The sequence below is a fragment of the Desmodus rotundus genome, chromosome 2, assembly GCF_022682495.2.
Source record: "Desmodus rotundus isolate HL8 chromosome 2, HLdesRot8A.1, whole genome shotgun sequence".
Lineage (NCBI taxonomy): Eukaryota > Metazoa > Chordata > Mammalia > Chiroptera > Phyllostomidae > Desmodus > Desmodus rotundus.
In genome coordinates, this window is record NC_071388.1 from 103,586,806 (window position 1) to 103,657,653 (window position 70,848).

At 48.3% G+C, this 70,848-nt stretch overlaps 2 protein-coding genes and 1 pseudogene across 8 annotated transcripts in view; all 3 read right to left on the minus strand.

Annotated features, from left to right (window-relative positions):
• Window positions 1-6,925: 6,925 nt before the first annotated feature.
• TNK2 (tyrosine kinase non receptor 2) lies at window positions 6,926-49,626 on the minus strand. Of its 6 annotated transcripts, none has more exons than XM_071220637.1 (17): window positions 48,219-49,626; window positions 36,722-36,796; window positions 28,198-28,378; window positions 27,099-27,169; window positions 24,906-25,127; window positions 23,803-23,955; window positions 23,018-23,295; window positions 21,500-21,626; window positions 20,945-21,091; window positions 20,766-20,860; window positions 15,661-15,855; window positions 14,121-14,212; window positions 13,507-13,551; window positions 11,486-12,834; window positions 11,289-11,384; window positions 11,002-11,129; window positions 6,926-7,752 (listed from the first exon to the last, which is right to left on the minus strand). In XM_071220637.1, the coding sequence occupies exons 2-17, from the start codon at window positions 36,722-36,724 to the stop codon at window positions 7,746-7,748; spliced, it is 3,189 nt and encodes a 1,062-aa protein (XP_071076738.1). In that variant the 5' UTR covers window positions 36,725-36,796; window positions 48,219-49,626; the 3' UTR covers window positions 6,926-7,745. The 6 variants fall into 6 exon arrangements, with proteins under 6 accessions (XP_071076738.1, XP_071076739.1, XP_071076740.1 ...); XM_071220638.1 differs by lacking the exon at window positions 36,722-36,796 and having other exon boundaries at window positions 48,219-48,261; window positions 49,368-49,625; XM_071220639.1 differs by lacking the exon at window positions 13,507-13,551 and having other exon boundaries at window positions 48,219-49,624.
• On the minus strand, window positions 41,853-42,826 carry LOC112320536 (ubiquitin-ribosomal protein eS31 fusion protein-like; annotated as a pseudogene).
• Window positions 49,627-56,359: 6,733 nt separating the features above from the next.
• The window catches only part of TFRC (transferrin receptor), a 29,657-nt gene continuing 15,168 nt past the window's right edge, over window positions 56,360-70,848 (minus strand). For both annotated transcript variants that reach the window (XM_053918493.2, XM_053918494.2), the window contains exons 10-19: window positions 68,932-69,089; window positions 68,040-68,159; window positions 66,189-66,274; window positions 65,909-65,972; window positions 64,709-64,776; window positions 63,810-63,868; window positions 63,512-63,593; window positions 61,232-61,453; window positions 59,992-60,132; window positions 56,360-59,413 (exon numbers count right to left, since the gene is read on the minus strand). In XM_053918493.2, the coding sequence (XP_053774468.1) occupies window positions 59,171-59,413; window positions 59,992-60,132; window positions 61,232-61,453; window positions 63,512-63,593; window positions 63,810-63,868; window positions 64,709-64,776; window positions 65,909-65,972; window positions 66,189-66,274; window positions 68,040-68,159; window positions 68,932-69,089 (1,243 nt within the window). In that variant the 3' untranslated portion in view covers window positions 56,360-59,170. The remainder of the gene's footprint in view (window positions 59,414-59,991; window positions 60,133-61,231; window positions 61,454-63,511; window positions 63,594-63,809; window positions 63,869-64,708; window positions 64,777-65,908; window positions 65,973-66,188; window positions 66,275-68,039; window positions 68,160-68,931; window positions 69,090-70,848) is intronic.

Here is a 70,848-nt window from a genome sequence, read left to right on the forward strand (position 1 = left end):
AGACATTGCCAATGGTGCTAACAGAGAGCGTTATTAGTTTGGCCTGCTTTTCCTCCCTCTTTTCTTCACACTGGCTGCTCTTCTTTTTCTTCCAAATCATGATTGTTAAAGACTGAGAAGGCAGTGTCTATCAGCTGGGCCATAGGAATTTGTGGGCCCATTTGTAATTTCTGAAGCTTTCTATGAATCTCTGGAGCTGGCTGAGTAATAGTGTTTCCACTGATACTTGGCCTTCTGGAGAGGGGGTATCTAGATTAGGATCTATCTGGAACACCTCTACTAGTTGATTGCAGTAGAGAGAGCTGGGTTCTCCTCCTTTGCCTGTGTTACTTCTCTGAGTTTATCATAATTTTCTGGCTTTTTAATACTATTTCATTCCAGCCAATAAGCAAGCACTGTGTCATGGTATTTTAATTTCTGTGCCCTCCTGCTTTGCTATAGTCCCACCTGGGCTCCTGATCAGGCACCATCTGAGCTGCTGGTCCTGCATTGTTAGGATTTTGAGCATGTAATTTGCATATTTTTGAGCTTTTTCCCAAATTTGTTGCTTCACTTCGGGAGAGCAACAAGTGGTTAAAATTATATAGAGGTCTTACCCTGGCTGGTGCGGCTCAGTGGATTGAGTGTTGGCCTGCAAACCAATGGGTCACTGGTTCAATTCCCAGTCAGGGTACATGCCTGGGTTGCGGGTCAGGTCCCCAGTAGGGAGCACATAAGAGGCAACCACACACTGATGTTTCTCTCCCTCTCATTCTCCCTCCTTTCCCCTCTCTCTAAATATAAATAAATAAAATCTTTTTAAAAATTATATAAAGGTCTCTCCAGGACACGGTGAAGGCAAGAGTTAGGGTTTGAAAATTACTAGTGAAGCGTGAGGGAGCTTCAGCACTGCTGCAGGTCAGTTATCGAGAAGGGCACACGTGCCCAAATAGGACCTTTTGTGCCTGCTACTTCCCTTAGGGGCAGGGGGGCAGGAGCAGTGAGGAGATATGAGGCTCTGCTCTGAGCCCCTCTGGACTAAGTTTCTCTTCAGCTGGCCATTCTGGGAATACTGGAGAGGAGGGCGGAGGAGTAGGGTAGGAGTGGCTGTGAATAGGGGGTCGAGGCCCTGGGACTCTGAGACCCACCAGCCTCCCCTGAGAGGCAGGTGGGAAACTTAAGAGGGCATTACCTAGAATATCATGGTTAGCTCCTGAAAGAGCCACCTCCTTCCGTTCAGAGCAAAGAGATGAGTTTTGATACAGTGCCATAAAGGCTTGAATGTAGAGGACCTCTGACCACTTGCCTAACCTCTGACAGAATAGTCTAACTGGAGTATGGTGTTATAATTTTTGCTCCCATTTTCAGGCCATATTTCCCCATCTCCTAGCTCATACTGAAGCCAGGATGTATTACAAAAGAAAATTAGCCTCTTCTTCTTGAGATTTTCAGGATCAAATTTATCCCAACTTCAAAGAATGTTACTGAAAGGAACCCGTGGGGGGGGGGGCAGATACTGTTACCGAAACAAGCTCCCCGCCCCAGGGTCTTTCTGTACTATGGTTCTTCTTGCCCACCACGAGGTGTTAGAAACTGTGGCTCTCAACGGCAGAGTTTGGTAAAAAGGAAAGGAACTATTTATTTAAAGGTTATACAGGTTTAGAGTAATGGCGGAATGTTGCTGTTAAACTCCCAAAGTCCCTTTAAAACACCCACACACACACACACACAGTCCTGCCGTCCCCTCCTTTGCCCAGTCAGGCCAGTCAGGGGTACCATATCTCAGGAAAAGAAATAGAAGTCTGTAGCTCAGCTAGACTCCCGGTTCCTCCCGGTAATCTCTGCTCAGCTGGTCAGGCCTCCTGCAGTTCCCAGCACCGTCAGCTGTGTTGCTGCGATCTCCACTTCTTAATCCAAAACCACATGGCACCTCCTCACGGCCCACCAGCAAGAGTCCTTTCACCCCTTTCCTTCCCACATGGTCTCAAGTTGTCCTTCCCGTCTAGTCCTGCATTGTCTCCCCTTCGTGGTGACACCCGCCTTTAGTTTAAATCCCAGCCTGGACCGTCCTCAGTAACCCTATTTCCGGCTCCTCCCACAATTGGCTACACCTGCCAGCACTCTCGTGTTTTTCTGCCCGTCTTGGCTGCCATAGTCAGTCTGGCAGGCGTGACCCTGTGGCATGGAGTGAACCATCTCTAAGCTCTCATGCAGGCACTGCGGTAAGGGGAGCTGCCTCCCAGTTACAACATGCGTCAAAGTCATTCCCATCTCCCTAGCGAGCCTGCTGTTGATATGCAAAATAACTCTCAATGGCCTGTCTCTATTTCTGCCATCCCCCAGCCAGGCTTGTGGGGTATCCTATATTCCTGGACACCCCAAGTTCTGGACCCTGTTACAAATACCCCCTTTGGGGGACCCCGGGGCCTCCCAACCTACACCCTGTTACAAGAATGCACCCCAACAGGAATCCTGTAAGGAGAGAGGGAGCATTTCCCATCTTGTCTGTGGTATACCTAGGAAAAGAGAAAAAAAAAGGGTGGAACTCCCCGGCTCCCTAGAGGCGTCCTCCTCCATTTGCCCAAGGAGTTTTCAAGTGAGTTACAGGGTGCCCCGTTACCCCACCATTCTAAGCTACCAGACGTCCCTGGGGATATGAAGGCTTGGGTGTACTGGTCAGCAGAAGATTCAGACTAAAACTGACCACAGACTAATCATACTCCCTTTGCTGATAGCGAAGGCTCCAATTAAACTGGACGCTCTCAGCAAATCTCAGAGGTTTTACATATTTGGCCCCAGAGAGGAGCTGGAGAGAGGGGACTGTACCAGTCATTTGGTACATTTCCTGGAAAGACTGAAGGCCAATGTAATATTGTTCAACCCAATGAAATAGATCCCAATGGTGGCAAAATATTTGCCACCTATACAGCCTTGGTTCACTCTGGCCTCAGGGAGTCTACAGACTAAAACATAGAAGGTGCCTAAGGGGGAGAGGTAAACCTGTCTCTGTAAAATACCAGAGGGGAAGTGACTGACCTGAATCAATTTCCTTCGTTCTTCGTAAGCATAGAAGGGGCAGGTGCACTCTACGTTATTTCTTCTCTCCAGGTATTTCACAAACCTGACCTGGGCTGTAAAGGTCCCCTGGAGGACTCTCAGGGGTTATAAATAAAAGGACTCCTGTTCATATTTAAGGTGGATTAGGGAAGGTTGAACCAGGACTTGAAAAGGGTGACTAAGGATGGCTGGAAGGAGTTAGGTGAATAGTCTCAAGACCTTAGACTCAATGTGATGAACTAGCATGAGGCGCAGCCACCTTTGACAGCAGAGGACTAAGAGGTATCTATTGATGGCCTCTGGCCAGTGGCACCGCAGGCAATGATGATATAAACACAAGGGGAGGTGATGCCTCCTCTACTCTGGGATAGTACCTATAAAAGGGACCCTCTGTCTGTAATCTCTGCCTAGCCCCAGAACAAAGGCAGCACTCACCACGTCTGCAAATCCAGCCAGAAGGAAAAAGATGCGAGTGGCCAGAACTTCGAGAAGGAAGATTCAACAGGGTGGTGATGGGTTTGCAAGAAAGGCTGACAGTGCAAGGTCAGCCTTAGTGAACAGGTACCTTCAGGAGTTACTCCCAAAGTGGCCCCTTTGGAGAGTTGAGGAGATGGAGGGGGAACAACGCAGGGAAGGAACAATGTTATGTTTTACTGTGTCTCGGGACGTGGATGTTGGCTTGTGCCAGGCAGGGAGCCTAGCGCCCCTCCCCAATCCATGACCAGGTAATCCTTACACGGGAGTCTTTTAAGCAGCAGGCACCCTATAGGCTCTTAACTGCCCAATGCCCACACAATAGCAGCAAACTCTCTTAAAGGGCCAGGGCATCCACAGGCATAGGAAATGAAACAGAAAGGAGGCAGAGAGAACGTCTCCTACAGGCAACAGGGCAGAAGGGGCCTGTCTTACTGCCCCAGCACTTCCACAGAAGATCCCCTGGCTGGCTCACCAAATGCTGCAGATGGAGACAGGGTCTAGGTTCTCAGTGGTCACAAATAAAGAATTGAACGGACTACACAAACAGCTAAGTGAAGCAAGTGAGAGTTATTAAGAAAACAACACTTCCCAAGATATGGGAACGGGCCACCTACGACCAGAGTGGATCCCTTCTGCGAAAAGGATGCAGGCTTTATAGGGGGTTGTTTTTTTCTGAATTCCCCATGTTTCATCTGGTGGGCTTTTAACGGTGCATGCACAAGTAGTATGTGACTTTTAAGCTTCTGTGCATGCAGTTTCTCACAATGCTCCTTGATAACCCACTTGGGGGTCAAACCACAATGCTAATTTATTAAAGTAGCATGATAATGAAGCAGAAGTGAATCAGTGGTCAACTACAGTTACACAGCCCACGCGAGTCCCCTTGCTAGGCATTTCTTGGTGACCAGGATGCTGGACACTGGCCAACAGCGTGGCAACTTGGGGCTTCCTCATCCCTATTTTGTCTCCTGCCTTGGAGACAAGCAAGAACGTAAAGAAAAAAATGTATGATTACCATGACCAATGCACTAAGCACAACGTTTTACCCAACTGACCTCATTTAATCCTCACCACCTTTCTATAAAGCAGGAATCACTCCCCCAGTTTATAGGCTCAGAAAGGTTAAGTAACTTTTCCAAGATCAAACAGCTGAGAATGGGACCCAGGTCTAGTAGCAATGTCCAAATGTTAGTTAACACTAACTTTTCTTTCTTACACCATGTTAGACTAAATTTCTTAAATTGCAGTTAAATATAATTTACTTCCTATCTTAGTGAACAGGGTAGGGCAGAACCTGTTTGAATCTGAAGGGTCCAGACCTCCCAGGCCTCAGGGCCCACAACGCAGACCAACCTGGGACAGCAGACACACAAAGGGTAACAATCCCGAATGGCCTGTTTTGTTTTTAAGGAACGCAAGCCATCATCTTACTTTCTTATGATTTACCTTTTTTCTTAAAATTCAGACAATATGGTAAAGCCCAAAGGACCAATTCCTTCGATCGAGTAGTTTTCTAAAAACCAGTGAGAGATCAATAATCTAAGTTTTTTAAAGATTTTAGAGAGGGAGAGACAAAGAGGAGAGGCATCAATGTGCGGTTGCCTCTCACACGCCCCCTACTGGGGACCTGGCCCACAACCCAGGCATGTGCCCTGACTGGTGACCCTTGCTTCCCAGGCCAGCACTCAATCTGCTGAGCCACACCAGCCAGGGTGATAATCTAATTTTTAACGGGCCATGGATATTAACAGGTAACTCATAGAAAAGGAAATATAAATGGCCTAACTAAAATTTTATATGTTCTTTCTATTATTGAACAGGGTACCTGGCCCTGAGCAGGTCTGCCCAGGGCCAGCTGGTAGTGTGTGGGTTACTGACATTGTGTAGGAAAGATGTCACAAGCCCAGGTGGCAATGAGGGTATGTTTGTTAAAGTTGGAAACAGTGAGACAAGAAAGAGCCTACAGTAGAAGCAACAGGAGAGATCCTAGGCTGGGCTGTCTTAACTCACTAAGTCAGACAAGAGGGGACCTTGGGGACAGATAGATTCAGGGGGTTAGCCTGGGATGAGATACCTCTGCCCTCGAGTTTAAGAGATGCATGCCTGTAGGGGAAGAAGAGAGGGAGAAGGCAATGGCTCCAGCTGCTCCCCAGAGGGAGAACCATGCTGAGTCCTTTGTCTTGAGGCTTTTACCTCTCTCTTACAGGCAGGAATTTTAGGGAAGGTCTCAGCAGAACATTCATTGGTTTTCCAGGTGTGCCCTTTCAGGGTCAAGGTCTCTGATTGGTCAGTGCCAGGGCAGGGGGTTGTTAGTCACTGCAGCTGCTCCTGGCATTGCCCAGCTGGTTTTGCTTGTCTGGGTCTGAAGCTGAAATACAACCGAGGCCCAGATGTGATCCCCAAGGAGGTGACCTTGTGAATCTGGCTACAAAATGCTTGGCCATTTTGTTCAGCTGTCTGTTCCCCTATTCCACTTGTCCTGGCTTCTTACTACCCTGCCTTCATTCATTCATTCATTCATTCAAGAAATGCAAATTAAAGCTAGAGACACTATTTTCCACTTGTCAGACTGGCTAAAACCAAAAAGCTCCATAAAACATACAGAACTCTCACACACCAGTGGCTGGGACAACAGCACTAACCTCCGCTCAGGAGAGCAATTCAGCAACATCTCTATTACTGCACACACTCTGACTAGGAGTTGTGCTTCTGGGAACTCATCCTTCAGGTGCAAGTGAAGAGTAACCCACATAGCCATCTACCACAGCAGTGGCTGCAGCTGCAAAGGGTTAGAAAAACACCAAAATATCCCTTCATCAAAACGGCCCAGTTAAACAGATCATGGTACCTCCACACATGCACGTAACCCTAAACAACAGGGAAGCTCTTTCAGTGGCTAGGGAATGCTTCAAAATACTCTTAAAGGGAAAAAAACAAGGAGCACACAAGAAACTGATGATAAAGTCAGCCCCTGGGGAGGGGAGGTGGGCAGCTGGGATAGGAGACTTCACTGTATACTGTAGTGCCTTTTGAATTTTGAACCATGTGAAATGTCAGTTATTCGGAAAACCAAATTAAAAGAATTATACATACTGAATCCTTCCTTGTTACTAAAGTTTTGGCTGAGCTCCAGCTGAGTTACTATACTCTCTCCTGCAGGGTATCTTGCCGTGCACAGCACTCTCCAGCACAAACACGGGGATTGCCAGCCAGTGACTACATCTGGTGGGGCCTCTGCCCCTCTGCCGGTCCCGGCAGCAGGACACCCCAGGTCAACCAGTCTGCACTTTCTCCCTCTGTCCACAGGTGGTGCTATGAGGCCTGCTGCTCTGGACAGAGATGGTGGTGGCCTGGGGGAGAGCACTCAGGCTGCTGACCAACAGGCAAAGAAAGACACGCAGGGACAAATGAGTAACATAAAATAGAAACTAATTTTATTTCTCTGAAAGAAGCAAATATCCATTGCTGAGGCAGCAATTTTGGCGACAGAGGCTGGTGGGAAAACAAGGAGCAGCACAGGGAAGAGCTGGGTCAGAGGAAGCACTAGGATCTCTCCAGGGCAGCCACCCCCTTGGTCTCCTTACAACCCTGGGGCCTTCAGCCCTGGTCCCAGCCAGAGAACCATCTGGCACCAATGCTCTGCCTCCTTAGCCACCTCAGGCTATTTCCAGGCACAAGATCTTAAGACCAGCCATGTCCCAAACCACTGTCCATGGTGAGGCCACAGTCACATTCTGTCCAACACCCAAATGCCTGCCAGGGGCTCCCTGGAGAAGGTGGTCCTGTGCTGGACCACCTTCACAGGTGGACCGCCCTGTGCTGGTCCACCTTGGGGTGGTGCCAACACACCCTCCTGGCCCAGGGTCAAACCTGGCTTTCCCATCAGGAGGACTTGGGGGCACACTCCAGCCACAGGCCTACCAGAGCGGGTGAAGCCAGAGGCAGGTCAATCACAGGGCCTGCTGAGGCCACCCCAGGCCTGCCTTCTCAGGGCAACTTCCTGCACCCAGGCTTGGGGCACCGTGAGCCGAACTGACGTTGCAGGGGCAGTGCTGGGTGAGGAAGGGACAGGCAAGGCGGGGCTCCCAGCCTCCTGCTGCCTTGGCTTCGCTCTGCCAGTAGAACAGCAGGTGCAGCAGGTCCTCCAGACCTGGGATGGGCATCTTCCCACCCTGTCAGATGGACAGGCTCGAGTGACTCCTTCGGGGCAGACCTCTGGCTCTCCAGACATCTCAGCGCCTAGAGGGGAACCCACCAGAAAATCCTTCCATCAACAGGGGGGCTGATGCAAGAGTATTGACTGCCCAGCGTGGGAGGGCCTCTCCGTGACAGGCAAATTGGTTGAAAACTGGTAGATCCAGGCAATGATTTTGAAACTTAGATCCTGGGATGTCTTTTTTCTTTACTTTAAATAACTAAAAATAAGAGAGCAGCAGGACAGTGTATTATAGTATCCAAGAGTGACAGGCTAGTAAAGCCTAAGTTTATTTGGATGCAAATTAGTAAGAATTTCCTAATGGTGTGTGCCAGACACTTGCTGGTAAGTGTGACATATGCGGCCCTCATTAATTCTTCTGATCACGTCTATGAGGTAGGCACTGTCACTCACACACGTTTTATAGACGACGGCCCTGACAGACCGAGCGGGACACGTGCATAAGCTGACGCTGTGCCCGAGAGGGCACTGGGCTCCGACCTCCACTGTCCGCCGCCACAGCCCAACTGCTGTGACCCCCACACCCCACCAGCGCCTCTCCCAGAGTGAAGCTAGAGTTTACCCATCTCACCACTTTTTGACTTGATAAAAGTTTCATAAATATATTTATACTACATATCACTATATCTTATTTATATAACTTACTGTGTCATATATACACATATACTTCCATTATTTATAGGAAAGTAATGGAGTTTTTTTGTTAGACAAATTCCTTTAAAAAGGCATTAAGTTTTCCGGCCAAGATGGAGGTGTAGGTAGACACACTGTGCCTCCTCGCACAACCAAAAGAAGGACAACAACAATTTAAAAACAAAAAACAACCAGAACTGACAGAAAATCGAACTGCATGGAAGTCCGACAACTAAGGAGATAAAGAAGAAACATTCATCCAGACTGGTAGGAGGGGCGGACACATGCAGCCAGGGCAGAGAGGACTTGCGGCAAGGCAGGGGCTGGCGGACCCAGCGAGGTGGCGGACTGTGGAACGAATGGGGCAGGTAGTGTGACAGCTAACAGACCCCATGGTCCCACATTCACACATAGATAAACCAGGAGGAACTGCGGAGGAGCGAAACAGACTGCGCAACCCAGGGCTCCAGATCAGGGAAATAAAGCCTCAAACCTCTGATTGAAAACACCCGTGGGGGTTGAGGCAGCAGCAGGATAAACTCCCAGCCTCACAGGAGAGTTCATTGGAGAGACCCACAGGGGCCTAGAACATACACAAACCCACCCACTCGGGAATCAGCACCAGAGGGGCCCAATTTGATTGTGGGTAGCAGAGGGAGTGACTGAAATCCAGCAGAGAGTGGAACAGGCACCACTGCTCCCTCTCGGCCCCTCCCCCACGCACAGCGTCACAGCGCAGTGACCAGTGTTACCCAGCCCGGGCCACGCCCCTTTACATAACAGGCGCACCAAGACAAAAAACAAAATGGCCCAAATGAAAGAACACATCAAAGCTCCAGAAATAATACAACTAAGCAACGAAAAGATAGCCAACCTATCAGATGCACAGTTCAAAACACTGGTAATCAGGATGCTCACAGAATTGGTTGAATTTGGTCACAACTTAGATGAAAAAATGAAGGCTATGCTAAGAGAAACAAAGGAAAATGTACAGGGAACCAATAGTGATGGGAAGGAAACTGGGACTCAAACCAACGGTGTGGACCAGAAGGAAGAAAGAAACATCCAACCAGAAAAGAATGAAGAAACAAGAATTCAAAAAAATGAGGAGAGGCTTAGGAACCTCCAGGACATCTTGAAACGTTCCAACATCCGAATTATAGGGGTGCCAGAAGGAGAAGAGGAAAAACAAAAAATTGAAAACTTATTTGAACAAATAATGAAGGAGAACTTCCCCAATTTAGCAAAGGAAATAGACTTCCAGGAAATCCAGGAAGCTCAGAGAGTCCCAAAGAAGCTGGACCCAAGGAGGAACACACCAAGGCACATCATAATTACATTCCCCAAGATTAAAAATAAGGAGAGAATCTTAGAAGCAGCAATAGAAAAGGACACAGTTACCTACAAAGGACTTCCCATAAGACTGTCAGCTGATTTCTCCAAAGAGACCTTATAGGCAAGAAGGGACTGGCAAGAAGTATTCCAAGTCATGAAAGGGAAGGACCTACATCCAAGATTACTGTATCCAGCAAAGCTATCATTTAGAATGAAAGGGCAGATAAAGTGCTTCCCAGATAAGGTTAAGTTAAAGGAGTTCATCATCACCAAGCCCTTATTATATGAAATGTTAAGGGACTTATCTAAGAAAAAGAAGATCAAAAATAGGAACAGTAAAATGACAGCAAACTCACAGTTATTAACAACCACACCTAAAACAAAAACAAAAGCAAACTAAGCAAACAACTAGAACAGGAACAGAACCACAGAAATGGGAGATCACAAGGAGGGTTATCAACAGGGGAAGTGGGAGGGGGAGAGAGGAGGGTAAGGTACAGACAATAAGTAGCATAAATGGTAGGTAGAAAATAGACAGGGGGAGGGTAAGAATAGTGTAGGAAATGTCGAAGCCGAAGGACCTGTATGTATGACCCATGTACATGAACTATAGGGGGGGAATGTGGGAGGGAGGGAGTGGGCAGGATGGAGTGGAGTGAAGGGGGGGAAATGGGACAACTGTAATAGCATAATCAATAAATATATTTTAAAAAGGCATTAAAACTATTACATGTTACTTTGAACTAATGAAATGCAGAGATGAGAAATATTAGGGCTGTGTATTTTTATTGATTTTAGAGAGAGAAGGAAAGGGGGGAGATAGATGGGGAGATCTGTTGTTCCATTTAGCGATACATTCATTGGTTGATTCTTGTATGCACCCTGACCAGGGATCAAATCCACAACCCTGGCGTAACAGGAGCACGCTCTCACCAAGCAAGCTACCCGGCCAGGGCAGAAATACTTATTTAAATCACTGGGTCCTGAACTGCTGCTCCCTGGAAGCTGCTCAAGGCGCTGTCGGGGGAGCTAGGGAAACGAGGCCCCTGTAACCACAGAGGCTCCAACGGCCTCTTTGACTCATTAGTTCTATTTGAACCATGTGGCTAAAAGGCTTAGGAGAAACTGTTTTCACTCTGTACTGTCATCCCAGGACTGGGGCCCAACTTCCCTCCTCCCAGCTGGAGAGCCCCGTGTCTCTTGGTTGTGTGTGACCTGCAGAGGTGCTGAGCTTCTCCCTAGAATGGTATCCTCCAGGACACCCCTCGGACACAGGGAGGTGACAGGGTGTGGGGCTCACTCACTTGTGGTGGACAGGGCCACAGGAACCCAACAGGTGGCAACCGGCTTGCTCCAGGTTCCAGTCAAACATCTCCAGCACCTTGTGGCACTCGCCTCGTGGCCGCAGACCCAACCCAAAGAGCTGCTCCACCTGAGTAGTAGACAGTGGTGCCATGGGATGCACAGGGCCACAGGGTACCAGCCAAGGGTGGGGGCAGAGGAGAACCAGAGAGGGGGAAGGAGTGGGAGGGAGCAGCAGAACCAGTCTTCAGGGGCCCTGCAATCCAGAGCGGGCAGGAGGTGGTGGTACCTTCAGATACTGGGCAGCTCTCTGCACGTTCCAGCTGTGGCTCTGCAGGGCTGCCTGGCACTCCTCTGTGGTCACCCCATGTACCATGGCCTGCAGCTGGGCACACCCACCCACCTGGTCAGCACCACTTGGGCCCACTCCTCTGGGGCCCTCAGGCTCCTGCCCCTCCTCACCCGACAACAAGGCCTGGTGCTTACCATCTGGATCTTATCTGTTGGTCGTCCAGCCTCTGGCCTGACCCCAGGGCAGCCCCTCTGTGGCAGCCGAGCAGTGGCCCTCAAGGATGGTGGCCGGACCCCTGGATTGCTGTTGTTGGTGGAGAAGTTGGCCTTGGGGTCTGGGGCAGCCTGGGGCATGGGTCGAACAGTGGCAGTGGGGGCAGCAGGGGCTGGGGTGCTGGGTGGGGGCAGCAGGGGCACAGGCAGGGGGGCCGGCTCTTCGGGGTTCTGTGCCTCCCGCAGGAAGCGCTGGTAGCGGTCCAGGTAGGGTGGACGCTCAGGCAGCAGGTAGTAGTGGGTGCTGCTGACCTTCTTGCCATCTCGGACGATGGGCAGGATGCAGGGACCAGCCCGTGGGCCAGGTGCCTGGATCACTTGTGGTGTGGCATACTTGGGGTCTGAGGCAAAGCTTTGGGTGGTGGGCATGGTCTTCCCAGGTGAACTTGAGAGCCGGGGTAGCAGCGGAGAGCTGCTACGTGGCACCAGGGGGCTGGGGGTCCTTGACCCTTGAGGGGACAGGGGTTCCCGGGGAGGCACCCGGGGAGGGGAGGCAGGTCTAGGCCACCGCCCCATCTCTTCCTCGCCTGAGAGGACTGGAGACAGCTCACCACGTGGGCGTGTGGGTCTTGGGGGGATGGGTACCCGAGGGGGCACCTGGGGCTTGTCATCGCCCACTGGGCTGGGTGAGGGTGCCAGTGAGCCAGCTGGGACCTGCAGCTGCCGCATGCACTCCTGCTGCAGCGCCTGGAAGATCTCTGCAGTCTGGGCTGAGCTGGGGGGCTTGCTCCCGCCCTGGGGAAGGAGGAACAAGTTGTCCTCCAAGGGAGGGAGGAGCCGTGCCTGCTCAGGCACAAAGGCGTAATTGGTCTCACCCTGGCTGGGCCCAGGAGAGACCCCTGCGCCCACTAGGGAGCTGTTGATGGAGCAGACCTCAAAGTCATCCTCATCTTGGGCCACATCGTCGTAGGCGGGAGGTGGTGGCAGAGGGCATGCATCCCAATCCACCACAGGCGTGGGGTGCAGGGGCCGGGGCAGTGCCCGTGTGGGGCTCTGTGGTGGGGTCTTGTCCAACAAGGAGCAGGCATCCATGGCCAACTGCGCCAGCGAGGGTGCGCAGGGCCGTGGGGAGGGGACCACAGGCTCCTCACTGAAGTCGATGAGTGTGACCTCACTGCCACTGCCACCACGGCCTGCCTTGGTGCAGGACACCCGGGCTGAGGGCTTCGCCAGCCACAGCCCACGGGGCAGGCTTGGCTTCCTCAGACCCAGCTTCTTAAAGTCACCAGAGAGGGGGTCTTGGTCCTCGCTCACAGGGTCATAGGTCGGTTCTGCAATGGAGAGGAGACCCGCACAGGGAGGCAGGGTCAGGCAGGGGGACAGAAAAGTGGGGTTGGGAAGAAAGCCGAGTGTCTCCAACCATCCCCCTAGGAGATCCCTCAGGCACTGAATTCACAGTGCACAAGCACCCCGCGGAAAGAGGAAGGCAAAGCCTTCTCTGGATGCTGTCGGCCTTCTACGTGGGAGGGCAAACCCCAGCCTCCATCTCAGCTCGAGCAAATGACACCCACACCCTCCTGCCTCTGATGTCCCTCCATTAACACAAGACCCCAAATGCCCCTGCCCCTTATTAGTAACCCCTAACGCCACCCCATTACAGCACACCATTAGTACAGGCAGGGGCGATGGGCAATTCCCCACCATCAAGAGGAACAGGAGTTCCTGTCCCACCATCATAAAAGCCTAGCCTCCGTAGGTCCCAGAGAGAGTGAGGCAGGGCCAGCAATGGTGGAGGGAGGCAGAAGCCCAAGGGGTTTTTTTTTTTTGCAGGGGGGCGGGGGGGATTAAAAGGAGAGGCAGGTATGCTAGGCCAGGTCAGCAGCAAAAGCTCACTGCCCCTCCCACCCAGGCAACCACCATGGCTCTGTACCTTCCAGGGGAGGAGGAGTGAGAGGAGGGGGAGAGGGGGTGGGGGCCAAGGTGCCGAGAGCAGCCCCACTTACTCTGAGTGAAGATGGCAGGTTGAGGTGGGCGAGGTGGAGGCTCCCCTGCAGAAGGGCCATGCAGAGAGTAGAGGGGAGCAGAGCAAAACAGAGAGAGGACAGGGGAGGCAGACAGAGCGAGACAGAGGGCAGAGTGTGGATAAAGAGAGAGAGAGAAAGCACAGTGAGTAAGGGTGAGTGAACGTACAAACCCAAGAGCAACGGGAAGCAATGGGGCGGGAGGATGGGGAAAACCGTGTTCCGGAATGACAGGCCCAGGATCCAGGGGGTGGATGAGGCTCCTGGCCAAGACGAAGCCCGCGGGGTGGTTTTGGCTTGGGAGAGGAAAGCAGGATTAGAGTGGGTGAGGAAGGCCAGGTTCTGAGCACAGCGGGAAGGAGGAGGGTGGAGAGAGCTCAGGCGAGCCAATGCAGGACTGACCAAAGATACCCACCTCGGCGGATACAGCTGCCTCTCTTCTTCCACCCCACACCCAGCAGAAGCCTGACCCAACTGTCCCCCTGCTGTCCTGACCCAACCGTCACAGAGCCAGAACTGGATCAGTGTTGACCCGAGAAGACAGTACCCCTGGGCAGCCAATGAACAAGAGGCTGCCAGGGAGTTGGGGGGCTTACTTTTCACCCTTCCCAGATGCTGAGTGGGACGGGAGGTGCTCAGTTCCACGCTCAGCAGGTCAGGAGGGTCCATGGGATTTCCCAGATACAGTCTGTGGGGAAAGAACCAGTGTGCAGTGATGGCAGTGAGGAAACCTCTGGAGGAGATGCTGGGCCTGTCCCCTGGGGTCAGGCATCTGGGGGACCACCTCGCCCAAGCCCCTTGCAGACATGGGTGTGAAGCACATGACTTCTGACTCCCAGCAGCTCCCTTTTGTAGAGCTAAGCTGTAACCAGGGAGGGCATTGTGGAGAGAGGGCAGAGAAAGGACTCCTGGCTCCAAGTCAAATGTCTAGGACTGTAGGGGCTCCAAGAACACCCTACAAGGGCAGAGCTGGCCCTCTGCAACTCCCACAGTGCCCCAACCCACGCTCAGCAGCCACCTGCTGGCACACTCTCGCCTCTCCTGCCAGGCCCAGAGGCATCCGGCTATATTCCCCGGTAAGGGTGGGCAGGAGACATCCTTCTGCCCCACTGCCTGGGGTGGGGCCACCTGCCCTGCTCCCAGTTCACCCTCAACCCCTGTGCCCACTGTCAAGATCTGGGACTTAGTCACTGGGGCTGAGTCAAGTCTGGAGGAATGGGGCGGGGCTGGCCACGGCAACCGGCAGTGGGCAGAGGCCCGCCCAGCTTCCCTCCGGGAGGTGTCTGTACTCTGCTGCCACAACTCTCGGGCCCTCACCTGGCTCTTGTGAGTAAGAGCCACACACAGGCTGCCCTCCCAGAGCTTAAGTGTTCTGGTGTGTGGGAGCAGGGAGGTGAAGGACCTGCTTCACCACATCCCTCAGGGCAGAAACATGTGTCAGAAGTCAGAGGAGCAAAGGCTGCTGAGAGCAGGGGCCTGGAAGCCCCTAGGGCCAGCAGAGAGGCATGAAGCCTGGCCTGAGGACCTTCCAGATAGAACTCTGGGGCGGTGCACCCAGGAAGTGACTGAGTCTTCTCTGTGTCCTCCCCAGATGCCCCCCAGTGACCTCATCCTCTCACTCAAAAGAGACTGGAACCACCCCCTATTCCAGCTGCCCCCGGTACAGAGTGAGAGGTAGGCAAAGCACTGAGCTGCTGCCTAACATTAGCTCTGAAGTTTCCCCATAAAGACTGCTCCCAGGGTCTTGGACCGCTGGGGCTGACCCAGTAAGTTCCCATCTCCCGAACTCCCTACTACAGTACAAGCAGGAAAAGGGAAACTGCTACTCAAATGTTGGTGGCCATGAGAAAAGCTTTCCTACTAAACTGCTTCCAAAGGCCCCTGCTCAAGCCCCCTTCCCAAGGCCAGTGCGCCGGGGCTAATGCTGTAGCCCCGTGGGTCTTTCCACCAAAGAGAAGTGTGGGTCCGTCCTTTGAAGCTCCTAGCCTGGTTCTGCCCACAGGGAAAAACTGCTGGGCAATGAGAGACCCTCCGCCCCATGGTTGTAACAGGGACCTTGGAAGCTTGAAAGAACCTGCATGCCCAGGGAGGGGCTGCTGGCCAGGAGCCCCTGGTGGGGCCTTACCCAGTACTCACTCATCAATCTTGTCGGGGAAGCCCCAGCAGTGGCGGGGGTCACTGTCACCGTGCCCCGTGTGAATGAAGCTATTCTGCAGAGGCTGGCTGATGTCCTGAGCCGACAGGCCTGCCACAGAGGTCACCACATTTCGAGGAAAGGGCCCCACACACAGCGTCCGTGTGTTCTGCCCACGCCACCAGTAATTCTCAGCCCTGCCCAACAGAGATGACATGGTAAACGCCAGGGTGTGGCAGGACGGCCCCAAGGAGTAGCACTGTTTCCATACCCAGATCTTTGGCTATGATGTCTAACTACCTTAAGAGAAGGAAACAGAAGGGTTAAGGCCCAGGATGAGGGCTGCTCTGCCAACAGCTTGCCTCCTCCCAGCAGCCCCCATGACTGTTCCCCTAGTACAGGGCTTTCTGCCTACCACCTCACTCTGAGCTACCTGGGTAGGTCAGACAGCTTTTCCTCAAGTTTACAAAAACGAAACAGGTTCAAACAAGTGACATGACTTGCCTACAGTTACCAGAAAGGTCACAGAAGACCCAGGATTCAAATCTAGTTGTCAGTCCATAAAGCCCACGCCCTTCTCACAATATCACCTTGTCTCCCTCCTCTCCTGGCAAGGCCTGGGCCCCGGTCCTTTTCCGGCCACCTGATTGCACTCTCCAGCCCAGTTCCAAGAGTTCTGAGCTCCAAGGGCACAAGGGAGCACCATGGCCTTAGCACTGGGTTTGAGGCCAAGCTTCCAACCACATGCAGCTCTTCACACGTTTGGAAGCACCTGGGGCAACCCACAACTTCATTGTTATCAGTTTGTGTGTCTCCAGTGTCTTCCACCAGCAGCTGGCAGGGCTGTGTGGGACCCATGCCCTTGTGCCATTCACCTCCTTGGGAGGAGCTTGCCTCCTGCTTTAAACAAGGTGTCCAGGAGGGAACACAGCCTCCCAGTGTGGCTGGGCCAGCTGCACCTCGATCTGACCGCAGACACAAAACCTGTTAGGCAGCCTAAGCCCCCTGGGGTGGGGTTGGAGGTGGGAGAAGGGGCAGGAGGGCAAAAAGAACAGAGCGCCCTCCTAGACCCTGCAAACACCAACAGGCCAGCAGGCCATGAGGCTCCTGCATCAGCTGCTGGGATCACTCACCCTGATGACACGGGCAGAATCTGAGCTACAGCAGAGGTGGCGACGGCCGCATGCTGCTGTGGTGGACACATGTGACAGCAGGCCGCATGCTCTCCTGTCAGTCCCCAGCCTGCATGTGTCCTGCCCACACAGCCAGGAGTGCAAAGAAAGGTCCCCTCAAAACTGCGGCTAGACTGGAGGGACTGGAGGTGGAGAGGCTAAGTAGCTGGACTCTGATATGAGGTGATACAACCCACTGGGGCAGCGTGAGCCCCAGAAAGCCTCTCCTAGAGACCAAAAGTCACACCCCATGAGCACAGCAGTCCTTGGGAATCCAAGAGGCGAGCTAAGGGAGGGATAGGAACCCAGCCTCCTTATAAACAAGGCCACTGACCGGCCCACCACAGACACAGCAACCCTGCGATTACCACCCTCTGGCTGGGAAGGGCAGGAAAGGAAGGAAGAAGTGAGGACACCACCAGGGAAGGGAAAAAGCCCATCTGAAAATAGCAGGGCCATTCCAAGGAGAAAAGTGCTTCCCCAGCCCCACCCCAGGGCCGGCTGAGGTTGAGAACTGCTGTGAGGAGGTCGGGGAGGCATGCCTGACACTGGGGACCCTGCTGCTGCTGTCCCCCAACATTCACCGGCTCCCTGGGTTCTTTGTGCCCCACCACAGAACTCTCTCAGACACCAGCCCCAGGGCTGAATGCCAGACTCTGCTCCCTACACCTCTTCAGAGGTGCTCATTAACTTGGGTGAAAAACACAGGTGAGGTGGAGACGCAGTACAGAATAGAATGGGCTCATGTCCAAGGCCATGACCATGCCCTCCTTGAGTGGGCCCTGAGCAGAGCCAGACTGGCAGTTACTCTCCCCGCTCCTTTCCCTTTGCCAACGCAGCCAAGCTCCTTCCATAGGAGCCTGATTTGGACTCACTTCTGAGAGCAAGAGGGGACACCAAGCCCACCTCCCTTCATTACAGGCATGCTGGGGTCCTGACACCACTTGTCAAAAACACCTTGCTCCTGGGAGGAGCAGTCAGAGTGTACAATGTGTGTGAGAGAAAGAAGCCCCTTGGGAATCGCAACCCAAGCACATCGGCCTGACAAGGCTCAAATGTGATCCCGAGAGAGCCAATGAGTTGGCCAACACTGCATCACACTGCCCACCTGTCTCCCTCTGAGACAGGGAGGCTCAGCAGGGCCAAGGTACCAGTAGCCCAAGGAGCACCAAGCCCGGTCCTTCCCAACAGCATGCTCTGGCCACGCCCTCCCTGCCCCCTCCACCAATAAGCCAGAGTCTCCACAGCAACAACACCAGGGCCAGGCCCACCAGACCACCGGGCAGTCACTACAGCAAAGACAGACTCAGGCATGTGGGGGTGTTCCTAGGAGAGTGACAAAGGGCCCAGTACCTCCAGCAAGACTTTCCTACTTCCTGCTTCCTATCAGCATCCCGGGACAAGCAAAATGTGAAACAGCAACTGGGAAACCGAGGTCTGGGCTGAGAACTGCCTGAGGTGACCCCAGCTCTATTAGGAACCAACCTCTGAAATCTCAGCCCCTTGTCCCTGTCCTGGCCTAAGGTGGTCCAGAAATGGCTGACAAATGTTTAAACACTCTGCTCAAAACCCCACCCCACCCACCTCTTTCTGGGTGTCCCAGGAGCCCTGGCCTTGAGGAATAACAAAGACCCTTGCTTCCCCTGCCCCACCCACAAGAATCAGAGGCTCCAGGGACCAGGTCGGCCAAGGATCTGCACAAGGATCCCAAAACTTCTGTCCCCCTTCTCCAATTCCGTAAACACAGAACATGAAAGTGCTGCCAGCCACCTCAGCCTCCAAATAAGACCCCCTAGAAAAGAACAGTCATCGTCTGTCCAAGTCTAAACCAAGCCTCACAAGTGTGGCTGACAGAACATCAACATGTCTGTGTGTCTGCTGCCCAGTACCCAGAGAAGCACTGAACCTACAGAATCAGTCAGAGCTGAGGCAAGGGGGTTCCCGTACTCTGGGCTAGGAAACAGATACTGGAGACAGCTTCCGTCAGAAATAACCCAGGACTCACAGAAAAAGGCAGATACGGAGAGAGCTGAGAGCCAGCCTATGAGGAGACGGAGAAAGAGCCAGCAACCCACACATACAATCACAGACCAAAAGGAACACACACACACAGAGCCCATCCACCCAGATACACGGAAACAGAGCCAGCCAAACAGAGACATTCGGGCACCGAGAAAACAAGGGGGCAGAGTTAAAGCTCTGGTACCACTGACACACAGGACCGCCCCCAAAGCCCACCAGCTGTCATGGCCTCCTGTCTCTCACTTCCCACCTCCTGAGAAGCTCCAGGGGCTGTGGAGTGGGCTTCGGCCCTGGAGGAGGAGCCCGGCGAGCCCACACTGGCAGACAGCAGGGAGCCTGTGACAGAAGGGCGGGGCGGGGCATGCCCACAGCCACCTCCTGGGAGGAGCGACCCCAGCCGCCTCCCTTCCCCTTCCCCCCACCGTGTTCCAGAGGTGATCCAGGGCGCCAGCTTGGGACACACGCCTTAGAAACACAAGGAGCTACTGAGTCATCCCCTGGGGAACACTGGGCCCTGGCACAGAGAGCCCCACTGAGAGCAAGGAATGGGGGAAGGCATGACTGGGGACTGCAGGGCACAAAGAGATGGGGTCCTAAGCTCCTGGAGGTGGGAACGGCTGCAGGCCCAGACTTCTGGCTTGCAGTCCTGCCACGTACCTCTAGACAGGCCCTCACCCTAACCTTCCTATTTCCGGGATGTTCTCCAAAGTGCCAGGCCTGTTGTACCTTCCCTTGGCCCCTCAGCACCAAATCACAGACTATATTCCTTCCTGTCCCACAGGCCTCTATTCTAGAAGCTTTCTGCTTTCATCCACTGCCACTGACTTGTTTGTATGTGATTCTTAGTCCCACACATTGTGCTCCAAAGCAAGGGGAGCTCTGGTCTAGAGAAGAGGTGCCGGGGCCACAGCAGGTGCAGGCCACGTTCCTCCACAACCAGCCTGGGATCCAGCACCGCCCTCATCACCGACTCAAACCCGGAGGCTCTCCCCTGTCACCAAGCCCTCATTCACCACAAGGTTTAACCCAAGGCCCAGACTCCCAAACCTGAGGTCCAGGGAGAAAGGGCTCTGCTAGGAAATAGCCCCTGCCCTACCCCTGCCTGGCTCTGAATCAGAGCAGTTTGGACCACAGGGAATTTCCTCTGCCTCCCTCCCTGCCTGGCTGCCCGTGCTCACCGCCGGCCCCAAAGGTCCCTCAAGCCTGCCCTGCCCCAACCAGTTCCTCGGACACCCTGAGGTTCTGATAAGAGGGTGGGGTGAACACTGGGCAGGGCTCCAAGGCAAGAGCCATTGGAGCTCGAAACAGGAGATGGGATGCAGGAGATGCTGCCCATAGGCAGATGCGCCTTGCCAGGTGTGCAGGGGAGGAAAGGACCAGGAAGAGAAGGAAGCCTGAGGCAGAGGCCAGGGTGAGAGGCCCAGCTGAGGATGGAGGGGAGCCCTGGGAGGAAGCAGTAAGGGGTTCAGTGGAAGGGCGGAGGCTGCTGGGAAGAAGGGTGCTGTTTTGGGGGCACTGAAATGCACCCAGGTGTGTAGTTACAGAGTCCGGACCCCGGTAGGAGGTGGGAAGAGAAGGGCACGGGGAGGATCACAGGAGGAATGTGTAGGAGTTCCAGAGTCTCCAGTTGTGGCCCCAAGGCCTGGCTGCCTCACCACAGAGACAGTCTGGCCCTGACCCACACAGCCAAGGCTGCAGCCCAGTGTGAGAAGGGTGATGGAGGCGGCACTAGGCAGGGAAAATCCCTCCGAGCTGCACACCTACATACTTGACCCCAGTCAGGTGCAGACCCAGGCCTGTCGTTGCCCAGCTCGGGCCCACCACAGCCTGTGTGCTGCCATGGAGACCATGGAGGCAGCCCCTCCACCCCGTACCCTTCAAGGCAGTGCAGGTGCAGCCCCCTTGCTCCCTACCTCCCTTCGATGACAGTGATGACATCATTCATCTGGATGTGCAGCTTGTCTGGCTCCTCAAAGTCCTGAAGGGCCCGCATGTCTGTGGGCTGGGCCTGAGGGTAGAGACAGGTCACTCCCTACTCTGGGGCTGACCCTTGCTTGGACACCCAAGCCCCCGTGGGCAGACCTGCCCTTACTTCCAGCAGGAAGTCCCGCAGGGCCACAAAGGTGGGTCTGTCCTCTGGTTTGTGAGCCCAGCACTGTACCATGACATTATAGATGTCTTGGGGGCAGTCTTCGGGCCGGGGCAGACGCTCCCCTTCCTTGTCAATCTTATGCAGGATCTGGAGGGGGAGTGCAATTTGAAGACAAGCAGAGCACCCAGGTCTTCATTTCCCACCCTCTCTCCAGCCCACGGAACAACTGGAGCTCTGGGCTGCCATGCCTGCACCCCAAAAAAGAGGTCTTCTGAGGGCAGGGCCTATCCCCAGGCCTCAGACTCCATCCCCGGGTCGGGGCCTCCGGACAGGGGACTGTGGCAAAGGCTAGGAATGGGAGCAAGCCCCACCCATCCTTCTCCTGACCACTACAGGCCCTTCTCTTTGCTTAGTGCTATGAGAGGTCACACAGACACAGAGCCTAGGGGACAAGACTGTAGCAAACAAAAGCCAGTTCTGACAGGGCCAGGTTGGGAGCCAGGAATCAAAGCAACCCCCATCCACCCTGTAAGGAGCACATCCCCAACCCCTCACCTGACTGCCATTAAGGCCAATCCAGGGCTCCTGGCCATAGGTGAACATCTCCCACAGTGTTACCCCAAACATCCAGGTGTCACTGGCATGGGAGAAGGTGCGTGTCTTCAGGCTCTCAGGGGCACACCTGGCAGAGGCAGGGGTCAAACAGAAGGCCTCTCAGAGCACCCCTACCCACATCGGCCCCAAAGGACACAAATGCTCATTCAACAAGCACACTGTTGCCCCAGGTGCCAGGCTCAACAGCAGCAGGACTAGGGACACGGTAGGAAGAGCGGATGTCTCGACGAGGAGCTACACAGACTTGGAAAAAACCACCAATGCTCAGGTCTTTGACCCACATGCAGCCTGCAGTAGGAAGAGGGTGAAGCTGCCAGGTCGGGGAAGCAGGGAAAGGAAGAAGGTCAGAGGCTCTAGGAGGGCTGAGGAGAGAGGGATAGAGCTCAGGCTGTCCTCTAATTGAGGTGGGAGGATGACAATTTCCAGATTTCGGGAAGGATCCTAGCATTTGGGTCATTTCAGCAGGAAGGTGTGGGTGGGAAATTTGGACAGGGCCTGGGAAAGAACCAAAATGGGTGGAAACAGTCACACTGGCTTTATCCAAATATCTGCACACTCCTTTTTGGGTGAGGAGGACAAATATCCCCACAGTGAAGCTGGCAAAGGAGCATTCCAAGAGGCTGGAGCAGAGTGAGGAGGAAGCCACTCTGTGTGAAGAATCAAAGAATCTCTCATGGGAATGGAGAGCTAGCCCTGCCACTCAGAGCGGGGTGGAATCCAAGAAAGTCACTCGAGATCTCTAAGTCTCATATTCCTCATCTGTGAAATGGAAATAATAATAAAAATCTGCTCACTTCACAGAGTTGTTTTCAGGGGGCTGCATAAAAACAACTGACCTTATAATTTACCATCCAAACCAGAATGCTTGATTATGAAAGGAGGTGCTATTAATTACTCCAGGATGACAGGCATAATCCAGGGTGTCTGGTCCCCTAAGTACAAACTCTCTTACTTGGTAGGGTGACCATACATCCTGGATTAGAAGGGTTTTCTGGCAAGCGGAACTGGACCGACTCCTTACTCTCTGACCACACTTCTTTGGGGGCCTCTGACAGCAGAGACCCCTTCATGTACAGGTGACATTCCTACTCACAGCCGACAAAGCCCAGCCTGACCTGGCCCTGCCTGCCACCACCTCTACTGGAAACATGCTTACCAACCAGTCTTTGCCTGGCTAACTTCTCCAGACATTTCAAGAGCTTAAGACTGAGTTGTCCAGGAAGCCTTCATGAATCCCCACACGCACTGACCCCCATGTATTCTAGTGCCTGGCACATGAGAATTCCTGGATGAATGAGTGAATAAATGGGAACATAAGAAGGGCACCTCAGGCCTGAAAGAGACAAGGACTGCTGTGGATATAAAGGCCTCAGATACTCTGAGGCTTGGTGTACAGGGGGACCAAGGTGGGTCAGGGTGGGGTCCAGGCCCTGGGAGCTGGCAGCACCTGCCCCTCACCAGGCAAAGGGCACCTTGCGATGCTCTTGCATAACGTAGTGGTCGTCATTCTGGGGTAGTGCTCGCATTAGCCCGAAGTCCCCGATCTTGACCAGGTCACGGGTGGCCAACAGCAGATTGCGTGCAGCCAGGTCACGATGAATAAAGCGCTTGGACTCCAGGTAGCCCATGCCCTCAGCCACCTGCACAGCATAGCGGCTCAGAGTACCCAGGAGGAAGTGGCCCTGGTGCTTGCGAAGCCGGTCCAACAACGATCCCAAAGGCGCCAGCTCCGTCACCTGAGGCCACAGAGGTGGGAGGAATTAGCTTGGCTGAGCCCTGCCCCTCCCTCAGCACCCAATGCTGGGCTCCCAGTCCTCTTCTGAAGGCCTGCCAGGTCAAGCTCCATGCTCTTTCCTGGCCTTTCCTCTGGGGACCTCCAGGAGTCCTACAGCTTCCCAAGCCTCTCCTCTAAGCAATGTGAAAAACTGAGGCCCTGAAAAGCAGCCCAAAGAGGCTCATGTTAGAAATTCCAAACATGAAACTCTAGGAGCAGCTTCTCCCATAAGTATAACTCTACCAGTGAATACAAGCAAAATGCAGAGATGGACATGGGCTCCAATGAAACTGGTCAGTACTGGGCTAGGCCCCTGTGAGCTTCTTTGTCACATCAGGTGGGGGACCAAAGCAAGATCTGGGGGACCTCTGACCTTCATCAGGAGGAAGGGAGTCCCCACAGCACAGGCAGGAGAGGAGGTGGACCTGGGTCCCAGAGACTGCAGGCCCCTCCCATACACGACACTCACCATCTTCATGGGTGGCGTGAGCACCACACCATAGAGGCGAATGAGGTTCCGGTGGTCAAGCGAGTGCATGGCATTAACCTCCCGGATGAAGTCATCCATGGCCTCTGGCTGGCTCAGCACATCTGGCTTCAGGCACTTCACAGCCACATTCACCTGCCCAGAATGGAGACGGTGGGGAGTCAGGACAGGCCCCAGCCTCCAACACTGAGCCAACCTGCTCCTCCCTCCAACTCAGCTCAAACATCACAGCTTCAGATCTGCTTATCTGGGTGGGTGAGCACATCACAGGTTCCTTAGCCTGGCTGGGGAAGGGCAGCTTGTGATCCCCGGAGGCTATCAGCTGGACCTCCCCTCCCTGGGGGAGTGCCGGGTTAAATAAATGACCATTAGGTAAGAGGTGACTGACCAGTATGATGATAGGATAGTAAAATGTTATAACATAAAATGTTAAAAATAGTTTTAGTGTAGGAAAAAAATGCTTTAAATATGCCAAAACACCGATCTACGGTGACAGAGGTACGAAGAGGGGCTTCTCGGGAGGAAGGAGGTGCTCTGCAGAGGCAGGAGATGTGCTGGGAACGTTCTGTATCGTGACCTGGGTGCGGGGACCTGGGTCCACGCATATGTACAAAGTCACTGCGCTGTACACTCAAGAACTGCATGTTTTACTGTATACGCGCTACTGATCTCTCCGGGGAAAATTTTAAATACAATACCAAGAGAAAGGGCAAGATTTTAAAAGTTGTGTCCAAAGTTTGTATCTTAACTAAATTCAACAAAATACCTACCTGGAGGGGAAAAAGGCAGAAATGCTAACTCTGCTTCCTCTGAGTGGTGAGATTACAGGCATTTTTTCCCCCTTGTTTTTAAAATAGTTTCCAAATTTTTATAAGTACATTATTTGTATAATTTAAAAAAGAAACAGATGTGTCTAGTTTAAACCTCAGTGTAGAATCCAGAGCAAGCCACTCTGAGACCTGTCTCAGCCCCTTCAAATACTGTCTGAGGGGACAGACCCACCACAGAGGGCAGAGGGGGGCCTCTGCCAGAGTCTCTCAGGGGCCTGGTGCTTTGCCACATCCCACAGGAACCAGAACACTTACGGTTTTCCCCGAGGGGGCGTCCCACTCGCCCCTTCGCACCACACCAAAGGAGCCATCACCGAGCTTCTCAAAGAGATGCAGGTCCTTTTCCCCAATGAGGCAGGTGAGACTCTGCAGGGGCCCTTCCCCTGCTGGGCCACCAGGGGTGGGCGAGGTCTTCCGGAAGGTGCTCTGAGAGTGATGGGGGGGAAACTCAACCTCCAGCCGCTTTCCACTGAACACCTGTTTGAAGGTAGCCAGGAGCCAGATGGAACCCTGAGGCCCCAGAAGCAATCACTCTGTCCTGTCCCAGCTGGTCCTGGTCCTCACGTCCTCACGTAGGCCTCCAGGTAAGTCCTGGATTTGCCAAACTTCCAAGGGGCAGCCTGCCTGGAGCCCCATACCACCTCCTGACATCCCCCCCCCGCCCCCCCGCCAAACAGGAACCCAAAGCCTCAGTGAGGCTTCAGGGCATGTGCCAGAAATGGGCTGACAGGCATGAAGCCTGTGGCTGCTGTGGCCCCACACCTGGGGGTGGGGTGGGGGCCTGGGATAGCCCAAAGCCATTCTAGGCACTACCTTCTGCCCCACCTATCCCTTTCTGCACAGCCCCCCTTACCCAGAACAGACTGCAGCCCTAACCAGAGCAGATGGGTAGGAGCCTAAGGGGCCTGCCACAAACACCTCTCTGTCCATTTTTAGCCTTGGCCCCTTCTCTGGGCTGCCCATTTGGCGCTGTCTGTCTCCACCCTCCCTAGGGAGCCTGCTACCCTTCATCCTGCCAGGGGAGAGGATAATTTGAGCCTGAGGTTAGACTGTGAGTGTGTGGGGTGCAGATGAAGCAAGGCCTTGCTGGTAAAGGGCCTGGGAAGACAGCTGGGATTCTGGAGGGGCATCTAGAGCTGAGGGCTAAGAAAGAAGGGAGACTGGAAAGAACTCTGCTGCACCCCTGGGCTGGAGGGGGAAGGGGAGAGAGACCAGGAGACAGGAGGAAGGAAGCCCTGAAAGTCAGAGCTGGCCTGTCAGTTTGACTTGGCCACCCCTACCAGGGCATCCAAAGCCTTGGCTTCACATTGCAGAGCCTGCCCAGCTGGGCCCCTGCCCCCAAGGCTGGCAGGGCCTTATCTGTACAGAGAGTCTCCAATCTGAGGGCCTCTTCTGGCGGCTGCTCTGTCCTTCCTCCCAGTAACTGGAATCCCTTACGTTTGCAAACAATGTTCAGCTGACAAGGTTCCTCCACACGGCCCGGTGAAGTGAGGTGAGCTGGTCCAGTGCCGCCAGCACTATCTTACCGAAGACATGCCTCAAGTTTGGAGAGGCTCACTGACTGGCCCGGGAACCTCCTGCGAGTCCGTGGTGGATCCAAGACCCCTGAAACCTGGCACACTGCACAGCTCTTCCCTTCTGCTTTCACTTGCCCCAACACGCTTATCCTTCCCTAAAACCTGGGCAAGGGACCAGGACAGCGTCCCCAGAAAAGGCCACAGGATCCCAAGAGACAGCCCTTTTGCCAGATGGCAGCCAGGAAATCTCTGCTGCCCAATCCCAGTCCAGTTGTTCTGCCCTGTCCGCCCCTACCCCAGCCCTGAGGCCAGAAGTGGGGAGGGAAGACCCTGGCTGGTTCGTTTCCTCCCAAATTGTCTTCCAGACAATGGGCAAAAGTTCCACTGAGTTAGACCAGGGACACGCCACTCCAAAGACCCAAATTAGGACAAAGTGGGGGGTGGGGGAGGCAGAGGGACAGGGGGAGGCAGTGGGGAAGGAAGATGTCAGCAAGGCCAGACGACCAGAGAAACCCTCCACAGATCAAGGAGGGTCTGGGAGAAGGGAAGCAAAGCAAGGATGTCGTGGCTCCAGACAGTCCCATCCCATGCTGGATACTGACCTCAACACTCAGACAGAACAAGGGCCCAAGTTACGGCATACTTGTCACCCAGAGCCTGTTCCACACTCGGCACCGTTGCATAGTGAGAGAGAAGTGAAGCCATGGCTGTACTCAGGCTACTTACTCACATGCTGTCTCTAGCAGGGACAGATACTTCGCCAGAAAGCTCTACAAGTACCCTGACCGATAAGACCCTGGAGAAGGAGATCTGTACAAAGCGTGAGATCCCTATGAACTGCCCAGGAAATGGGGGAAGTTTCCTAGGACTGACATCAGACCTAGGGGGACCCCATGAGGTTGCCCCAAGCCATCTCTCCTTGTCCACCCACCTTGCTCATCCAGGACTTCCGCTTGCACATGGCCTTTCTCCTCTTCACAGCCTCCCACAGCCGCCGCTGGCCTGCAGGAGGGACACGGAACCCAGTGCTGTTAAGCCTCATGGCCCTAGGAGAGGCTGCTGCCCACTGGCAGGCTTCCTCGGTCTCCTGGGGCGGGTCTACCACTAGATACTGCTCAGCACAATGACACCGAAGAAACAAACCACCCCAACTGACCGGGGGCTGCAAGGAGTCAGACGGTCACTGCGCTCCGGTCCAGGCTCTCGAACTGGATGGGGGCAGCTAACCACCAAAAACAGAGAACAGTAGTTCTCTGTTCCCAGCTCTCAGGAAGAAAGGAAATTAAGGTAATAGATAGAATTTTCCTAATTTTGATGTTTTTTCCCATAAAATTTTATTATGTTACTGGCATCAGACACCAACTTATCCAGGCCAAAAGTAGCACACGTCCATGTCTAATTTAGCACATTATTACTTATTTAGTTGCTTTAAGTTGAATGCACGAATAAGTTTCTACGTTCTATAAGAAAAACCATGAGTTCCAGGTGCTGCAACCACTACTCTTCAGGATTAAGATATAGAAAAGAAATGAGTTTAACTAATAGAGCAGATCTTTGTGAGGGAGAAAGGGAAAGAGACAGATTAAGAGAAAATCAGCAAACCATCTGAGGGTTTTTATCTTCCTTTCTTCATACTGATCTGTAGACAATGAACCCTTAGTGAGCAGACCAGACTCAATTCTGCACGTATGGAGGAGGGGAAACGGAGGAAATACATCCTACAAATGTCCGAACAAACAGAAGGGGTGGTAGCTGGTCCTGAGTAACCAGAGCTCTTTAAAGAAAGACTCCTCAGAGTCCAATTCACCCTTGTAAGTGCAAACTGTTCTCACGCACTCAACTGTGTGCGGCGTCTACTGAGGCCCTTCCCCCCAACCTCAGGGGCTCTTGGACAGACAGTGAGAGTTCCCAGCTATGCCACCCCATGGAATAAAGGCAGGAGGGCTCTTCCATGTGGTTGGAGATCCTGAGGACAGAGGAGGTGAATGGTCAGTGGGGAAACAACAAGCAGGGCCAACATCCCCACCTACCAGGCCGGCCCATGCCAATCTTCTCCAGGTCTTCATTCTTGACGTACTCAAAGTGGGACAGGCGGGTAACATTGAGGTCATCGCGGAGCCGTAGGAAGTACTGTTGCAGCTGCACCTCAGACAGCAGCTCCAGCAGCCAGCCTGTGCCTTCCTCCGGCTGCATGCTGCTGCTCCCCAGCCTCTGTGGGGAGGGAAGAATGAATCAGGGACCAAGGGATGCAGGGAGGTAACAGGGGATCCTGCCCAAGTGCTCTGGGCTCACCCACATCCTACTATGCTACTTTCAGGAAGCATTCCAATCACCTCTTGCTGTTCAAAAAAGCTGTACAGAATAGCCTGTACCCACCTGCCCCCTTTCCTGCCAGCAACAAGGGTAGAATTAGGACAGTTGGAATACAGCCCAGGTACTGGAGTCAGGGTCTCATTCCCAAAATCCACCGCCCAGTGACGTGGGACCAATCTCTAGTGTTTTCAGGGTTCCCGTTGGCTCAGACTCTCTTGGGGTCACAAGTCCTTTAAGAATCTGATGAAAACTATTTATCTGTGTCTCCAGGAGATACACATTCTTAACCATAAAGTTTTGATAAAAAATACTGGGGGTCACAGTGTCCTTTGAGACCCATCCACGGGCCCCTCAGACCTGACGGACCCCACAGAAAGAACTCGGGCCTGGATGAGTCCGCCCAATGCCTTGCGTAGCCAGAGCCTTTCCCCTCAGTCCAAAGACCTCTCCAAAGTGCCTCCAGGACCACAGCGAGTGGAAGAGAAAGGGCAGAGGCTGGGGTGGCTTTCAGACCCAGCTCAAAGAGGCAGCCCTGTTCGGCTCCTGTCGATGGTTATCACAACAGACTGTGGCCCAGTGTCATCAAAGCTTTCAAGTTTTTCAAGAAATACTGGCAATCTGAATCTATCTTGCCATTAACATTTTTTTGAAACTATATGCCTACGGTGAAATATTGAAAAGACACACAGGAGCCAAAAAGTCTCCCTCCCTCCCCAATTTTACAGCCACCTAGCTCCCCCTCCCCAAAGCCAGATACCAAGAACGAGTCGTGCGCCCGCGTGGGCTTTGTCGGCCCCCATAAACACTCATCCGGCACTCACGCCGCTCTGATCCTCGTTTTCATTTCACATCGTCCTTGTCCTGGCTTCTTAACCGTGGCAACTAACTGAAGTTTTAAACACCCCCCCCCACATTCAGTGTCGGCCAAGCGACACATGTAGGTGCAGGCCACAGTCAGCCAAAGGGCCACCAGGGAGTGACCTCTGACTTAGTTTCTTGGGCCCAGAGAAAGCGGCCACTGGCACCCTCAAAGCTAAGCAACCTGACCCACCAGACCCCAAACCCATCCCCATCTAAGTAAGACACCTCAGAGCTGAGCGCTGGGCCAGGCCAGCTCTGACCCATGTTCAAGCCCTGAGGACAAAGCAGGCAAGATGGAAAACGCCAGCTGCCCGAGACCCCCTCCTCCCCAACTCAGAGGTGGCCTTGTCCCCCAGTTCTCATCACAGGTCATACTGAGAAGCAGGTGCTCACAGCCCAGGCCCAGCGTGAGCCTCCTGCCCCCACAGTTCCCAGAGGTTTTGCCAGCCAAGTGCCAGGAGTTCAGACTTTCCCAGGCAGCTCAGGGTAGTACAAAGAGCGACAAATGGGAATGAGAGGACCTCAGTTCAAACCCTGGCACTCCCACCAAGTCGGCTGGGCCAGAGGGGGTTCCCAAACCTTAAACTGTAACCCTTCACCCAGAGGGCTCCCACAAAGGCTGTACAGGCCCCCAGGGGATGTGTTTGGTTGTCACAATGGTGGGGGGCCACTGGTGGCCTTCAGCGGGTGGCTGGGGACAAGAATGTGAGTTATTCTGTAATGTGCAGGACAGTCTCACACACTGTCCCAAATCCCATACAACTTAATTCAGGGAGGTGGAAAATTTGTTTAGAATCATCTGAATCTAGAACTGAATTCCAACTTACATTGTTTTTAATGCTCACCCAAGGATATGCTTATTGGTTCTAGAGAAAGGGAGGGAGGGAGAAACATCAATGTGAGATGCATCGATCAACTGCCTCCCGTACGCGCCCCAACCAGGGGCTGAACCTGCAACCTAGGTACATGCTGTGACCAGGATTCAAACCTGCAACCAGCTGGTGCACATGAGGATGTTCCATCCAACTGAGCCACCCAGCCACGGCCCATTTTACATTTGAACAAGGAAGTATTTTTGCAGTTTTATACATAGTGAACTTTATTGGAATGGAACTACTGTGTAAACTGAGGGAAAACTGGCCTTTATTTTGTTCAGAATTTAGCAAAAGTTGTTCGCTATTGAAAAGAATGTCACTGAAGGCAACCCATCCTTATTATTTCAAAATCCCTCCCTCAGCACTTACAGATGTTGTCTTCATGGTGGTTCTACAAGAGGTTCAGTGGCTCTTCATTATGTCAGAGTGTGCTGACATTAGGATACACGAAGTATTATTACTTTTATTCCTCTTATATTACAGGTGGCATTATGTTTGTTGACTGATTATATCCCCGTGTACATGGTAACCAGCTTATGTTTCTATTAATTTTAAGAAGACTAACAATAAAAAATAACTCTAATACTTCAACTGCACTTACTATATGCTGGGCATAGTGCTAAGCATTTAGCTGTATTCCCTCACTTATCCTCAACAAAACCATCTGTTACAAACCAGGGGGTATGGGCTTAAGAGGGCAGGGCACCACTGCTTTCCAGAAGAAAACCCCAAAGGTGCACTGTGAAAACCACTGACCTCAGCACTGTCTCTTCATAGCTTGGCCCAGGGTGACAGGGCCAGCATTTCCACTGTGACTACCCTATTCCTGGAGCAAAGTGATCCCACCCTCAACAAAGCTCAGCCTCCAGATGGGGCTTGCCACCAGGGCAGGCGGTCTGAAGTCCTCTTCTCTCCTTCCCCAGTCCCTAAATTCCAGGACTCCAGGCTCCTCATTCCTACCCTCCTCTGAGGCAGGAGGCAGCCATTCCTGAGAATAGCGCAAAGCCATGTATGTGCCAGCGGTCAGGGCTAGGGAAGACCCCAACGCCCCTCCTCTGAAAAGCACACAGTCTAACCTGTTCCTTGCCCCTGAAACACCAGTTAACAAATCTCCCAGGCTCGGCTGGACACTCTACTCCCCGCTCCCCAACCCCAACAACAGGGCTGCTCAGCACAGACGCATGTGTGGGACAGCTGAGGAGGACACTGGGATCCCAGTGAGACGAAAGCAGGAAGGGTCCCAGTCATGCCTCTACCACCAAGCCCAGAGTGACCCTGGACAAGTCCCCTCCCCACCCCTAACGGCCACCTCCAGCTCAAGTTTCTTTCTGAAGCGCAGAACACTGCTGCAGCCACCCCCCACTAAGTCACCGGTTGTGCCGGGACCCCAGCAGAGCCCAGAGCCCATGCACTTGTGCTGGACACGTGTATCTCTTGTGGATGCACACACACTTCCAAAATACACTTTTCTAACACTCACCAACAAGAATGCAGTAGCCGGAGGGGAAAAGCCACTGGGGCTGAGTCAAACCCTCACTGGAGGTGTCCCTCAGCCATTCCCAGTCCTGCTCTCTGCCCCTCAGTGAAGTGCTGGCTCTGAGGAGCTGATCCAGTCTCCGGTCAGTCGCCCGGCTCACCCACGGCCCCAGCCCCTCCACCCCCCACTCACTGTGTATAGTCTTCGCCGTAGTCTGGCCAGGAGAGGAAAGGAGAGCTCTAGGCCAGGGAACCGACGAGCTGCTGGCATCTTCACGGAGCTGGGCCCCCTGACTGGGTCACTGAGACTCTGGCTTGAGAAGTGGGGGAGCAGGGGCCTCAGGCTCCTGAATTTCAGGTTCCGCCCAGAAGGGAAGGTGGCCAGAGGTCTGCCCCAGGAGTCCCCAAAAATCTCACACTAGGGGTGGAAATGGGACAGAACAATAGGGTGGCTCCCTTTTCCCTGCTGCACAGCTGTTTCTACAGCTGGCTAGTCTCGCAGAGAGTAGGTTCGCTCTTCTGACTGGCTGTAGCCTGGGTCCTCTGTCCTGTTTCACTGCCTTCTCTCCAGTGCAGTGGTCACAGCTCCAGTCCTACTCCCAGGCTCCCCCACCCACTGCCCTCCCTCCCTCACTCCTCCCTCCCTCCCCAGCTGAGCAGCTCTGACACTGGCTGAAAAAGGACCTTTCTGAATCACTGCCAAGAGGGTGGCGGGAATGGGGGGACTCTTCCTCTCAGCCACCCGCACCGGCCCCCCTGCCTCCCCATACACAAGGTCCCCTGTCTCTGGCTTCCACCCCAGCCCCCATAGTTGCAGACAACTCCTGGGATTTCAGGGTGGGGGCTATGTGAATCAAGCAGCAATGTACAAAGAATGGTTACAGGCCCCCATATAGGCTTATCTGGGACTTAGGAGCTAGTACACAATCTGAGTTAGAAGCTAGGACCCCAGAGTAATTCCTAGACTCTACAAGAGACCCTTCAGAGACCCTCCCCCATCTCCCAGTCCCAGCCTTGGCTGGGCGTCTCCTGGCTCAGGCCCTAATGTGGCCCTGTTACCCTGGTGCCCGACGGAAATAGGAGGCCGGCAGCCTGCCAGAGTGGGGCAGTCCAGCCAAGATTGAGAGGGGGTGGAGGGGGTAAGGAATCTCCACCCTCTTCCCTGGGGTTGCCTTGTCTGCTGCCCACAACACCCAGGGCGCCTCCTCCAGACCAGTGGCCAAGATCCAAAGCCCCTCAAAACAAACAGATATGCCCCTAGACCCTGCTGAGAGTGCCCCCACCCCAAAACTGTAAGATTGCAGGCTATAGGATGTCTCTTGTGGAGCACCCCCCCACACAGACAACAGTCCCAGCTAAAGGGAACTAGAGATACTCCATCAAGCCCCTGTGGGCCCCCCACGTTCCTAGAGCAGACAAATGATCCCTCTGCCCCTCCTCAAGGGCGCCAGCTGCTCATACACTCCCCTCACCACCGCCCCCAGACACACCTGACAGCTGCAGGAAGTCTTCTTGTGCTCCCTCAGCACCCCCACCCCATCCCCCAGCCATGCCCAGGGAGCCCCTGTTTCTTGCACACTGCTCTCTTGTCCGTATCCAGCTGGTGACCAGTGCTGGAAGCCACAGCTGGTTAGTGAGGCAGGCAGCCAGGGTGAGAATTTTGGGGACTCAGCAACTCACTCTCTCTTTCCAGGGCCTCTCTTAGTGTCTGACCTCCTGGCAAGGAGGTGCCCAAAGGGACAGCCATTTCCTGGTCTGGGTCCCGAAGGGGGCAGGTGGGGATACACCCTAGCAATCAGTCCGTCCTCCCCACCTGCATCGTCTACTACCTAAAGCTTGCAGAACCAGCCAGGTACAGTCTCCTCTCTGTCCAAGTGAACTGCCAGTCTGAGGCTGGAGTCACAGATAACGGACAAGGTGAGGTGAGGCCGAGGGCACTCTACAGCTGACTTTTCCCCAAACCCCGGCAGAAAATGTCCACAGCTCAGACAGACGAGCCTACTGCCTAGCTCCCGCCAGGTACCACCCTGAAGGAGACCCAGGGTCCTGATCTCAGGGGACAATTTAAGCAGGATTACTCCCTCTGCTGCAACAGGGGGGATGCTGGATCAGAATGGCCAGATTAAAAATTCTAGCCACCCCCTGAAAGATGTGCCCCAAATCCACCAGAACTCCATGTCTGACTCTCCCTTGGACATCAGGTAAGAACAAGCCTCAGCAGCTTGCGCAGCAATCCAACTATGAGAGGCTGTAAAGAAAAGCAGAGCATGGTTAGGGGTGGGAGCTCAGGCCAGCTCTTGGACCCCTTTCTCCCAGCCCTGGAAAAAAAATGTCCACCTTTGTCCTATCACCTACTGCCCTCTGCCGGCGGAGAGAGAAAGTGCTTGATCTCCAAGGGGAAGGGGAGTGGTCCCATAAATAGTTATCTTATTTTCTAAACCAAACAGGGACATCTGGCTTGAAATGCATATATGGCAGGACAGTAAGCGGGAATGTCCAGGGCACGGGAACTCAGTGCCCATAAAAGACTAAACCCAAACCTGAGCTTCCAGGGCTCTCAGGGGCGTTGAAGAAAGCCCCGGACGCAGCTTAATTGGGACCCAGGGGGCCCAGAGACACTGAGGCAAATGTCAGCACCAGTAATTCACCACCACTGATTCACCCCAACCCCTTAACTCCCCACAGGTACATTCATTCTTCTTAACCCAACCTCCCATCTCCCAGGATCTGTCCTGGGGCCCAGGAGCACAGAAACCCCTCACTTCGGGGAGGCTGCTGCTGAGAGCAGGTCCGGGCCCTCAGCCGATCAGCAGATGATGGAGGTTAGGGCCCGGGTACCTGGCTATCCCCTCCTCCATTACCTGCTGTCCCTTTTCGCCCCCTGTCAAGCGCTGATATGCAGCTCTCTCCCCCATGGAACCCATTAAGGCCGGCAAGGGGAGCATAGACCTCTAGCAGGCCCCCGCCCCTCCAGCGCACCGGCAGCGTCATGGCCCTACGTCCCGAGGGGCCGGGCCTCAAGCATCCAGAGTCTAGTCACAGCAGGGCTGCTAAGCACATCCGCCGGGGGGCGGGGAGTCCCGGTCCTTGCTCCCACCCCCGCACACACCCCACAGCCTTCTACTGCCTTCTACCCACCACCGGCTGGCAAGAGCCCCTGTGGTCCCTGGCGGTCACTGTCTCTCCTACTGGGACTGCGGCACACCCCTCCCCCAATCCTGTCCCCTCGCAGTACCACAGGCTGACCCCCAAGAAAGCCAGATATCAGGCCCCACCTTCCCTGACGACGGAGTCACAGCTCTCCTCAGCTGTCTCCAGCACCTCGGAGCCCCACAGCCACCACTTTGGTCCTTGGGGATTCAAGGGTCCCCATATTCCATGATAAGGAAGTTCACAGAAGAGAAACACCTCCTGTCCTGACACAACCTGGGACTCTTCCCTCTAGACAGCAGGGCCTGAAGCCTATCCCTCTACTTTCCCAGCTTCCACTGAGCTCCAAGAACGAGCCCACCTCCCCGGCTCCCTGCTGCTCCACTCCATTCAGCTCAACCCACTAGACTGACTCGTTCTGGGCTGCGAACCTGCCCAGCCCACTCCTCACAGTGGTGGGAGCCACACCCCTGGCACCCGCCCCAGCCCCCATTCCTGTGCCTCTTCTCAGCCCGCCTTGACATTTCCCTGTCTACCCACTCCCCCAAGATAGCACACACTGTGCACTCCGAAGGGCAGGGAAGAGTACTAGGGCCGAGTACCCCTCCCTGGCCTCAGAAGAGTGCCTTGAGTGCTCACAATCCCTGCTGGAGGAGCTTATCCAACACCTGTCCATGCAGAACTCTCACCCAGCAATCAGGTGGGGCCATTGGTACCAGAGGAAGTCCTACTGCAGAGGCTCTCTTCTTCTTCCTGCCTCCTGGGCCCCAAGGCACACCGCACACCCTCTCATTTTGCTGGCATCCGAAGCATCACTGACTCCATAGTACCAGGTATTTAGGGCTGAGTTCAGGGCATCTTCAACCCTTCGGGGGTTGGAGCAGAGAAGGAGAAAGAGGCTGAGACACCCCACCCCCTCGACATACACACTTAACCTCAAGATTGAGGAGTGGCTCCTGGAAGGCACTCAGTGAGTGCTCCAAAGGCTCAAGCTCCTTCCCCACCCTGAAGCATGCTGGGATCCGGGATGGCCCTGCGTGGGGGGGCGGGGGGGGGGATTTATTCTAGGCAGAAGCTCCTCTGCATCTTACTGCAGCTATGGCAGAAACCAGTTTGGAGAGCTGCAAGAACCCAAAGTCAGATACTATGGAGAAAAAGAGGCTGAAAATGCCAGTCCCATTCTTTCTTCTCTTGGTTGGGTGAAGGGTCTGATCCAAACCATTCTTCCTTCCTGCTTTCTCCCTACCTCCTCCCCCATAAGCCGCCTGCCATCTTACTATAAGATATCCACAGGACCCAATCTGACTCTCAGATTTGGGGAATCCAGCCCATATGCACACCTCTCTGATCTGTAACTTGCTCCCTTATCTCAAAAGGGAGCCTGGAGTAGCCAGGAATCCCCTCCCCCAGCCTCTTCAACCGCATCAGTGAAGTGACAAATCCACACTGAGGAGCAGACGTGACAAGTAATTTCCGGCCAAAAGGATTTTTCCAAAACAATCTACCGTATTCTCGGGAATATATGCCAACCCCACCTCCAAGCCAGCCCTCTCCCACCTCTGCCCTCCCTCTTCTCCAAGCCCTGGAGGGAAAACAATACACGGGATTGGGGGGAGCATGGGGGCTATAGCTCCTCTCCTGGCCATAGGATTATTTGCCTCCACATGTCAATTCCACCAAGCCCAGCCAGCCTTAGCTCTCTGTGAGCAGGACCCAAGCTTCTGGACCAAGGCCAGAGTGGTTCCCCTCAGGACCTCATCCCAGAGAGAACTGCAGGCAACCCCACACCTTCAGGTCAGCCCAGGTCTGACATCACACTGGTCTGGGGAGGAGGCTGGCCAGGGGCCAAAGGAGAGAAGGGGATGATTCAGACACATACCATGGCTGTTCACACCTTCTCCATCTCCGGACACAGGGGTCCACTCCCTCCCAAGGGAACTTGGCATCTGAGGTCCTAAGGAGAGGCGAGGCTGAGGCATACTTGCCCGCAGTGTTGCGCCCATAGGTCCTGAGTCTAGCCCTAAAACCTCTTTACCCTTCTCTTCAATTTGTTGGTGTTTCCTAAGACTTCCGAACTCTCCCTTCCTTTCTGAATGCTCTGCTCTGCTCCCTGGAAGTCATCCCCTCTCCTACGACACCAATTACCACTCTGCACTGTCTCTAATCCTGAGCTCCTGAAGCTCTAGACCCACATTTATACACATTTACAGGACAGCCCCACCAGGAGGATGCATCGGTACCACAAATTCTGCATGTCCAAACTGAGCTCATCACCACCCACTGAAACCTAGCTAATGTGTGCTCCTGTATCCTGACTGAAAACATAAGCAAACACCAGTCATACAGGCTAGAAACCTCACCCCTGGCCCCTCCAACCATCATTCCTCCCCCACTGGGCAGGCCACAAAACTTTGTGGTGTCTGCCTCCCCATTATTCCTCCTTTCAATACCACTGCGATCAAAAGTCAGACAGACCTGGGCTGAAATTCTGGCTGTCACTTTTCTAGTTGGGCAACTTTTGGGCAAATCACTTAATCTCTAAGCCTCAATTTCCCCTTCTGTGAAATGGGGATAAATAGGACCTCCTTCATAGAGTGTGGATTCAATGAGATAATGAATAGGAAGCACCTGGCACATAGATAGTGGCACACCTGGCACACCTTGCCTACTGTTATTTTTGTCATCTGAACCCGGTCCCTCCCTGCCTACAGTCTTCTGCAACCCCCCCACTGAGCCAAATACAAGGCCCTTCAGGATCCTCTCCTTGCCTATTTGTCTAATTCAATCTCTTACCATTTCCTTCAAAAGTCTCCATGCTTTCAAATCCAGTAAAGCACTAACCTTCTTGGGAAGAGGGGCTGCCAATCTCATTACAACTACTCCTGTCCCGGACCCACTAGGCTACTCTGCTCCCCCAAAGCTGCTTCAGCCCCAGGGACAACATGGCCCATCACAAAGGCAGGAGAGTCTTGAATCTGCCTTCCCCTCTCATGGGAGACAGAAATGGGTGGAGGAAGAAGGGGGGAAAGGGAGGGGATAGGGAGGGGAAGGGGAGGGGAGAGGACTGGAGGGTGACAGAGGAGTGAAAGGGAGGAAAAGCAGGGCAGAGAAACAGGGGCAGACACATCAGACAGACGGACCCTCCTATACATCATCTCCCTACACAACAATGGAAAAGGTGTAACTTTCAGATGAAAGGATCTGCCCAAACACCCATGACGCAGACCAACATTGAATTCAACACCTCCCCACATGTACTAACTTGGTCTTGAAAGTATTTTGTATTATTTCATGCTCACCAGCTAAAGACTAGCACGCCAACCCTGACATTCAGAGACCTGACACTGAGAGCCCTACTGCGTTCCTGGAGCACGCCCCTCCCCCCCCCCAACGCCACTTGAGTGTGAGGATAAATTCCTGCGGCTGTCTGGGTCTCGGGCATATGCACACCACACAGGCTGCCTCTCACCCATCCTCTGGCCCAGGCATCACCACAGCACCAAGGCCCAGCAGTGACTCCCAAGAATGGAGGAAGGATAAAGTCCCAGACGCCAGCCACTCCCGGAGCTTTTCCAGAGCTAGGCAGAGAGGCCACCCAGCTAGTCACCCTGCCTGCTGGCTCAGGCCTCGCCCCACCCCCAACCCTTGCAGAGAGCACAGAGCTGAAGCAGCCTATTGTTGGGCCCTGGAGGTGGGGTGGGGAAAGCCAGAGCTGTGTATTGTAAATCATTTACTCTGCAAGAGAGACTGCTCATCCCCTGGGGGACCATATCCACACCAGAACCCAGGGAGCTAAGAACGTCCAGTGCAGGGCAGGCTGTGGAGCCTAGGGGAGGAAGGGTCTGAATCTGGAAGTGAGAGAAATGTCAGGGATTTCAACGTATTTAAGATACCTTAAATCCCACTATATCCTCCCTACCAATTTTAGCGATGGAGAAACTGAAACCCTAAATTGGAAGGCACTTGCCTGGTCCAAGAGACTTAAGAATCTGTCACAGGGAATAGATCCCGAGGAGTTGGGGGAAGTCCACAGTTCAGAGTGATGGTAATTCTCTTCTGGCCATGGAGGGGCTACCCTGCATGGTCAGGGACTGGTAAAGGTCAGGGACCCAGAGAGGAGACCCTGACTCATTAGAAGACACAGCATACACAGGACAGGCAGAGACAAGAACCCAGTGTTCTCAGACCCAGCTGAGGTCCTCAGCTTCAGGGCTTCCAGGAGGCACAGCTGTTGAAGGGAGAGACCAGGTCAAACCTCTCACCCCATACCTCTCCTCAGTTACTTCCCATGTACCTATTATGCTTTTATCCTAGTGAAAACACAGGGTGTGGGAGAAGAAGTCACAGTCTGGGTTCTCAAGAAAAGCTATGTGTAGTAGTTTCTTCACTAAAAGCTTTATTTTCATTGACCAACTTAACCCCCCTCCCCTTACTACCCTATCTTATCCCCACTTTACAGATAAGAAAACTGAGGCTCTGGAGAGGTGATTAGGGTCACCAAGAAAGCGAGAGATGAAGCCAGGATTCAGCCCATACACAGCTGTGTACTACATTGCTTGGCTCAAGGATGCATGCCCATGGAGGGCAGAGCTGGAGTCTTATTCATTGACTATATACTGGATACTGAATAAATTCATGGATTTTTTGAGTATGTTTAAAGAGGGGATGGAGCTTCCAGAAGACTGTAGACTGCATGCATGTACATAATGTCACTCCTTCCCAAAACCCCACCAAAACTACAATTTAAAAAAGAGAAATTTTTGAATGGCAGAAGTCCCCAAGGATGAGAAGAACAGTAGAGACAATCACAGCAAAACTTTGGAAGCTGGAAAGCAGGTGGGCTAGTGACAACTGAGAGGAACTGCTCTACCAACACCAGAGAGTAAACCAACAAAGAAGACACAAGATACAGGAAACAGGAGACCCAACACAAAAGGACTGCGAAGGAAATGCCAGGATGCTGAAGAAAGATCCCAAGAAGAGAGCTAAGCGTCATGACAGGAAGCAACCAGTCCTGCGCTGCTTCAGGACACCAGGTTCTGAAACTTCTTCAGGAAGATGAATTTGATAGAATATCTCATTGAAAATGACATCTTCAGAAATTTAGACAGTTACTGGAGAGTTTGATCAAAGTACACTTGGACAGATATATGTAGAGTGGACAGACTGAATGATGGGAAGCATTAAAGGGTAGAAAGGTGGGAATGAGGGAATTACTGTATTTTGCTGTGTATAATGCGCACTTTTGGACCAAATTTTTAGGGAAAAATAAGGATGAACATTATACATAGGAATCAGTATCAAAACATGGCTGCGCATTATATACAGGAGCACATTATACATGGCAAAATACAGTAAGTCAAATCCTCATCTATGACCAAGAAGGAATAACAGAGATCAGGTTTAAACTCCCCAATGAAATAACAACAACAACAACAAAAAATGGATAAACTATACAAAATGGTTTAAAGACACCAGACTTCAGGAAAACAAAAGACAGTGATACCTATGAGATAGGATACAGAGGAGCTCAGCCCTACAATTGGGTTTCTGAGCTACAGCATAGGGAAGAGAACCGGGTGGACCTCAAAGAACTCCCTGAATTAGGGAGATGGACCTGAGAGTCTAGGGAGACTCAGTTGGCCAAAGTTCACAGAACAGACCATCAGAAAGAGATAGCACCATAAAGGTCTGTAAGGGGCCCCCCTCAAATATTCAGCAGAGAACTGACCATCACATAAATGTGCAGAAACGACCCATGGCTGGGAGAAAAAAACAGTCAAAAGAATTAGAAGTAACAGTGCCTCGTGCTCACAGGCTGGGAAAAGTGACTGTTCCTAAGTGCCAGGCTGGAAAAGCTAGGCATCAGGCAGAATACACAAACGCATCTTGCCTCAGCAGTGAGGAATTATTAGCCCTACCCTGAGCATACCTGTGATCCCATCTAACAAATCTTACAAACAAGACCCAAGGGGCTCATACCGTTGCCAAGTCATATAACTACATCCTTGAGTAAAGTTCAGGAATATTTATAGAAATGAAAAAAAATAATACACAGCAACCAACAAGAAAAAATTCACATTGTCTGGCATCCAATAAAAAATTACTAGGCATGCAAAAAAGCAAGACACTATAATCCAATGAGGAGTGAAAGCAATCAATTAAAACCAACCCAGAACTCACACATTAGAATTAGTAGACAAAAACATTAAAATAATTATTATAACTTTAAAAGACTATAATTAAGCTTCTAGAATAAAAACTACACTGTATGAGATGAAAAAAAAAAAACCCTGAATGGAATTTAAGGCAGATTAGACACAGCGGAATAAAACTGGGTGAACTTAAAGACAGAGTAACAGAAATTCCAAAATGAAACAGAAAAAAAAGATTCTTTTTTAAATGAACAAAACATCAGTGAGCAGTGGGAAAATTTCAAGTGCCCTAACACATATAATTAGAGAGAAGAAGAGAGTTGGGAACAAAAAAAATATCTGAAGAACTTACAGCTGAAATTTTCCAAATTTGATGAAAACCGTAAGTTCACAGATTCAAGACATTCACTAAACTCCAAGCAGCAGTTGGAGAGCATTATGCTCAGTGAAATAAGCTGGACAGTAAGGGACAAACACCGTATGATCTCACCTTTAAGCGGAACATAACCAACAAAAGAAAAAAAGCAAGCAAAATATAACCAGAGACATTGAAATTAAAAACAATCTAACAACAGCCAGAGGGGAGGGGGGAGGGGACAGTGGGGAGAAGGGTTTTCAGGAGCTACTATAAAGGACACATGGACAAAACCAAGGGGGAGGGTGGAAGCTAGGGAGGGAGGTGGGTTTGGCTGGGGTAGTGGGGAGTGGTGGGGGAAAAAATGCAGACAACTATAACTGAACAACAATAAAATAATTTTTAAAAAAAGATTTGGGCTATACAGGAAAGAAAAAAAAAAGGCGGCACATGAGGGAAACTACATCAAAACACATCATAATCATTCTGACCAAAATCAATGATAAACAGAAAATCTTAGAAAGTAGCTGGGGAGGGGGAGGGAGACATGCTATACAAACGGAGAAACAAGGATAAAGATGATATCAAATTTCTTGCAGAAACAGTAGAAATGAGAAGACAATGGCACAACATCACTAAAGATCTAAAAGAAAAAACTAACTAGAATTCTATTCCAACAGAAATATCTTTTTTGTTGTTAGTTCATGTCGTTGTTGTTGTTCGTTCGTGTCTTTTATTAACCCATATACAGTTACTTATCTTCTGTTTTGTTAGAGCAATAGGTCAGACAACGTTTGCCACAGTAATGTCTGTCAAAGCGGCTGCCAACAAACTCCAGCACCACATTCATCTGAAGGGAACGTCCAATGAAGGCAACTGACTTTGCTATTCTCATCCATCTTGGAGTATTTCAGGACAGCCAGCTTAACCTTTTTTCCCTTATGCTTATTCTTCTAGGCAGTGGTGTTTAAGACTTTCTCTTCCTTTCCTTAGCACCACCACCAAGCCCCAACGCAAGATGAAGGTGGACTCCTTTGGAATGTTGTAGTCAGACAAAGTACATCCATATTCCAGCTGTTTGCCAGCAAAGACCAGTCTTTGCTGATCAGGAGGAATCCCTTCCTTATCCTGGATCTTGGCCTTGACATTTTCTATTATATACAAGGGTTCAGCCTCAAGAGTGCTGGTCTTCCCTGAAAGTGTTTTCATGAAAATCTGCATCTTGGCATTGGTTCCACGGCAGATGGCAGAGCAGAAAGTGAAAGCATCTTTTCAAAATAAAGACTAAATAAACTTTCTAAACATATAAAAGCTGAAAGAATTAATTATCAGCTGACGGATCTACACTATAATAAGTGTTAAAGTCCTTCAGACAGAAGGAAAATAATACCATATAGAAATAGGGATCTTTGCAAAGAAATGAGCAGCACTGGAAATAGCAACTACATGAGTAACAGTCAAGATAATTTTCTTATTATTTAAATTACTTTAAAAGATAAATTAACTTTTTAAACAAAAATAGTACCGGTGTAGTGTGGCATTTACAACATGTATAATTTTTGACAACAGCAGCACAAAGGGAGGAGAGAAATAAAAATGTACTACTCATGGCTCTTAGACTAATATCACTTGGAGGCAGACTATGATAACGAAGATATATATGATAAATCCTGTAGACATTACAAAAAAACTATCCTCATAAGCATAGATGCAAAAATTCTTAACAAATTCTTCAGCAAACAGAATTCAACAATATATATACAGAAAAACACATCATGACCAAGTGGAGTTTGTCTAAGGAATGTGAGGTTGCTTTAACATTTAAAAATCAATCAATGTAATTCAATGTATTAAACAACTAAAACAAAAAATTTTATGATCATTTTGATAAACAAAAAAGCATTTGACAAAATCCAACATCCATTCCTATTAAAAATCTCAGGTGAGTAGGAATAGAAGGGAGCTTCTTCACCTAATCAAGCTTGTATGTGATAAAATGACAGCTGACATTATGCGTAACAGTGAAAAACTAAATGCTTTCCCCTGAAAACCAGAAACAAGGAATCTAATGTTCTACTCAACATTTTATCAGAGGATATAGCCAGTGCAATCAAGCAAGAAAAAGAAATAACAGGCATAAAGATCAGAAAGGAAGAAGTAAAACTATCTTTATTATCAGATGACATGACAGTCTATGTATAAAATTCAATGGAAGCTACAAAAAACTGTAAGAATACTGCAGTTTAGCAAGGTGGCAGAATTCAGTGTCAATGTACAAGGAGGGACAATATACAATATTGTTGATATACAATATCCTGGAGGAAATTCCAGGAAAAAACCCCTGGAATTTATTTATTAAAAAACTGTGTTTATTCTTACATGTTTGAACTTCAGTTGCCTTCAAAGCACTCTCCATTTGATGCGATGCGCCTATCGACACTTTTTCCCCACTGCTCAAAGCAGTTTCTGAACTCGTTGATTTGGATGCCTTTTAGTGCTCCTGCTGTTTTTTGTTTCACCTCTTCCACGCTGGCAAAACATTTCCCTCTGGGGACTTTTTTCATCAGGGGAAACAAACAAACAAACAAAAAAGGTCGCATGGGGCGAGATTGGGTGAATAGGGAGGGTGGGGCACAGGGGTCATGCCGTTTTGGGTCAAAAACTGTAGAACACACAGTGTGCTGTGGGCAGGTGCGTTTGTAAACCATCCATCGTGAAATGGGCAAAGGCGTTGAGTCTTCAAAAAAAATTTCACTGAAGCCAAACACAGCCTCTGTCAACAATGCCAGGGGGGAGACTGATACAGATGGGCTCCTAGAACATTCCCCTAGCAGGAGTAGTCTGTATTACAAGGCGCCCATCCTCCAAAATTCCAGTTTTTGGGGGGGGCCACTCCCTGTACAAAAATCAATTGTATTTATATACACGAGCAACAAACAATTGGAAATTGAAATTTAAAAAAGTAACACCACCACCTTACAGCAGCATCACTGAAGTATATTCATACAATATATCATTCAACCTTAAAAAGGAAATTCTGGCACATGCTACAACATGGATGAAGCCTGAACACATCATGGTAAGAGGAAAGAGTAAGTACTGTATGATTCTACATCTATGAGATATTTAGAGTAGTCAAATTCACAGAGACAGAAAGGAGACTGATGGCTGCCAGGGGCTGGGGTGGAAGGAGGAATGAGAATTACTGTTTAATAGGTACAGAGTTTTAGTTTTGCAAGATGGAAAAAGTTCTGAAGATGGATGGTGGTGATGATTGTACAACAATATGAATGTACCTAACAATACTGAACTATACACTTAAAGATGGTTAAAATAGTAAATTTTACGTTATGTGTATTTCACCACAATTAAGATAAATAGAATTTTAAAAAATTTTAAAAAACCAGCCCTGGCTGGTGTGGCTCAGTGGATTGAGTGCTGGCCTGTGAACTGAAAGGTTACCGGTTCAATTCCCAATCAGGGCACATGTCTGGGTTGCCGGCCGGGTCCCCAGCTGGGGGCGGGCAAGAGGCAACCACACACTGATGTTTCTCTTCCTCTCTTTCTCCCTCCCTTCTCCCCACTCTAAAAATAAATGAAATCTCTAAAAAATTAAAAAATAAAAAATACCATAAATAGGCCCTTTACTATAGCACTGAAAAAAATATGCTAATGCTTAAGGATATATCCAACAACAGATGTGAAAGATCTATATACTATAAACTATAAACCACCAGTGAAATTCTTAAAAATCTAAATAAATATATATATATGTATTGTTCATTGGTCAGAAGGTTCAATTCTCCCCTAACTGATCTATAGATTCAATGCAATCCCAATCAAAATACCAGCAGGGCTGGGGTTTTTTTTAGAAATTAATAAATTGATTCTAAAATGCATATGGAAATGCAAGGAACCTAGAATAACTGAAGCAATGTTGAAAAGGAAGAACAAAGTTCAAGATCTTACCCTGATTTCAAGACTTACTATAAATCTACAGTGATCAAGATAATGGGATAGAGAAAGATAAATACATCCAGGGAACAAAACGGAGTCCAGAATTAGATCTACACACATATAGACAAGTGATTTTTCACAAAGGGGCAAAGGCAATTCTGCAGAGACAAGGCTTTTCAACAAATGGTGCTCAAACAACTTGAATCTCTACATTAAAAAACTCAACTTCAACTCATACCTTGTACCAAGTACAAGAATTAACCCCAAATGGATGGGAGACCTAAATGTAAAACCCATAACTATCAAACTTGTAGAAGAAAACCACGGTGGTTTGGGTTAGGCAAAGATTTCTTTGACATGACATTAAAAGCACACTGTGTGTGTGTGTGTATTAGAATATCTCAAATTAAAGAGACCAATTACAACAAGTGTTGGCAAAAAAGTGGACAAACTAGAACTTTCATACACAACAGGCGAGTATATAAAATGGAAAACAGTCTGGCAGTTTCTTAAGTTAAATGTACACTTACCATATGATCCAACCATTCCAGTCCTAAGGATTTATCCAAGAGAAATAAAAAGCATTTGTCCATACAAAGACTTCAACAAATGTTCATAGTTTTATTTGTAATAACCAAAAACTGAAAACAACCCATCAAAAGGTGAATGAATAAACAGACTGTGGTATATACACACAATGGAATACTGTTCAGCAATAAAAAGGAATAAGCTATTAATATCTGCAACAACATGGATGAATCTCAAAATAATTGGGGTAAGTGAAAAAAGGCGAGCAAAAGAAAACAGCACATTCTGTGTGATTCTGTGTCCATAAAATTCTAGGTGCTGTGAACTAATGTTTGGTAACAGAAAGCAAACCAGTCTGTTACCTGGGGAAGCAGGGATAGCAAAGGAGGGGTAAGAGGAAGGGATTACAAAGGGGCCCCAAAAAACTTTTGAAGGTTTGGGAATAATGAGTATGTTCATTATCTTGATTGTGGTGGTGGTTTCACAGGTAGAGACATATATTAAAACATTAGCCCTGGCTGGTGTGGTTCAGTGGATTGAGTGCCGCCCTACGAACCAAAAGGTCACCAGTTCAATTCCCGGTCAGGTCAGGGCACATGCCTGGGTTCTGGGCCAGGCCCCTGGTTGGGGGCATGCAAGAGGCAACAGATCCACGTATCTCTCGCACACTGCTGTTTCTCTCCCTCCCTTTCTCCCTCTCTTCCTCTCTCTCTAAAAGTAAATAAATATTTAAAATACTAAATTATGTTTTAAGTATGTTCCATTAACCGAATGTCATTACACCTCAATAAAACTATTACTAAAAACAAACAAAAAAGCACTTCATGTTCCAGAATAAAGCATAGGGCAGAGGGGTAATTATGGGCTTAGGAGCCAGAGTAAAACATCTGGGAGCACTGGCCCCTCTTCCCCAAAATCTGCCAGCCAGGGCTCCTGGGCAGGTGGGCACCAGACTGGTCTGAGCCCTCTGCTCTCAGGACACAGTAGGGAAAGGCATGGCCCACGCACAGACAAGGAAACTGAAGCCCAGAGACATTATCTTGCTCCAGTAGCTACATAGCTAATAAGTAATCTAAACCCAGATTTGGCAAAGTCTTTCTCCTCATCTTCAGCAACCAACAAATTGAAAAATGTCGACTTGAAACAGGGTGAAGATGTGTGCTTGTGCGTACGTGTTTAGAACACTTTTTCTGCATTGAAGCCAGAGACAGAAGCAGTCTGGCCGTCCCAGAAGAGCTAGGCACAGTGGACACAGCACGTGAACTTCAGGTGTATGAATGTTTGGGGTGGCAGTGAGATGGGCAGGTGGGGAATGAAGCTGACAGACAGGTTTGGGTTTGACTGAGGGGCAGGGGAACCGGCTCCTCCAGCTCAGTCCCTGCAGCTGTCTGCCTAGGGAAGCCACCATCACTCCTCCAGTTCCAACTACGTCCACCCTGCCTGCTTCAGACAGAGGGCAGGGGGCCATGTGACTCCGAGCCACCCCCTGGGATGGGGCAGAGATGGGACCCAGCTAAGGCCCTGAGGCAGGCAGCAATTCTGCACACCTTACCCCCTCCCCTGGCCCCAAGGACTAGGAAAGCAAAAACCCAGACAGTACCAGATTAAGAGGCGAGCAGCCCTAGGAGGACCCATGGGTTCAGAACCCACAATGCCAGTGCTGCCCATCTGTCCACCTCCAACAGGGTGAAGCTGAGGTCTGGGCCACAGTGGGTGCCCAGAGATCAATGGTATAGATACCCTGTCCTCTCCCACCCCTTTCAGGCTAGGGTCCTGACAGCCCAAACAGAGACAGAAAGCCTACCCAGGAGCTCTCTACCCTTCTGCCCACTATTCATCCTTGGCTCTGAGCCCTCAAAATTAATCAGTTGTGACAAGAAGGTGTGACAGGAGCAGGTCAGGCTCGTGCCCAAGTCACTGGCTGCCTCAGCTCACGTGACCAACAAGGTTGCAAGATAAGGTTCTGTTAACACAGCACTGCCCCCTTTCCTCTCTGGAATTGAGACAACAACCTATGCTGATTGCACCACCCCGGCTATGGCAAGAAGGCACCCCTATCTCCACAGGTATAGGGATGACTACCTCCTCTGCAACCTCGGCCTGGGGCTACCCCTCTCGTCCTTCTGCCCAGGCCTGGCAGCCACCCAATCTCACCTCCAGTCTAGACTCTAAGGAAATGCCCCATCACTCTAGTTGGCATATACAGCACTGGGGGAAGTCCTGCCTCGCTGCTGAGAACTGCACTGCTTCCTCCCTCCCCTGATTTAAACACAAGGGAGTGAACAAGGGCAGTTTGGAGAGCACCCTCACCTCACTGCACCCCCCCAAACTGCTTTCAAACACACCAAATTCTGGCTGAAAACAGAAATGAACTTCCTTACCTTCTGCTGTCTTTCTGCAGACACAGCTTCGATGATGTCCAGGCTGAGGTGGGAGAAGAGGATCCAGCATGACACAGCCGTTGTCAGTGCTCTTCTGCTCTCCACTCCCTGAACCCTTACATCTTGCGTTCACTTCAGCCCTGGAGGGATCCTGGTGCTGGGCTGCCAGCCTGTAGAGTTACCACCTCCTCCGCCGCCGGCGCCTCCGGATTCTGTGCCCCTCAGGGGGTCTCTCTCTCTCCTGGGACCCCTTCTCGTCTAGGAATGTTTCCTGGACAGCCCGCACCACCTGTCCCTCCTGCACCCCGGGCAGCCAATTTGCTTCCTGCACCCCTAGGCGCCCCTCCCCCTCAGGCCCCTGGGGCCCGACAGGCCGTGCCCTCCCTACCAGCTCGAGTCTCCTTGGGCGAGCCGGGGCCTCTCCTAGAACCACCGCCTCCCGTCTGAGGTGCCTGCAGCTTTCCCAGTACTGCCCGCCCTGCTCCCCGGAACTTTCGAGCCCCTTCCCGCGCTCCCAGGAGCGGTCCTCGAATTCAGACTGCTGCAGCAGCCGGCGTGGGCTCCCCTCCCCCCGTTCCTGCACCCCGGCGCGAACCTCCCCACGCTCCTGCACTGCGAGGCTGCTTCCCCCCTTCTCCTGGTGCTGCTTGCGGGCCCCCAGCCCCTCCTCCTGCACCACAGGCCAGCTCCCCGAGCCCGTCCACAGCGGCGGGCGCCTCCAGTCCGCGCCGTCCGGCGTCCCCCACACCACCCCCAGGCTGGGCTCTCGGCCGCGGCCGCCCCGCTCCTGCACCCCCGGGCCCACCCCGCCCTCCTCCTGCACTGCCGGACCCACGCCCCCCTGCTCCTCCACGCCGAGCTTCAGCCCGCGGAGCTGCTGCGGGCCCCAGCTGAGAACCCCGACCCGGTGCGGCTGCTGCTCGGGCAGCCCGGGGCTAAGTCCGCCCCGCTCTTCCTCCGCGAACCGCTGGGGGTCCCCCGCCCACACTGCCCAGCGCACACGCTTGCCCCCCAGAGGCCGCGCGGTCCCGCCTCTCCAGATGGTGCTGCCCTCAGAGATCGCTCACGCTGCCCCCCGCCCGGCTCCTACCACTCCGTTCCTCCGAGGAGAGGGCTGCGAGGTCGCGTCCCTCCGACTCCCTGACCCACCCGACTTCCCCGGCACGCCTCCCCACTCTGTCCACCGGCGTCGACGTCCGCCCAATGGGCGCCGCGCCCTACGCCGGCCCCCGCAGGTGCTGCGGCCCCGCGCGCCGGCCAGCGAGCCACGAGCGCCAGCCCTCCCGCCTGAGTTCCTGGAGCCCACCTGCGCCTGCGCTGCCGGAAGGGGGGCGGGAAGGCGGGGCCAGACCGCCCTCTTAAAGAGCCCGGTCCCGCTTACTCCTCCCTCTGCTCCGGTTCTTTGGTCCCCCTACTTCCCCCCTACTTCTCCCCTACTTCATTTCACCTTAGCCTCCTCCATCAGGCTCTGCTGGCGCCTTCCTGTGATGCCAAAAAAGGAAAGGGAGGTGCAGCCTAAGGTAGGGCGTCCACACTGAGAAGGTGTAGTCAACCACACCCAGTAGAGGAGCACTGAAATAGGAGTCTTGAATTCTAAGTAGCTGTTCAGCTGTGCTTACCTTGGGGCACTGTAAAGTCACTTCCACCTGGCCTCGTTTGCTTCGTTCCTAAAATGAGGGGGCTGGGCCCTGGCTGGTGTTGCTCAGTGGATTGAGCGCCGGCCTGCGAACCAGCTTGATTCCGGATTAGGGCACATGCCCGGCTTGCACGCCGCCTCCCGAGTTCGGGGTGTGTGAAAGGCAACAGATAGATGTTTCTCTCCCTTCCTTCTCTTCTGTCTACAAGTAAATAAAATCCTTAAAAAGAGGCTGGATTACAAAATTTACAAGGTCACAATCTAGTGAGTGAGTGACTGCAGAGAGGGATTTTAGTACTAATCTATTTTAGTACTAAACCTGGGCCCACCTCACCCTTTCCCAAAGGGTACTCAAATGTACTTCAACAAGGGAGAGCTCTCTCAGCCTTGGCCAGTGACCCTTCCTTCCTGCTGTGAATACGGGCAGAACGAGTCCCTGGCCAAAAAAAAAAAAAAAAAAAAAAAAAAAGGGTGGGGGGCCTTCCTCCCTCCTACACTACTCCGTCTTGGACCCTCTTCTCCCCGCACCCCTCCAAAGGAGGAGAAAACTTAGAGCTCCTCCTCCCAGTGATAGTGCAGCCTGCACTCTGGAGGCAGCCTTGGAAGAGGAGTTTAGAATCCAGAGGCTTTCAGCCGGTTGGCCCTGCTACGGGCTGTCTCCAAAATCAGACATCAGAGAAGTGAGTAAGGATGGCTCTTTCTACACTCCCACTGGCCAGACGACAGTAAGGCAATAAGAAGGCCATATGTTTCAGACACCAATTTGGAAGGGGAAGGGGCTGGACCGGGTGGATTTGGCTGATTGCCTCTCTTACCCTGTGAGGTGGGCAGAGCAACTTTCTGCTAAATCATTTCATAGCAGTGTATGTATCAGCTGCCCTCCCCCATGGAGCAAGGGCTGCCGAGCAGGAGGTGAATGTACCCTACCTGGGGCAATAGAGGGTCTAGGATAGGAAGGACTCCTGACCCTACTGGTGGGCAGTCAGGCTAAGGTCTTTCCCCTTGTTGCCTGACCTCAGGGGAGAAGGGGGAAGGAATCTGAGGGGTCCTCTCTCCAACCTCCCTCACACTACCTCAGTAACGACACTTGCTAAGGTTTTTGGAGCCTTCCTATGGGTAAGGCCCTGCACTTGGCATTTATTCACATCCAACCCCTACCACAACCCAATGAGGTATACATTATCATCACCATTTTACAGATGGCAGAACTGAGACTCTACATGAGTAAGTAACTTGCTCAGGGTTATTCAGCTGGTACTAGTGACACCGGGATTCAAATCCAGTTTTCTGACTCCAAAGTCTGTTCTGAACCACTAAGACACAACAAAGCAATGCCAAACCCAGGAGCCTCACTTTGGGAAGCATTAGTTCTAACTAGATTTTTAGGGGTCCGAAGATGCAAACAACTGATTTGGAGCAAGCTTCTCTGCAGGTAAATCAAGCTCCAAATCAAACAAAGCAAGAGATCAAAGTACCTGCATTCTGGTCAGTCCTGCTAGGTGATTCATTAGAGGAGCCCAGCTCCCCATTCTCCCACTTCTCCTGTTACTCTCAAGAGCCAAATGCATCCATCCCTCTTGCATCCTAAGTGTAGGGTTATCTTGAGCTTTAGGCTCACAGAAAAGACGCCTCCTGCTCTGTTTTCCCATCCTGCCCAGTCTCAGCTCCTGGACTGTCCCCACCAACCACCATATTGAGCACTGGAGCTTTGCTGGGAGCTTTGAGGCTGTCTCCTTCTCTGCAATGTTCTGTGACTCCAGTACCAGCCCTCAGGGAGCTTTCAGCGTAATGGAGCAAATGACAGTCTAGAAGCATAAGACTCACAAGATTCAGGAGGTGGCTGTAGGAATAACTCCAACCCTCTAACATGCCTGTGCCAACCTCCTCCCAGATTTGGAATTTAAGGAGAGCTGCCCACAGCAGCATGACTCTGCAGGGAGAAGGGCTTGTTGGGTCTAGTTCTAAGCAGAGGCTTGTGATGGTGCCCTTAAGAATCTCCACTGTGAGATGGTTGCACTGTGGGGAAGGCAGGGAAGGCAACTTAGGGTGGTGACTGCAGCCTGACTCATATTTGAGGCAGGTGCTTAGCCAAGAATGGTGGATGCTGCTGAGCGCTTGAGCTGAAGGTATTTTTGTTCTCTGTTTTGTTTTCTAAAATAGAACTATGTTTTTTAAATGACTATTGCAACATATTAGTAGGAGGGGAGCTTATTTTAGTGGGTTTTGACTGGCTTATTTTTTAATGAAAGAGAACAAGAGTAGAAAATATCAGAATGTGTTTTCTGAATTTTTTATTGAAGTATAACATACATCCAGATAAGTGCAAAAACATGCAAATTTTACAAAGTGAATATATCCAGCACCCAAAACAAGAAACAGAACCAGCATCTGAAAGTTCCCCACCTCCCCAGATTTTATATTAATCTTCTAACATGCCCTTTGTCGGGGAGGAACACTTTCCTCTACCCCCAAGGTTCTTTTGGCTGCTCTAATAATCAAACAGACATGAGGTAGATGAGCAAGAGAAAATAACCACATTTAATGCATACATACGTACGGGAAGCCTGCATACGTGAGAGAGTCAGCGTCCCCACGTGCAGGAAAGGTTCAGAGACAGAAGCGGGGACTGATGTATATAGGACACCCCAACCTAGGAATGAAGTAATGCACCTTAGGGACTTCAAAGGGTCATTGCAGGATGACAAGAACAGACTTTTTAGTAAAAAGAAGTTTGCCCTGCTGGAGTTTCTCGAGGCTGAAGCTAAAATTGCCTTTAGCTCATAATAATAGAGCTAATAAATAATAATTTAGCTCAAAATAATCTGCATACAATGAAGGCACATCTTGGGGTGGTCAGTTCTGAACCCCTATAGCTTCATATTAATGATTTTTAACTTTCTAACCACCCCCGTCCCCATACAGAATGTAAACTTCACAAAGATGGGGATTTTTGTCTGAGAACGGACTGGCACAGGCGCTAGAACAATGCCTAGCACAAAGTAGGTGCCGGCAACATCTACTGCATGAATGAGAGTGCATCATGGGGAGTAAAGGTATTGTGACATTTTGTTTCACTGTGCACGCTACGTCTTGATATGCAATCTATTTCTTTCTATAGGTCACAGTCAGAAACTTCTGGAAGCCGCTGCCCCAGCTTGAGAACTTGTGGAGGCTGTGATGCAGGTCATGGCAACGAGCATGGGTGAAGCAGAACGATATGCTGAGATCCACACTTCTCAAACTTAAGTGTGCGACTGAATGATGTGAAGATCTTGTCGAAATGCAGATTCTGATTCAGTGGGTTGGGAAGGGAATGCTGAGATTTCTCAATTTCTATCTACATTGTAGGTAGCAAGGCTTCAGACCCAGAGATTCTCAGCAGTGCTGCACATAAGAATCACATGGGAAGCTTTCAAAATCACTGATGCCCAAGGCCCCACCCCAGAACAATTAAGTTGGAATCTCTGGGGTGGGGCTCAGCATCCTCACGGTTTAAAAGCTCCCCAGGTGATTCCAATGTGCAATCAGAAATGGCAGGTGCTTCATTCCCCAGTGTCCCCCAACATGTAGAAAATGCCGGAGCTGAGATGGGAGAAAAGTGAGGTGTGGGATCAGGACTGGTATATGAGCAGACAATCTGACTTGATGAAGGGCAAAAAGATTTCTTAGGAGGGGACCATTTGCCTCTTAGTGAAGTGACAGGAGGGAATATCTGAAGGAATTCTTAGGCACGGGGCTATTTGCTAACCCAGGCCGTGTCCTCCCGGGCCCAAGAACAGATTGTGCCTTTACCCTATCCAAGTCAGAACTCCCCTGAGCTGCTTAGGGGGACCAGGCTCACATGCCTCCAAGTAATTGTTTCAAAACCTTACTACGGTTAATGGGAGGAGGCACTGCCAACTGCTCCCACATGTATGCCCCCTCTGCCCAGCTAGAGAGAAAGGGCCAACTGGGCCAAGGGATTGCCAACCCTGATTCAGCGTGGGCTACTTGGAAAAGAACTGCATAGTCATGGGTTCTGACGCCCCCTGGAGGACACCTAGAGTTGAAGTTGGTGACCAATGTCCAGAGTGAGGTACAACCATGTAATACGTGGCCCAATATTCATAATCAATAAAATGTAGTGGGAAAGACAAGACCAAACCTATGAAGGACTGGCTCCTTTTATTCACCTATTCATATTCATCCATGAAATCAGGCTTCCCCTGGAACTCACTGTGTTCAACTTAAAAATAAGAAGCAGTCAAGGCTTACCATTAAATGGTGAGGTATTTTTTTCACTTTTGTACTTCCCTGCTATTCTTTTTTGTTTAAATTCTCCCATCTGTTTTTTCTTTTTAATCCTCAGTCAAAGATATGTTGTTATTGATTTTACATAGGTAGCTCACATATTTTTGGTGGGACAGTCCTGCTGTTTTTAACAAAAACCAATGACCAGTTGGATACCCACATGCAAAATAGAAATCTACACAGACCATATACTATTTACAAAAATTAACTCAAAATGGTTCATAGACCCAAATGTAAAGTGCATACCAATGAAACTCGTACAAGATAACTTATAAAATCTAGGGCACGCTGGGTTGGGCAATGACTTTTTAAGATAAAACACCAAAGGCACAATGCATGAAAGAAATAACCCAATTAAAAAGGGGGCAAAAGATCTGGACACCTCACCAAATATATACACATATACTTTGTAAACAAGGATATGAAATGATGCTCAACATTCTATCAGGGAAATGTAAATTAAAATGAGATACTACTACGAAGGTATTAGAATGGTCAAAATCCAAAACACTGACACCACCAAATGCTGGAAAGGATATAGAGCAAAAGGAACTTTCATTGCTGGTAGGAATGCAAAATGGCACAACCACTTTGGGAGAGTTTGGTAGTTTTTACAACTAAACATGCTGTTAAAGCATACAAAGGGGAACCCCAAAAAACCAGAATTTATCTATAAAAAATTGTGTCCTTATTCTTACATGTTTAAACTTCAGTCACCTTCCAAGTACTCTCCATTTGATGCATTATACTTATATCGAGACTTTTTTCCACTGCTCAGAACAGTTTTTGAACTTGTCAATCTTGATGCCTTGGTGCTTCTGCTGTTTTTTGTTTCACCTCTTCCACATTGGCAAAACATTTCCCTTTGAGGACTTTTTTCATGGGGGCAGCCGGACAAAAAAGGTCACTCAGGGTGAGATCGGGTGAATAGGGAAGGTGGGACGCAGGGGTCATGCCGTTTTGGGTCAAAAACTACTGAGCACTCAGCATAGTATGGGCAGGTGCGCTCGTAAACCACCCATCACGAAATGGGCAAAGGCACTGAAAGTCTTCAGAAACATTCACCAAGCTGAACACAGCGTCTCACAACAACGCCAACTGGAACACTGATACAGAGGGGTTCCTAGAACCTAGTGGGGGAAGCCTGTCTTACAAGGGACCTGCCCTCCAGAAGGTAATTGTTTTGTTTTGTTTTGTTTTTGAGCCCCCCTTCATGATGATCCAGCAACTGCATTCCTTGGTATTTACCCCCATGAACTGAAAATCTACACCTACATAAAAACCCGTGCATTCCTCAGGTGAGGATTTAAAAAACAAAACAAAACAAAAAAAACCCCATGTACATACTACGTTTATAGGTTTTTAAATTTTATTTTATTTTTAAGATTTTACTTATTTATTTTTAGAGAGAGGGGAAGGGAGAAAGAGAGAAACATCACTGTGTGGTTGCCTCTCACACACTGCCTACTAGGGACCTAGCCTGCAATCCAGGCATGTGCCCTAATTGGGAATCAAACTGGCGACCTTTTGGTTTGCAGGCTGGTACTCGATCCACTGAGCCACACCAACCAGGGCTGTTTATAGCAGTTTTATTCATAATTGCCAAAACTTGGAAGCAGATGTCCTTCAATAGGTGAATGGATAAGTAAACTACATTACATCCAGATGATGGAATATTATTTAGCACTAAAAAGATGAACTAGCAAGCCATGAAAAGACATGGAGGGACCTTGAATACTCATACATATTACTGTGAAAGAAGCCCATCTGAAAAGCCTACATACTGTATAATTCCAACTACATGACACTCTGGAAACAGGCAAAACTGTGGAGACAGTGAAAAGATCAGTGTCTAACGGGGGTTACAAGGGAGGGCGGGCTAAGAGAGAGCACAGAGGATTTTCAGGACAGTGACTATTCTGTACCGCCCTATAATGGTGAATGCATGTCACACATATGTCCAAACCCACAGAATGTACAACACCAAGAGTGAATCTTAATGTCAACTATAGTTTTGGGGTGATAAGAATGTGTCAGTGTAGGCTCACCGATTTCAACAAATGTCCTAATCTGGTGGGAGATGTTGATAGTGGAGTAAGCTGAGGGGTAGGGTGCACAGTCAGGGAGTATATGGGAATTCTCTGTACTTTCTTTCTGCACCATTTTGCTGTAAACCTAAAACTGCTCTAAAAAAATCTTTTAAAAAAACGACAGCTCAGTGTTCAAGCATTTTATTAAATCAGATAAGAATCTCCACATTGTTGTACATACCAGCTTGTATACAATTATAAGGGCATATCACTTATTTACAAAGATATAGCTGAGCAGTATGTTTAATTAATAGGTCATCTTTAGCCAATTAAAATTTCAAGAACATTCAAGGAGGAAACAGTAAAGATTGTGCAAGTTCTAAGATAGGGAGTTATGACAGACCTCGTCCATTTTACCCTTTACCTTCAAAACGCAGGTGATTTCTATATCCAGAAAAAAATGAAAACAGAAGATATACATGGTCATATATGTATCTTTCATTCAGGAATATTAAGCCTCTTACTACTTACTGGCTTATTTGATTGGAAATAACTCAACCTTAACCACAGAAGAGTTTTTTGAAGACTTACTGCTGTAAAATGTATGCCCATTATTCATATTATGCCTTGAAGTCACTGAGCTTTTATTAAAGTATGATAAAGCATAATACTCAAACCAGGAATCCCAGCTCTGACCTTTTTACTTAGCTACACTAAATATTGAACAAGATTAAACACTGTGAAGACTAAACTGACTGAGTAGTGAAACAATTCAGTGAGGCTGTAATAATCTAGATCTGTTTTAACTGAGGTAAGTGACACTAAGTTTAAAGAACCTTAAGAGACCCGATGGACTTTTTCTTAGGTGACAGTATTGAACTGCCCTATAACAAACAGCTGATTATCAGGTAAAATAGAAAACCAAGTCCTTCCTCATATAGTCTCAAACTTATTTGTCCACATCTCCACTTAACTTATGGTCACCAGAAGTTAATAATAGGTAGGTAGGTAGACACGATCAAAGATCCTTTTGCAAGCTTCAACTCCCCACACCCCTCATTCTCCCTCCCCCAAGACATCCTATACTAGTTTCCCATAATTTAAGCCAAAAGGTCAGTTCTGGATTCAAACTTGTATTAACTAAGGCTATAGGAGATAACATGCACATAGGGAATAAAGTTATATTCACTTGTCAGTAGCAAACATTATAAATGTATGCTACTATCCCGCTAAACAGAAGACCCAGAGAAACCACAAATATAACACAACACTACATCACGTTTAAAAACAAACTTGAGTCTTTACGTTTAAATCATTAGGTTTAAAAACAACCTTTGAATAAAAAAAAAATAATCCTGAAGGAAGTAATTTTATTTTACTGTGGTTGAATTTACCCACCAAATGTTTAAATGACCACAAAATGTTTCTGCAACTAAAACGAGAAGATAGAGAATTATAGGGAGCTAGAAATACATGTTAGATACTAACGATCTTCAAGCTTTGAAGATGTCATTGCATGAAGCAAATTATGGGAAACACTGTTCCCGATAATTATGTACACCCTTAGTGTAACATATGGAGATCACTGTCTCCGATACAGACACTGTGGTAGGCAAAAACTACCTTGTTCTTTATACATTATGGAAGACACTGCTCCCGATAATGTGAGTTAGGTACGTGACAAAGGTACTGGAAATTTTGCAAAATTAAAGTTACACCTTGGATAAACTCAGCTGGTAAATTTTGCATGTGAGTACTACCACAGCCTGAATGACATTAATTCATAACTTGGTCACAATTCGCTGTATTTAGGAAAACTATCATTTTTATCTACTTGGCTAAATAGAAGTCTAACTTGATTAGCAACCCTAATTAAATTCAATTCTTTTCTAATAGCTTTAAAATTTTTATTTGAGGCTGTTCTAAAATCCTCAAGTATTGACCATTATAAATGCAAAACTTCCAGTATCTGTTGGATTTTATTAGCAGATGCTGCTTTTATTAAAAAAAAAAAAAAGACGACAGTATAACTGTCATAATTATGGAAGGCACTGCTTCCGATAATTATCTTCTATTAAAAAAAAACACCATTTATAGTGAACTCTGTCACTGATAAATAAACAATAAATATCTCAGAGCCAAAATGATAGAAAGCTTTTCCAAAAACTTAACACTTTGACCAAAATTTGGCAGTGTGTTCTTTAAAGTCTGACAAACTGAGTTTGACATTAAACACCTAAAACTGGTTCTCTTTCAAAATATCTTGGAAAAAACTAAACAAGGCTTATGGGAGAGGGGACAGAGGAAAAGAATATATACTAGATCTTTGGCTTCTGGTCTCCTTTTTTCACAGATGATCTTGAGGTTACACATTAAGGCATTACTGCTGTGATAAACAGCTGAACCTTATTTTATCTAGCGAAAGGACCTCTATTCTACACCTTCTTGGCAAGAAAACAAGTCCCCCATCTCTTCTGAAAGTTAACTGTTTCATTCAGGGATGTGGAAAGCAGCTAAATCCTTAAAGAAGACATTTATCTCATTTGGAGGATAAGGTCTCACACAACCTGGTATCTCCTATCTAGCATCAAATGAAGATGGAGGACCACACTAAGCTACCACTTTTAGCCTTTAACAGATATCACCTTCCTCCTCCTCTTCAAATGATACCAGTTCATGTCATTAGGATTTAGAGCAATAGTTCATATAACTGGATCTGACTTTTTTTTTTTTAATAACTGTAACAGGAAAGAAGCAGTTGCCATTACAAAGCACTTAAAATTCTAGAGAGTATGTTCTATCATGAACATTTTAAAATAGTTACTTACTTTAACTTGAAGTGCAGGCACCTACCCTGTATTAAAAGTTGCTGCCTAAAGACATCTAGTACCAAGATAGTTTGGGTAGAATTTTAACAATATTAGGTTTTATAGCCCTACTGAAAATTTAGCACAGCCAGCACAAGTCACAAGTACCGTAAATTCTGGGTATCACATTTAAAATTCATTGTCAATGTCCCAAACGTCACCAGAGAGAGCATTTGCAGCTCCCTGAATTGTCCAAGTTGCTAAAGCCAACTGGTTTCTCAACAGTGTTTCATTGAAAGCACTGTTATTTTTCCGACGCAGCTTTAAGTGCTCCAGTAAAGCGGACAGAGTGTGAGAGCCAGAGCCCCAGAAGATATGTCGGAAAGGAGAATCTCTTGGAGATACGTACGGTGAGAGGAAGTGATATTCCACCTGAAAAACAAAACATACAAGAGAGCTTCAGTGTTATGACTTTTCTCGTGAGGAAAGGACCTAATAGTGTAAAACAACCACCATTCTCCCACTTCAAATGTTAAAATTGCCCTGAATGTTGAGAACCAGGCTACTAATCTTCTAATGTTAAAAGTGTAAAGCCAAATGTCTATTCCTTTGCAAAAGTGAACTTTTTTTTTTTGGTGGGCACACACATATGAAAGTTTACAAGGTTCTGCTACAATAGAATCTTCTTCTTCCAAAGAGACTAAGATAAAAGTAGTTATGGACTAGATTAGACCAATAGAAATAGAGAATATGACAGCTAAAAATTATTAATGATCTCTTCTTTAAAATATTTTTAAAGCCTAAAAAAACTAAAACTAGGTCAAATGTCTCTTGTATTTCCAATTTTGATGTTGGTTTTAGATCTCGTAAGAAGAGTTAAAATCTGTGAATTCTAAGGCAGCAAAGGATTCTTAGGCTCCTAGAGTTATTACTGTACTTTTTAGAAATATAAGATTTACAAACTAAAAATTAACATATTTTACTTCCTCCTTTCCTGTAAGTTTACTTACTCTCATGATACGGTCATTGATTTCCCTCATGACAAATCTGTTTGTTCTCTCTGCATTCTTATAATCTGTCGTTAGTCTAGAAGTAGCACGGAAGAAGTCTCCACGAGCAGAATATAGCCACTGTAGATTCAGACCCATCTCCTGAAGCAAAAAAGACATTCCATTCACTGTTAGGTGTGGTATCTCTAAGGATGTTATTCTGTATCTTTCTCATTTAGGTGTAGCAGCTGAGCTTCTGATAAAAGGGAGACTCCCAGACAAGTGCAAGATCCAGAAAGCGAGACGACAGCACCTTGTACCAGAGGTTCCAAGCTCTATGATTAGCACTACACTCATATTTAAGCCCAAAATATAGTATAAGGATCTCTCTTAATCTCATGAGAAAAACATCTTCATCATCAAAAAGTTTAACATAAGCATCCTAGCTGGTGTGGCTGAGTGGACTGAGTGCCAGACTGTGAACCAGAAGGTCATGGGTTTGGTTCCTGGTCAAGGCACATGCCTGGGTTGCAGGTCAGGCCACAAGAAGGAACCAGTTAATGTTTCTTTCCTCCTCTCTCTGCCTCCCTCCCCCTCTGTAAACATAAATAAAATCTTAAAAAAAATTTAACATAGTCTATTAGTCAAAATATATAATCCCGTGTAGTATATCATTTCCAATTCAATTTCTCTATGAACACTTGAAGCATTTTAGGTCAACAAACTCCAGATTTAGTTACTTCCATTTGGTTAGGCACAGTTTTCTGATCAGTTACAAATTTGTTTCAAGAAAACCATAATAATTAAGACTTGGTTATCAGTTGGAAACCACTTTTAATTTTATCACACATTTCAAAACTACACATGATGAACACTAAATAAGATTGTAACTAACTATTGGCTGTGTTCACTCTCCACCCATGTCATTTCCAAAAGGCATATATGTCCAAACTCATGGTTGAGATCTTTACAGTCTCTGCATCCTAGCTCTTTACGGGTTGCTTGGAAACGATGAATAACAGAAAACCTAACATCGTTCTAGATTCTGAAATACTTGCTGTGATCTATCCTAGATCTAGAACGTATAGCCTCCCAACTTCCCTTTCAAATGAGTTATGGATTCTAAGCAAAATTATACCTCAGTTCACTTTAAAATGTATTTTGGTTACCAATCATGTCCCTCCCCAGGACCAGCTAAACATCATTTTCCAAACTGCTTTAATATTACAGCAATAAAAATCTGATTTTAATTAGTACTCACCTTTATGTCTGTTCTGAACTGGTTCATATCCCTCACAAATTCAAGTATTTCCTCATTATACATGTCATAGTTCAGGTTCAATTCAACATCATGGGTAAGTTTAATCATGAGCTGGCCAGCCACTTCTGCTGCTCCACGTGCCATTTTGTTCAACTCAGGGACTTTCTGAAACAGTTTCTCATAGGTATCCAGGGTAGTACCTAAATAAGGATAATCCAAGTCCTGGAAACAAAGTGAGGTTAATGCACTCAGGTAGGTGAGAAGAGTAGATGCCTCACATTCCAGTTACACCATCAAGGTAATAATTGCAGTTCTTCCCTTGCTTCTAATACATTCCTAACCCCAATTTTATCCCTTACCCTTTACTTAAGAAGACAACGCTTTTGCTACTTTCTTTTAATCTAACTTACTCCAAGAATGATACTTTCTTCTAGGTTCTATAGAATCCCTGTTCTGTTACATCAGATACCCAGAACAGATTTCTAGCCAAATTCCTTCAAATTATACCCTTGTTATCTTCTCTCTGGGAAATCTGCCCATTTTAATGAGGAAAGAAGAGAGCATAGATGAAATGTACTTTCAATATAAAATGTTACTACTACACTTAAACTAAAATTTGCCTTTTTCTTAATCATGCAGCACTTGATCCATTCATACAATTTTACCTTTCTAACAAGAATGTTTGATGTTCACAGGAACTTCTACCTTCATCAGACAACTTTAGTGACTATTTATTCAGCTCTAGTCCCTACTATTGTCTACCGTGACAATCCTTTGGTCTGACCTCAATTCTTTACTTTCAGTCTATACATTTCTATATTATCTCTGCCTGTAAACCAACACTGCTAGGTTTTGACATCTAAGATGTCATTAAGAAATTTATTAAAAAACATGACTTCTGAAGGTCAACATGAATCATCCATAAATTTCCTCGACCATAGGTAATGACACATTGCTCTTCCTAATGTACTAAACAGCACCATGGCCGGCTCTTTCAATGTAATTCACACTGCTGCTCCGGCAGGCCAAGGGAATTCTACCTGCGTTAATCCGCAAATCCAGACCCTTCATCACTCCCACACTTCAGACCTCTCCCCATCCAGTGCCAGGCTAAGAAGTCTAGTAAAGAAGGACCCTGCCTCTACTGGATCAACAATTTTGTAACCGTGATGGAAATAAACATAATATACTAAACAGGTGGTCATTACAGAATTGGCTGTACTAACAAACTCATGGAACATTCATGTATTAAAAGTTTCCTCATAGACATCAGCAGTTGCAGCTTTTGCTTAACCAAGGAATGACCCTGACCACAAGGAAATGGGCAATCGTCAGCAACTCTTAGCAGAACCAGCAGAAACTCTGCCTGCACGTCCTGTTCCCAGATGTCAGCAGTGAAACTGCGGACTGAGCTGTGACACTACATGATGGTGCTCGCAGGAGGTAACACTGAAACCCCCCAAGAACAGAGCTGAGAAACTGCACATTGCCAGAAATTCCGTAGTTCCCCTCTTCCACGGCTCCCCTGTGTAAACTAGCGAAGACACCTGAGATGCTGAGATGGTACCGAAGGCATGAGCCTGCCATCTCCTCAGGTTTGTTGACTCCTGAATAAACCTCCTTGCTTTACTTATCAGCACCTGTTTCACAAGTTTGCCTTTTACTAGGGGAGGCAGCTGAACCTCGGTTTCAATTACAATTCGATGCCAAAGTCAACAGCTTCCTCCCTGACCCCCTCTACTGCCTCAAGGATCTCTTCACCTTCGGAAGAGCCTGCTACGGAGCTGATCTTCATCATTCTGTTTATTCTGCCCGTCTTTCAGTGCCTTCTAATTGGCTCTTGTACAAAGTCAATCTTGTTTTCCTGCAACTTGGCCAATTCAAAGTTCTGTCTCATAACAATCTTACCTCTGTTTGTTTTTTGCTTTCACCCACAATCCCTGCTTAAGAACAAATACCTGGAGCCGCATTTCAAGAGGTAGCAAGAACAGCACTGTCTGGTAGTGCAACTGGCGAAATTGTTCTATAACTCCACTGTCTAAAGGCAGCCTTGTTATTAACTGATCTTACTTAAGTGAACTTTTAGCAAATAAAATCAAATGCTAATTAAGCTGAGATAACAATTCTATGTTAAGACTGATCATAAGGTAGCAGGCAATAATATATGTGTATATATTGCATGTGTGTAACTTCTTAGAAAACACTTTAAGCAGCCTAGGAAACTTGGTCTCAAAATTGATGAAAGATCCAAGGTAATGCTTTACAGTTCTTCAGACTTACCTCACAAAAACAGAAAGAAACTGCTGGGATTCCAGAATATGCAAGGAAAGGGAAAGCAGCGTTATCAAAAGAAAGTTTCTCACTGCAAGGAAAACAAGAATATGTTTAGAAAGTTTTCAAAAGACCAGATGGTGCTACCATAAAACTTTATTCCTAGCCCCAAATAAGATCTTTAAATGAATCTCTCCAGGTATAGGTAAGCTCACTGCGAGGCTATGTTTCGATCTCTACCTAACACAGTAGGCGCTACTGCATGATTGTTTTTCTATTAACTGTTCATTCACTTTTCTCAACTTACACTTTTTTGATCCAGTTGCTATCCCGATATAGAGAGAGCCCGGTAACTGGATGTTTCACCTGTAAAATAAATTACTTTATTATTAAAATGAACCTTTCTAAAATATGTTTGTCTTTATAAACATTTATAATATTAAAATTTTATCTCCTTGAAAAAAATGTTTCAAGACAAAACAATCTCAAGTTTCTGAAGTTATTTCTACTAAGCTCGTGTTAGTTCCTTTAGTTAAAGTGAGCTAAAAATGTTTTCCTACATAACATTCTAAAGGTGGTTTAACCACAATTTAAAAAACCCTCTCCTAGCCAGCCTCAGGATGTGCCTATCTCATTTCTGATTTCTTCCTTCTAGCACATCTTGTACTCCTGCCAGCCCGACCTGCAAACACACTACTGCCTTATTGGAGACCCTATAGTAATCACTCGTTTCCCATGCAATCAAGGTCAAGTTCCCTGACCCTTGTTCCCTTCCAACTTTAATCACTCCAATATATAGCCTCTAGTCCATTAGGCAAATCTGGTTCCTCACTCATTCAAAACTATGGTCAGTAGCATGTCTGTCTTTATCCAGTAAATATTTCATCTGCCCTCTTAACCCTGACTCTTTTGACAATCCCCTGGGGGCACCTACAGTACAACTTAGGCTCATGGAATTCTGCTGTATATTCCTGAAGAGACTACATATTGTTTGAGATCTGGGCCTTTCATATGTCACCTCCCTCACCTCACATGGGTCAACAGGCTGGGGACAAATAAGCCAAGAGCATGACTGAAGTAATGCTGCTATAAAATTCATTCTCAACCCCGATTATTGGTTACTTGTAATAGTTTAAATATCAGTGTTTTTCACTTATGCAAATTAGGCAAAAAATTAAACATTTTCATAAGTAGGTATACACTTACATCTTGCATCGTTTTCTCAATAAGTGAATACAACAATGGGCTGGCAGAAACCTTGAAGTTGCCGTCACCTGCAAAGAGATTATTTTAACATTGCCCCTTCTCTAGTCAAGCAATTTCCACACTGCTATTTCTACAAAAGTACTTAGCAAACAGGAAGACGGGAGGACAATAGCCTAGATCAGAGGCATATGCAACAACTATCCTCTTAATGAGGTAGATAAAAACGTGATTTAGGAGTCAAAGTTCTTTAGTGACAGCTAACCTTAATTTGATTCAACTGAAGCTCTTACTTCAGTTTGCATACTTCAATGTTAATGATTTGGTTTTTGGTACCTTTTTGGTTCATCCACTAAGGCAGTCATCCTTAGTTATACTAAGCTTGCTGTATTCAATACATTCTGCTGCAGGTAAAATGGCAATAATAAGAAATCTAATAAGCTTTTCTTTAATTGTAACTCCCTCTTTTTTCTTCCCAATGAAGACATTTCACTATACTGAGTTCATCCATTGGCTACATCTGCATTTACAACATTCAAACTCTAGCCCTGACCAGTGTGGCTCAGTTGGTTGAGCGTGTCCCTCAAAGTATAAGGTTGCTGGTTTGTTTCCTAGTCGGGGCACATGCCTGGGTTGCGGGCCCCAGCTGGGGCACATACAAGAGGCAACCAATAGATGTTTCTCTCCTTCTCTTTCTCCCTCCCTTCCCTTCTCTCTCAAAATAAATAAATAAATAATTTAATTTGTATTTCTATCTATGATACCACAATCTAGCAATATGTGGACTAGTCTCTAGCAGTACCATTCTACATGGTGTTGTTTCATTCCTTCTTGTCTAAAATATAGTCCAGACTAGTAGATCTCAAACTTGGGTGCATCAGAACCACCTGGACTGCCTGTTAAACCAGTTTGCTGAACCTATACTCCAGTTTCTGACTCAAAAGGTCTAGGATAGGACCTGAAATTTTTTCATTTTTAACCATTCCCAGGCGATCCCGATGCTGCTCATCAGGGAACCACACTGAGAACCACTGCTCTACACGAGGCAACTGTGCCCATTTTATAAGTCAATGGACTATTAAGAGAAAGCTAAGTCAATCTTTAGATCTGGATACGGCCAATGTAAATTGTAAAAAGTAACACAAGCTCTGCTTTAGAAGAGTTTATCTAAATTCATAAGTAGTTAATGAAAAGAATACTTACTAAGGACAGCTTTATCCAGATTAATGTAAGTGAAAGCCTTTAAATGCAAGGAGGAAAGGTATCCCTAGAAAAAAAGGAACAATACTAATGCACTAACGTGTTAATCTAATTATCACAAAGTTACTATACTATTAGGGGTTTCTTTTTTAAAATTTGGATTCTATTGACACTAAACTATACGAAGGCAAAAGTGAGATATACTCCAATCTATCAGAGCGCGGTTCGGGAGGACAAACTAAAGGCATACAGGTCTGGGTGCCATTCTGGGTACAGTTCATACCTCTAGCCACTCAGTCGCTCCCACAGCTCCGAAGTCTCCTGCACTCCAGCTGGCAAAGACAATGCTTCTGCTGGGCTTAAAGCCACCTAAAAGACAACAAAAAGTCAGTTTTATCTTGGGAAAAGTTATAGGCAGGCAACTGACTTCAGATAAAATCCAAAACTTCTAATTTAAGACAGCAGACTCAAAAATTTCTTTTCATTTTGAGGCCCAGGTGAAAAAAAATTTTCGAAAGTCATCTACATGATCACACTGTAAGAAAACAGCCGCTGGGTCACTGGGGCGCACAACTGAAAGCAGTAATATTGCACGCCATCTATGAGCAGGAAAATAAATTTTTGAAAATGAAAAAGTGTAGGCAATCATTTGCAAATGAGATGTCAAGTACACAGCAAGGACCAGATTACTGAAAGTCACTCTTTTTCCAACTCTGTCCTTTGGGTCTCTTAACTCCTGTACCAGAAGATACTTGAAGTCACAGTGTATCTTCTTTGAGAACAATTTGCTTATAAGTCGCTTGAAAAATTGGATTACTTTAAAAACAACTGTTATAAAATAGAATAAAAATCACAGATTTAAGTTACAGCAAAGAGTTTCCAGAGAAATTACATTAGTTCCTTTGGGACTGTATGTGCCATTGCCCTTCATCCTTCCCCTTTCCCAGTTACTGCATTAAGGTACTTCTGTATGAAAGTTAAGCATTTCAACTTACCCTATGATCCAAAGATTCAAAATTGTGATGAAGACTTGCATGTGTGTGTGGGTAGGTGCAGGAGTGGCAAACACCATGGGAGAAAGGCTTGAAAGTAAGCCTTCATATATTATGTTTATAATATATAAATATATTCTATCTTATATTGACAAATGTGTCAAATTATATATTATAATTTTGTAACATAACAATCAATCTCAGTACAGAGGTATGCCACTGCTTACTTTTACATAGATTACTTAGGGGCCACCCTAGAGTTGCCATATCATTCTAAGTATGTCAAACTAAGAATTAGGGCCAAATATAGCACTTTCCAGTGTCTCCAAAGAAACAGATGATTCCCAGTATAATTCAGACACTGGCCCTGGCTGGTGTGGCTCAGTGGATTCAGTGCCGGCCTGTAAACCAAAGGGTCGCTGGTTTGATTCCCAGTCAGGGCACATGACTGGGCTGAGGGCCAGGTCCCCAGTAGGGGGCACATGAGAGGCAACCACTCATTGATGTTTCTCTTTCTCTTTCCCTCCCTCTCTGTCTAAAAATAAATAAATAAAATCTTTGGAAAAAAAAGACACTGCATGGAAAGCTGTTTCAAAGTCAGAGACAGGGATACAATAACTTTGCAATGACTTTGTATGGTAACAAATGGTTACTAGACTTATCATGGTAATCACTTCATAAGATATATAAAATGCCAAATCACTATTTTGCACACCTGAAACTAATGTAATATTGTATGTCAACTATGCTTTATTAAAAATGTCAAAAGCACCCTGGCTGGTGTGGCTCAGTGGATTGGGCACCGCGGGCTCTTCCCAGTCAGAGCACATGCCTGGGTTGCAGGCCAGGTCATCGGCTGGGGAAGTGCCAGAGGCAACTGGTCAATGTCTCTCTCACACATCAGTATTTCTCTCCCTCTCTTTCTCCCTCCCTTCCTATCTCTCTAAAAATAAATAAAATCTTTAAAAATAAATAAATAATAAAAAAAATCAAAGGCAAACATTACAAAAGGCAATCTGCTTTGTACTTAAGAACTCAGGGTCTAGAAGGAGTGACAAAGGCAAAAGTGAGCAAAGCATATTATAACGTTTAAAACTACACATAGCACATAGTTATTTGAGTTCTCAAAATTTCCACTCTACCTTTTAAGACCATATCAGAAAATATCTGGGCAAGTTCCAACAGGAGAGCTGTTCCCACACTGGACTTCACAGCTCCAGGGCCCCAGGCATCCCTCTGGGCCCCCACCACAACATAGCGATCTTAAAAAAAAAAAAAAAAAAAAAAAGTGAGCTCTTAAACTGTTTTCTAAGTCTAGAAAAAGTACATTTGTAAAAGAGTAAAAATGGAGTATATGTATTAAGGATAAGAGAGCCTTAGAACTTTGGGGATTAAAAATTCACATGACAATGCTAATCTTTTTTCTTATTAGTATCGCTAGTCTTTTTCTACATTACCAATTGTTTACTCATAAGCTATATTTGTACTCACTTACTGTTTAATAAGCAACTGAAATCCAAGGGCTTTCCATACTAAATAACATCACTATTTGATTGCATTTAAACAGGTAGATGACCTATTCGCAGGATCAGCAAACTACAGCCTGTACACCCATTCATTATGTGTTGTCTATGGCTGTTTTCTTGTTGCAATGCCAGAGTTAAATCGTTGCAACAGAGACTGTATTGCCCACAAAATGTTTAGTATCTGCCCTCTTAAGTAGAAACTTGCTTACTGCTGGTGTACTCAATAATGTTTAGTAATTCATAATATTCATAGTGATTCATAGTCATAATAGTCAGTTTTTGACAAGTTACTTTGCTAGGGCCTTATTAGCTCCCAGTGATACTGACACCTAAACAATTCCCTTTAGAACAGACAAGATAGCATTTCTCAAAGCCAAGCCAGCCTTCCTACACTCCCTCCTCTGGCCTCAGGCTTAAGAGGAGGGAGAAAAACAGAAATATATATGTAGAGCAATAGAGAGACAGAGACAGAGAGAGGAAGAAATAAAAAATAAACAAGGGTCTTTACCTGGTTCTTCAAAGCCTTTAATAACACCAAAGACATTTAAAATTCTTGTCTCTTTCAGTACATTGTTCACAGTGAGTTTCACATTCCTATTCTGTGTCGTTACCAGCCTACACGAAGCATCTGTTTTCCAAGCAGAAGGACAGGTTCCCTCCATATTTCTAGAAGTAAAAAACAGGAACCAACATTCTGAGTTATTGTGACTTTCCCCAGGTTTATAAAATCAGTCCTCCTTACCATCCAGAAAAGCCCTGGGTTAAGAGGACATAAAAGAAAACATAGAAAACTTACTACCTAGTGGCTGTTTGTGTCTTATTCCGATCTGTAGGCAGTCGTTTGAAAACCACGAGTTACTTCCTTGTTTAACCAATGTTTTAAATAAAACTCCCCTTACCTTTTCCTTCTGATGTGTGCCTTTTTGACAGAGACATGTTTACAGTGCACACTTAAAATAGACATCAAGATGGACTCAGAATGAAATTTTTATATAAAAGTCCATTAACATATTCCCATATTTACTAACTCTCTCTCTACTGCGAAGGGTGGTATGCATACAGGCTTATCTCAGTTATAAAAGAATATTGTCATGCTTCTTGTACTTAAATATTTTCCCTTACCTAATTTCTCTAAAGGGCTTACCTACATAAACACAGTTGACCCTTAGACAACACAGGTTTGAACTGCATCCTTCTGATTTTATTTTTTGCAACTTTCCTTCTTTATTTTTAGAGAGAGAGTAATGGAGGGAGAAACAGAGAGAGAGAAACACTGATGTATGAGACAAACATTGATCGATGTGTGAGAGAAACATCGATCGGTTGTCTTTCACATGCCCCCAACCAGGGACCTGGTTTGCAACCTAGGCATGTGCCCTGACTGGGAATCAAACCAACACCCTTTCAGTTCATAGGCTGGCACTCAATCTACTGAGCCACACCAGCCAGGGCCCTTATGATTTATTAACACTTATTTCTAGCTTTATTCTAAGAATATAGTATATAATATAGACAATACATATAACAAAGTATGTGTTAATCAACTGTTTTTGTTATTGGTAAGGCTTCCAATCAACAGTAGACCATTAGTAGTCAAGCTTTTGGGGAGTCAAAGTTGTACACAGATTTTCAGCTGTGTAGGGGGGAGGATTGGTGTCCCAACCCCTGCACTGTTCAAAGATCAACTGTATATCAAAAAATTACTGCCCTTTACTATGCAAGGATAAGATAAGGGGCTGGCTTCTCAGGCTGCGGTGGGAAGAACTACCTGATTCTGAGTTTGGTATAAATAAATAACAATCACCTATCACAAATGCCTCTTAGACTTAGACAGCATTATTAATAGTGACATAGTATCTTACAAAGTCCTTGCATGTAGATGCTCTTCATTTGAGACCAATCACCCCATTAGGTAGAATATATTTTAGCTATCCAATTAAGCCAAGGGAACATGATCAGTGGGGTTCGAGTAACTTGCTCTACGTCATACAGCAAATAAAGGTTCCCACGACTGTCTGATAGTAGATCTACATCATATGCCAATACCAGGTAGGAAATATGTCCAGATCTAGATAAAAATTAATGACATGTACTCTAATCAGACTGGGTTCTGTTTTTAAGAGCGGTACTAATACACTAGGGATATCCAGGACTCATCATGGCTACTCAACATCTGGAAGCTGTAGTGAGAACTGAGAATATTAAGTCTTACACTTATAGACACAAAAACTTAAATTTTCCATTGCTAAAGAGAAAATCCAGAACTAATGGGTGTCATAGGGAATAAAAGTCAGCTCAACATGAATTCTAACAAATCTCCAATAACTCAATGGGTTGCCATAGGCAACGAAGTGCTCTACTATGGAGGTATTCAAGCCGAAGCTATGCCAGGAATATTTCACAAGGAATTCCCTGCATGAACTGA

Excerpts from the sequence above, each read along its gene's own strand:
- TNK2 (XM_045185875.1), bottom strand. The coding sequence starts at position 34,616 with ATGGGTTCCATGGGGGAGAGAGCTGCATATCAGCGCTTGACAGGGGGC. Across the intron at positions 15,856-20,765 it reads ATCACTGTCATCGAAGGGAG|GGCTGAGAATTACTGGTGGC; the intron begins GTAGGGAGCAAG and ends TCTGTTGGGCAG. Across the intron at positions 11,130-11,288 it reads GAGCTGCCCAGTATCTGAAG|GTGGAGCAGCTCTTTGGGTT; the intron begins GTACCACCACCT and ends TCTACTACTCAG.